Source organism: Hylobates moloch, unplaced genomic scaffold, assembly GCF_009828535.3.
Source record: "Hylobates moloch isolate HMO894 unplaced genomic scaffold, HMol_V3 SCAFFOLD_6, whole genome shotgun sequence".
In the NCBI taxonomy this organism is placed as follows: domain Eukaryota; kingdom Metazoa; phylum Chordata; class Mammalia; order Primates; family Hylobatidae; genus Hylobates; species Hylobates moloch.
The window spans coordinates 11,028,251-11,100,339 of record NW_026652281.1 but is presented as its reverse complement, the minus strand read 5'-3'; positions in this window follow the sequence as shown (position 1 = coordinate 11,100,339).

The following is a 72,089-nucleotide window of genomic DNA, read 5'->3' as shown; positions in this document are numbered from 1 at the left end:
TACTAATGTCAAGAACAAAGCTGTGTAAAGTCACTAAGCTTTTGGAGGTATCGGCTGTTGCAGTAGAACCTAGCCTATCTCATCAGACATAAACGTTTTCTTTCTCACAAAACCTCACACCAGTGTTGTTTTATTCATCTGCTTACGCACGCATATGGCTGCAACATCCTTCCAAAATGCTTTACAGGCTCTAATGCACGATAAGACAATTAGGTTCGAAGGAAAACAAAGACAATTGCACGGCACAGAGGGAATATACTGCTACAGTAAACCGATCACTAACACCCGGCCCTGAATTTGCTCAAAAGTTTTCACTAAGGCACAAAGGGAGCCGTGTGGAGCTCCGGAGTTCCCATCTGAGGTCTTGTCTAACTCCTTGGCAACTTTTATGTATTTGTATAGGAGAGTCTTTTGCCAGATGGTTGAAATGTTCATCCTCCTATTTTGTTTTAATGCAAACTGACATTTCTTCATCTTCCTGCAGTGGGTTTCTTTTATGAGGTCGTGCTTTGCATTTTCATAGAAAGAATTTCTGACTCCCGTTCGGAGCCCACCCTTGTAGTTTCTGTGGGGGCTGTTTTGGTTAACCACTCGAATCAGTTTTAAGGCTCCACAGGCAGAACCAGACCATCGTGAACTTCTTGATTTACATGGTGGTGGAGAGTGGCTGACAAACCAGGGAGAAACAGGAAGGAGCTGATTGAGGAGACCAAAGGAGGGTGGGGCCACAGCTCTCAGGTGCTCTCGGTGTTCAGAAGGCCAGCTTGAAGAAAGATGTGCATATTTGCAAATGCGTTTCTTGTTCCTAGTGAAGAGGTGAGGAAGGACACTGACCCTGTGCTAGAGCTGTACAAAGAGAAGCAGAACTCTAAATAGAGAAAATATGTAAAGATGAATAAATCACACCAAAAATAAGTCATAAGAACAACAAATAATACCAAGAATAAATAATGTAAAATATAAATAATTCCTAAAATGGTGATACTATCTTATGACAAGTAATTTCTTTTTTTTTTTGAGACGTAGTCTCGCTCTGTTGCCCCGGGTAGAGTGCAGTGGTACAGTCTCAGCTCACTGCAAACTCTGCCACCCGGGTTCCATTTATTCTCCTGCCTCCTGAGTAGCTGGGACTACAGGCGCGTGCCACCACGCCCAGCTAATTTTTGTATTTTCAGTAGAGACGGGGTTTCACCATGTTGGTCAGACTGGTCTTGAACTCCTGACCTCGTGATGCACCTGCATCGGCCTCCCAAAGTGGACGGATTACAGGCATGAGCCACCGCACCTGGAGGACAAGTAATTTCTAAGTATTATTTCTTTTAATCCTCTCAATGACTCCTTGTTAGGGTTTGCTGCATTTTATACAAAGAAGAAAGAAATCTGTGGAAGTGATATAAAGTGGGCCGTGTATTCATTTACTGATTCAGCCTTTCATTTGTACATATATGTATGCTTTAGAGACAGGGTCACCCTGTCTAGGTATTAACCGTTATTACAAAGATGATACAATTTTGAAATCAAAATACACATTCGTCTGTCTCCCAGGCTGGAGTGCAGTGGCACAATTATAGCTCACCACAGCCTCGAACTACTGGTCTTAAGCAATCCTCCTGCCTCAGCCTCCCAAAATGCTGGGATTACAGGCATGAGTTGCCACACTCAATTATACTCTTAAATACACATATGTATATACAATATACATATGTAAATATATCTGGATATACATGTTTAAGAACAAAAACATGGAAGTACCGTTTCTGTCTTTCTCTGTCTCTCTGTTTCTCTCACTCGACTCTGTTGGGAGCTATGTTAGTTGTTTTCTCTTTCCAAACCACCTTCTGGAGGTCTCTTAGATTTTCCCAGTGACGAAGGAGCTACTGTCTAGGTTATTACAGTAGTAACAGTGGCCAATAAAATGATAGGAAGTTGAAGCTGACAGATGATGCTTTTCACTGTTCTGGGAGGTTCCCACTGGGTGGTCTGCTTTGCTGAGCTTTGAAAAAGAGCTTTTCTGCTTCCTAGTTCACTGGGCTGATGTGGGCACAGCCTCAGGTTTTGGTTTTTTTCTCCTTTGCTCCTTCACCGCATAGAAAACTAATTTCCTAAAAAGAAAATTCCACTGGAAATGCAACTTTCTCAGTAAGTTGAGTCTAGTCAAAGACTGACAGGTAGAAGTGGTCCAAATAGAAAAGGCAGTTTCTCTATTTTGTTTTCAAAATTATATCGTCTTTGTACTTAGAAAAATGCATTAATTTTGTTACTTACCAAAAACAGTTACCCAATAGTCAAAAGGCATTCAGAAGTATTAGCAGAAATGTAGTCAGTAGCCAGGCATAGTGGCTCACACCTGTAATCCCAGCACTTCAGGAAGCTGAGACTGGAGGATCACTTGAGGCCAGGAGTTCAAGGCCAGCCTGGGCAACATAGTGAGACCTCATCACTACAAAAAATAAAAACAAAAAAATTAGCTAGGCGTGGTGGTACATGCCTGTAGTCCCAGCTACTCGCCTGTAGTCCCAGCTACGTGGAAGGCTGAGGCAGGAGGATCTCTTGAATCCAGGAGGTTGAGGCTGCAGTGAGCCATGACTGTGCCACTGCACTCTAACCTGGGCAACAGTGTGAGACCCCATCTCCAAAAAAAAAAAGCAATATAGTCAGTAAGAAAGAAAACAAACTAACAGTCAATATTGGCGCTGCTCTCAATGTTCTTTAAACTGATCACATTGCCACTTTATTTCTCTTTGTAAAAATGAAAATTAGCAGCACATATTAGATGCTCAACAAATGTTAATTGAGCATCTTCTGTCTGAGAAGTTCAGGCAACTTTTCATCCTTCCAATTGTCAGTTCTAGTTTCTTATTACAAATTATTATTGTTATTATTTTAATTTGATTGATACGCAAAAGTCAAATTTGTGCAAAGAAAGTGCAAGCTTTGAGATGAGAAAGCATGTCTTCTGCTGGTATGTTTCTTGATATATTTTGAGGGTATTGAGCTCTAATTTACTTAAGATGACTTTCTGAGAAAAGATTAACTTATCAAAACTTGTGGTGGAAGCAAGACTTTGTCAGTACAGTACAATCCAAATTCTAAAGTAATGAATGCTTCTCTCCCTCTGGAGTCAGAGGCCTAACTTTGGAGTGTGGATAAAGAATTTGTATCCTGGCCAGGTGCAGTGGCTCATGCCTGTAATTCCAACACTTTGGGAGGCCAAGGTGGGAAAATCACTAGAGCCCAGGAGTTTGAGACCTGCTTAGGCAACATAGGGAGACTCTGTCTCTACAAAAAATAAAAAGAAATTAGCCAGGCCTGGTACTGCATGCCTGTAGTCCTAGCTATGTAGGAGGCTAAGGCAGGAGGACTGCTTCATGCTGGGAGGTCTAGGATGCAGTGAGCTGTGATTGTGCCACTGCACTCCAGCCTGGGTGACAGAGTGAGACCCTGTCCCAAAACAAAATAAAATGAACAAAGAGTTTATGTGTTCAGTAAGAGCTACAGTCACATCTCTAGTACAGACTCTGCAGAGCAATAGGAGGCCCTGTGTCTGAACGGGATATGGTGAGAGAGGCAGCCTAGGGAATGGAGATACCTGGGGAGGTCCCCATCTGTTCCTGATGGACAGCTCGGATGACCCCAAGACCCTCTACCAGGCACTGATGGAGTAAGGATGGAGGTGGGAATCGCACTTTAGAGGTAAGAAGCCAAGTGGCAGGATGAGGAGAGAATTCATGAAATTTGTGGAACGGTCTGGGAGAAATGCCATGATTTCAAGCCCTTCACCTCAATCTTCAAAAGTGGCATGGATCAGTGCCTCTCTTCCCCAACCAGGAGGGTGTGAAGAATGGGGACCTCTGGAATGTTCTCAGCAAATGCTTGGTTCTTCCTGTGTTGAGCAGGGAAGAAGCTAGCATGGACAGGGGAGAAGAAAGCCAGTTATGTGTCAACGAATGCTTATCTCAGTAGACACCACTGTGTTTGAGAGTCGCATTGGGTGGTTTGTAGGCAGCTCTTCATTTTCAGAGCCAGTCAGGCAAGGCTTGGAATAACTGTCTAAGAATCCTCATCTTATCCCTGTGCTAGAAGAACAAGCTTAGAAGGAGCCAGCCAACAGGAGAAAGCCAGAGCAAGACTCTGTGCTGGACAAGAAGTCCTGAGCACTGGGGAATTGACTTCATATTGGATGCAGAAAAGAATTACCTGCCGATGGCTGTTGGCCCATGGCAACACCCTAGGTCCTTGCATTTGTAGTCCTGCTGAAAGAGGAGGCTTAAGTTACAGAGTTGTTGGTACTTGCAACACTTTCTCTGGAATTTGGCCGTGTCTCTGCTCTTTTAGTTTAGTATGTTCTCTTGGTTGCAAGGAAATCACTGAAGCCAGCTCACATAATGTGAGCATGTATGTTCAAGGGGACCAGGAAATGCTGAAAGTTCAGGCCTCGGAAAGGACAGGATGTGGAAGGATGTTCTGGACTCAAGGAGGCCTAGGGACCCTTGGCAGGAGGCGTTCATGGGTCTCTAGTCCAAGGCTCCACTACCATCTCCTTGGCTTCTCTCTTCCATTCTAGCTTCTTCTGCTTATTCATCACTTTTGCTTCCTATGAAATTGGTGCATCCTGATCTTGGCCTCTTTGAGCCCTCTGTTTAGTGTGAGCTCATCTGGTACTCTTGACTCTCTCAGGCTGCTGAACGAGAACCATCAGCTAGAAGTATCTCATCTCCCCAGGCCATGCCACTGGGCCTCAGCCATGCTGTGAACTAGCTGGGCTCAGTCCACGCGGTGGCCTCCAAGCAGCCTAGACTTGGGTCCCTAAGCATAGCATGTGGATGGGACGTTTTAAGGTAAAGGGAGGACGCAGGGCATTGCAGCCTGTTTGTTGTTTTCTCCAGCACAGCTATGCAAAATCCATATAGTGGCAGGAATTCTGCAGCTGGAGTTGCTCCCCTGAGATTCTGATCAGATAAAGACAGGGTTTGCTGAGCACTGTAGGTCTGACCCTGAGCCGTGGGCAGCCTGATGAGCATAGGTGAAAGGTGCAAGGGATAACCTCACAGTCATCAGCAAGTCTTATCTGGGCCGCTGCAAATATGACGGAGTCAGAAAAATGACAACTTAAAGAAATGCGATGTTTTCTATGGGGGTTTCTTTTTGAAACTAAAAGGGGTTTTCTAGACTCACTCCATGGAGACCACTTTACTTTCCATTTTTCTCAGATGATAACATCTGTAGAGGGGCTCCTTCTGTGGGTACATCATTTCTCAAATATGTGGTCCATATTGAGAACCGCATAATACTTATTAATTACCACAGTTGCTACTTACTGTGGGCGCTAAGACTACTTTAGACATACTCCAGATATTCAAAGAGAATTCATCATCCACCCAACGGCAAAGTCCATAGAAGCCCAAGGTGCATTCTGACCCTCATCCTTTAAAGCTTACTGAACATATTGATCACGTCTTTTCCAAAGGATACTTCCTATTGGAGTGTACTTTTAAAATCTATTTTTTTGTCCTAATGTTTAGTGTAATGAGGGAATATAGGATGAAGTCAATGTACCTTGAACATAGCTGTTATCAGGAATGAAGCCAATTTCATCTTGCCTGAATTAGGGCCCTTTGGTGTCTTTTCTTTATGCAGTTGATACAATTCGTGTGCTGCCCCATACCAAGGGTGCGAATGTGCCTTTTCATCAGGAAGGCCACATATGGTGGGCACAGGGCCTAGCTCTGCCGTTTTATGGCCGCGTAACTGGTTTCTTGACCTTTTTTGAGTCTCTACTCATGTTTTATATGGAGACATTAGATTTTTGTAACAATTAGAGTATTTCTAAAGTTCTTGGCAAAGGGTTGATTATAAATTAGCGTCATCATGAACGTTCAAGGTGGGAACCTTTTTTTTTTTTTTTTTGAGACAGAGTCTAGCTCTGTCACCCAGGCTGGAATGTAGTGGCATGATCTCGGCTCACTGCAGCCTCCTCCTCCTGGGTTCAAGTGATTCTTCTGCCTCAGCCTCCCGAGTAGCTGGGACTACAGGCACACGCCACGATGCCTGGCTAATTTTTGTATTTTTAATAGAGACAGCGTTTCACCATATTGGTGAGGGTGGTCTCGAACTCCTGACCTCATGATCCGCCCGCCTCGAAGTCCCAACGTGCTGGGATTACAGGCATGAGCCACCACGCCCTGCCAAGGTGGCGATCTTTATACATAAAAAAACAGGAATGACTTCTTCGAATTGGTGCACTAGAGAAATGTTTTCCAGCCCCCTAAGCGTTTAGGCATGGTAAGCAGATTACTATATTAGTTGCCCAGACCTTGCAAAACTTCATAGTATTTGTTTGTTTCCCTTGGGAGGCTGTTCTGAGAAGGAACCTTTTCATTCCTCGGAGTTCTGATATGTTCATTGGCCCCTGTTGTCATGCTGGATATGGGGGCGGTTCAAGGGGGGCTTGGGTGCCTGAGAAAAAGCATGAAAAACCCAACTGTGAAAACCCAAGAGAAACCGAAAGAGTGAACACTGGAAAAAAAATAAAGGGGGGGCCGGCGAGCTTCAGGACCTAAGCGGTTAAGGAACTGGCTTCGACAGGAAGTGGGCAGGAGGCTGTTTTCAGTGTGCTCATGGGAACCCAGCTGGAAAGTGCTGTGGTGAGTGTGTGTGGAAAAAAGGGGCTTTAATCAAGCTATAAATATCTGTTTCTTTGAAGTTTTATGACCAACAATTAATGTTACTGGAAGGCCTATAAAAAGGGCTGTTTCTTGACTTGGTGGGTCTGAGTGGGCCAGGGTCGGGTTAAGATCCTACCCCTGTGGGGTGCTGTCCTGACAGATTCCACTGTGTCTGTGTGTGTGTGTGTGTGTGTGTGTGTGTGTGTGTGTGTGTGATCTAATGTGTTGCATCGGTGTCTAAAGCCATGCTCAGTATGTAGTTATATAATTCATTCATTCATCCATTCATTCAGTTATCTCATGTTTCTGGAGGGCCCTCTACGTGCAATACCTAGTGATACAGGAGTGAACAAAGAAAATCCCTGCCCTCAGGGAGCTTTCATTCTAGTTGGGGAAAGAGATGTGAAAGAAATCAAGACATGCAAGCAAGGTTATGTGCTGTAAAGATAATTCATTGCTATTTAGAGGGCTGAGGACAGGAAGACGATGCTGTATGGCTCTAGACAGCGTTCTGTGATGAGTGGCATGTGGACAGATTCCTGCCCAAAGAGGTGCAGGGTGCAAGGGAGCAGGGAACGACAAGTATCAAGGTCCCGAGCGAGGCACATGCTCGGCAGGGCCCAGGCATGCCACCAAGGCCAGGAGGAGAGACCGAGGAGGCTTGGCCATGCCCTGCCTTGTTGGTTTTTAGAAAGACTCTGTTTTGGTTATTTTGCTTTTCTTTTTTTGAGACGTCTGGAGTGCAGCGGCATCATCTCAGCTCACTGCAACCTTTGCCTCCTGGGTTCAAACAATTCTTCTGCCTCAGCCTCCCAAGAAGCTGGGACTACAGGCATTCATGCCACCACACCCAGCTCAAATTTTTGTATTTTTTGTAGAGACCATGGTGGCCAGTCTGGTCTCAACCTCCTGACCTCAGGTGATCCACTCACCTCGGCCTCCAAAAGTGCTGGGATTATAGGCACAAGCCACCGCTCCAGGCCTAGAAAGACTGGATTTACCCTGATCGAGTGAGGGAGGCTCTCGAGGTTTTATTTGGTTCTGCCAGTGACCAGCCACCATAACCACATCCTTCCCCCAAACTTTCCTTTTCCTATAAAACAAAACAAACAATGTGAACAACAAAAGCAAAAACAAAAACTAAGTAGAAGTTGGGGCATTTTTATTTTAATGCTACTTTTTTTTCTCAACTTTTGCTATATGCTGATCCTAGTGCATGAAGTTTTTTTGTAATCTCATTCCTGTGTTGAAGGTCTTTCACTGCTTTCGTGAGCATAAATGAATTTGAAGGCTGTCAGGCAGTAGTCACATACACCAGCTTCCCCATCGGGTGCTCATTCTATCCGATTTGTGTTTTTGTGGACTTCAGGAATCTGGGATTTATGATCTTTGGATTTGGGTCTTGGCTTGAGGCTTAGCCTGTGCAGTCATCTTGGAGAGAGGGTTTACTAAGCAAAGAACACCCCAGAACAATCTGGGGGAGCTGTGCCCTTTGCAAGAGAGCAGTTTTAAAGTACCCTCGGGCAATTTAGAAGCTCCTACTTACTCAAGGATATTCTTACCTCTTCGTTAAAGCAGCTCACCTAAGGACTTTGCTAGATAAAAGCTGGTTTTCTCAAGAGGGTTTCTGCACACACCTGCCCGCATCTTTTTCTGTTTCTTTTTTTTTTTTGAGATGGAGTCTAGCTCTGTCACCAGGCTGGAGTGCAGTGGTATTATCTCGGCTCACTGCAACCTCCTCTTCCTGGGTTCAAGTGATTCTCCTGCCTCAGCCTTCTGAGTAGCTGGGACCACAGGCGCATGCCACCACACCCAGCTAATGTTCGTATTTTTAGTAGAGACGGGGTTTCACCATGTTGGCCAGGATGGTCTCAATCTCTTGACCTCGTGATCTTCTCGCCTTGGCCTCCGAAAGTGCTGGGATTACAGGTGTGAGCCACCACGCCCGGCCGCATCTTTTTCTTTTAAAGAAATGTGTAATTCAGATCAGCCTTGCTTTCAGGTAGTCTGAATTAGGGGAGTTTGCCTGTGTGCAAGAGAAGGCTTCCTCCTTCATTTTCTTGGGTGCAGGGAGCCATTTATGACTAATAGGATTGATTACATGTGTGTTTAGCCCACCGATTATTAAGCCTTTAACAATATTAAAACCTAAAGAGATAACAGAGAGGAAGCCTTTGGGAGCTAGGAATCAATCGTGCTGGGTGGCTTGAAAACAGAGCAGTAAAATGGTAGCCACCTAGCCTGTGGTCTTTAACGTTAATAAAGCCAGAGGCGATATGACTTAGTTGTTCCAGCATGATTGCTTCCTCATGGATGTGCACCCCTGCTCATCACCATCTCACCACCAGGCTGACCCTATACATCTTCCAGGAGCCCAGCTCTTTCTCCTGGAAACGGGCCTCTGAGTTTCAGCTGCAGTTCAGGGAAGAGGCCAGCAGCCACGTTCCTTGTTTTATGTAATTGGTCTTTAGCCTGATCTGATTCATCTGGTAATACCCCTTTTTCCAATAAAAGTGGTTGGTGGGGAATGAATTGTGATGGAACCAGAGACAGATATATGTAAGTTTCAAGGACATAATTTCCCCAGGACTGAACACAAAAATGAGGGTTTTTGGAGATCTCTCTTTAATTAATGTAAACGTTATTGCAAACATATTATTCTATGGCTCCTTCATAAACCCTGGGCCATCCTGAGGCTGTCTCACAGAGGCCCCTCAGCCCTCCTAACCCCCCAGCCCCACAGGAGTGGAGTTTGGATTTCAACTAGATAAGCCCCATTTTCATGGATGGACATGTGAGTTTTAATCTACAATATAGAATGCTATTTTCCATTTAGGTTAGAGCAAAAGTAATCGCAGTTTTCACCATTACATTCAATAGCAAAAACTGCAATTACTTTTGCACCAATACTTTTTACCTAGCAGTTCAACAGCTGTAAAGAAAGATGCTGAGCTATTGGTTACGTAACTGTGGTATAGCCATTTGATAGACAAGTCTACATCAGTGAAAAGGACCACACTTCTAAAGGAAAAAAAATGGGCAAAAGTTATGTGTTTACATCCATCCGAAAAACAAAACAAATGTCACGGTGTGGTTGGGAGGAGGCGGGGAGAGAGACAGATTTTGGAGGCGAAAGAGGCACAGAAACACTAAATACCTGTCTATTAATACTGACAGTAGTTGCGTTTAGGGGATGAGACTCCGAATTTGTTTTTTTAAATTTTCTCATTTTAAAAAATGAGTCCTTTCAATTATCAGATCAAAAAGAAATGTTCAGTGGCTTATTCTGACCCAACATTTTTCTGTTTAATTTAGATAGAGCTTTTATTTGCGTAAAAACTGTGCTTGCAATACATATGATGATTTTTTTTCTTTTTTTTTAAATGAAAAAGAGTCATTTTACAATCGCAGTGGCTCAGCCACTACCCGCAGCAGGCGGTGGGCCCGCTTCACCTTCCCAGCAGGCCTCCAACGCCCAGTGCAGGGTGTCCCATTGGCACCCACAGCAAACATCACGACATTACTTTACCGCACATTTCCTGTAGAGGCACAGGCAGCGCTTCAGCCTTTTTGGTAACTTGAATGAACTTCAAAAGGATAATCAGGTATTAGTTAAACTTGTTCCTCTTCTCCAACCATTGATACTTTTCTCTCTTGCTTCCCCTCCCCCTGCCCTTCAACAGAGAGTGACAGGCCTGAAGTAAAAAGGGAAAAGGGGAACCGGGTGACTCAGCCCAGACCGGGCCTCACCGCAGCTTCCTGGCCACCTTCTCGCTCTCTCCTTCCAAGAGAGAAAGGGGAGGAAGCCCAGAGCCTTCTAGCACTTAGTACCGTGTCATAGACCACTTCCACAAATGCTAGGGAATGAACGAATACATGTATGAATGAATGAATGTCCATGGGGTCACTCAGAAGTAGTGGCATAATTGAGCCAGATAAAGTGCCCAGCTAGCACTCATCCCACCTCCTCATCCTGTATCCTGTGAATACAGAAATACATTTCCTCATTTACAAACAACTGTGTATGTAGGGTTGCTTGCAAAAGTTCATTGTGTGCTGATACTTCATTACCACTTTTGCCAGCACTCTCGTGTGCATTTCCTGAGTTTTTTTTTATTTTTTGAGACGGGGTCTCCCTCTGCCTCCCAGGCTGGAGTGCAATGGCGCGATCTCGGCTCACTGCAAACTCCAACTGGTTCAAGCAATTCCCCTGCCTCAGCCTCCCAAGTAGCTGGGATTACAGGGGCCCACCACCATGTCCAGCTAATTTTTTTGTTTTTTTAGTAGAGACTGGATTTCAACCATGTTGGCCAGACTGGTCCGGAACTCCTGACTTCCGGCAGTCCGCCCACCTCAGCCTCCCAAAGTGCTGGGATTACAGGTGTGAGTGAGCCACCGCACCAGGCCATTTCCTCAGTTTTAAAAAGCAAATAACAAACAACAACAAACTGCATCAGAGGAACCGTTTCAAAAACCCATCTCATGTCTTTTCTTTTTTAAGCTAACATTTTCTAGAAGTTTTGATATAAAATATGTACAAGGATACATATATAAACTTAGTGACCATCTGAAGATGTACCTGGAATGAGGAATAACAGCCTCTCATTTAAAGGAGTTTTAAAGAGACAAGAGGGAGGAAATGAGAAGAGAATGACAGTGTTTCTTTCATGAAAAGGAGCCCAATATTTATTGACCCAACAGGTTTACACTGTGTCTACCCCAGAGTGTCATCAAGCGTCATCAACCCAAACCAGATTGGCGTCGTGGGCAATTTTTTTACTTTACTGCTGAGGGGATTTGCCAGATCGCCTTGTCAGCTTCTGAATTCTTTGGGCACACAGGAGGGGCGACATGGTTCTAGCTTATTTCTAAGTCCCTTTGAGGTGATTTCTGGTCCACAAATTGAGGCAAAATAATCCTCACAATTTCTTGGATATTCTCTGCCCTAGCCCTTTTCTATTGCAAAGGAGGCTTCTCTTAGAGGCTTCCCAATGCCTTAGAATCTACTTAAGGGTATTTTTGCTGGAGAAAGAGCTGCTGTCTTTGTCCGCCTGTCGTTTTCCTTTCTACCCCACAAGGCTTTCTCCCTCTGGCAGTTTTATGTAGCGGGAGAGGACAGAAGAGATGGAAAAATGGACCCTGCATTTGTAGCTGCTTCTTCAAGGAGTTCAAACTGCTTTCAGGCATTTCCTTATTACCTCATTAATCCTCATAATGGTCCCTTGGCAGAATTATTCTTATTTTCAGAATGGAGAAATTGAGGCACAGACAAAATAAATGGCAGGTGGAAGGTCAGAGAGCCAGGCAGCAGAAGAGGTGGGGGCAGCAGGAGGGCTTCTGCTTTCTGTCCTGGTCCATCAGTCAGAATGTCCTCTTCAAATAAGGAGATGCAGGGTGAGGCGGGGGGGAGCTGACATTGCATAAATAATAAAACAAATGGAGCGAGATTTAGTTATCACTCATCTAGCCGAAATCGATCTTCTTGGAACATGGCTCTCACCTGGCAGGTTTTTCAACATGGAACCATTATTTGTCACACGTGTTCTGTGTGCCAGGGACCGAGATTCTTAACGGAGTTTACATGTGAGAGGAGCAAGGGACAAACCTCACAAACAGGAATACAGACCTCAGAAAGCCGACTTCACTCTTGCTCACTGCTCCACGTTGCCCTCCCCTCCCGCGTGGATCACTGCTCAATTCTCTCTCTCTCTCTCTTTTTTTTTTTTTTTAAGACAGAGTGTTGCTCTGTTGGTTAGGCATGATCTAGCTCACTGCAACCTCTGCCTCCCAGGTTCAAGCGATTTTCCCACCTCAGCCTCCGTAGTAGCTGGGACTACAGGCATGCGCTGCCACGCCAGATAATTTTTTTTTTTTTTTTTTTTTTTTTTTTTTGGTATTTTTGGTAGAGGTGGGGTTTCTCCATGTTGCCAAGGCTGGTCTCAAACTCCTGCCCTCAAGTGATCCGCCCACCTCGGTCTCCCAAAGTGCTGGGATTACAGGCATGAGCCACAGAGCCTGACCACAGTCCTTTTTTTTAAGGGCCTCCTGGCACCCAGCCATGTTGGGACCCTTTCAGTTCTTTCTCCACAGAGAACCAGAATCTCCTTTGAAAATATGTTAGATCACCTCTTTTTCCTGCTCAGAAGTTTCTGAAGGCGTCCCCTGTTACTTGGCAAGTGGAAGCCACGCTCTCGAGCTGGCCATGGCATCCTGCGTGCTCTCCCTTCCCCCACGGGCTCTGTTCTTCCTGCCTGTGCTCTTCCTCCTGCTCACTGGGTTCCAGCTGTGCTGGCCTCCCTGCTGTTCAGTGGAATGAGACCCATGCCCCTCCTGGTTATCCCACTCAGAGTGCCCTTCAACAGCCACAGGACTGGCCCATCCTTTCTCTGTTACCTTCGGAGGCAGCCTTCTCTAGATACCAGCTTTAAAACAGCAATCTTCCTTCTCCATCCCCAGCAGCACCTCTGACCCCTCTCACCTGCTTTATTTTTCTCCGTATTATCATTGCCATCAATCCAAGCACAATTTCCAGTTACTTACCCATTTTGCTTTCTCCCTGCTCTTTGAGAATGTTGGCTCCGACAGGGCAGGTATTTCACCTGTTTTGTTTATGCGTGCGTCGCCATCACTAGGAACCTCATAGGTGCTTAGCAAATTTTTGATCTTAAGACATAAATTGACTCTCACAGAATAAGGAGAAGGAGCCTGAAGCCGAGGTTTATGCCCAGAAGATCTCACTAGTTTCTCTGTACTCTGGGGAGGAGAAAGGATCAGGGAGGGGTGGGGACATCTGTAGCCATATTGGGGAGGGGGCCAGGAAGAAGCCAGGAAGGGGGCCTGCTGTCATTTGTGGGTTTTGCAACTTTCTGTGGCATAGAAGGCATAGAAGGATCTCTTCATTTCAAAGGTCGGGTTGGATTTTTTTTTTTTAACTTCAACACCAGTTAACTTACTTGCTTCCATCATACCCTGTAGGTTCTCGTTATAGACAGGAATACATGTAGGGCGAAGGCTGCTCTGGGTCAGTGGATTCACAGAGAAGTCAGAATTCTCTTTCATAAAGAGCCTGCTTTTCTCAATAATTGCATAATGACGTCTTTGATTCCCAGGCCCTCATGCCTAGCTGTTTCCTTAGGCATTTATTCAAGATCCAAGATGCCATTCACAATGCAGCAGGATGCATATTTGTATCTGGCTCCAAAACTTTTTTTTTTTTTTTTGGCCCACATCACTGCAGCCCATGGCAGAAGATTCTAGCAATTAGCAGGAACTGAAGGTGATAATTTATTGCAACCAACGCTGTGATCTAACAGTCACACATTGCAAAAGCAAAATCCATATTTTGTTGGCAGTGGCGCCGCAGCGCTATCATATGCCCCACACGCTTTCTAATGTCTTTTGTTTGTATTAGGAAAAAACATAATCCTCTCCTACTGAGAACCAGAGAGAGCCCCTCAGGTTCTGAGAATGACGACATTCAACAACGTACTCCAAAGGGGGTTAGGTTTGTGTGCTAGGGGTGAACGCTGTGCAATTTAATTCTGTTTCCAAATGATCTTTGGAGGATAAAGGATACTGTCTGTCTTTTATTTAGGGAAGGTGATCATGTTGGCACAGGGAATAAGAGAGAAGCGGGGCCGAGAGCGAGAATTGAAGAGATTCAAGCCTTTTGCCCGTCGATCGCAGTTCAGATCTATTGATTTTGACCATTGCATCTTGCCTCGCATCTGAACTTCAAGTGAAGTTTCAAACCACCAGGCAACATGCGTTACAGGCAAAATGATAACTCAGGTCCTGCTGGGTGACTAAGGCAGTGTGGCAATGCTTCAAGCCTTTAAAATCGTATCCCAGTGGCCCCGAAGCATTAATACGAACATTGCCTGTCCAATATCTAGAGAGGCGCCTGCAGAATTTGATTCCTAGGTACATCAAGTTTTTGAGCTGGAAGAAACTTGAGACGCTCTTTAGTCCAGCAAATTTCAAACCTGTCTGCTCATCAGAATCACCTGGGAGCTTGAAAGCCCACAGATGCCTGGGCCTCACCATCCAGAGAGACACTCATTTGTTTGCACATTGAATCCAGAAGCTCTGAGCAGAGGCACAGTCACATTTGGGGACTCCTCTTATTGAGTAGAGGAGGAAACTGAGTCTCAGTGTCTGAGACAGACAGTGGGGATTGAACACAGACACCCGACGCCCAGTGTGTGGTATTTTCTCCTAGACTGCATTTCTGCTTCTTAACCAGCAGAAGAAAGCCCATTAAGTAACCCATCAGGGATCACCATGCGCAAAGGAGTGCGTATTAAGAATTGTCTGGAAAGGAAAGAAGGTCATTGGAATCTTCTTCACCCCTTCCCTGGTACTGATGGTTGCATTTCAATGGATTTCTCCAAGAGCAATTATCACAGTGTCCCTGTGTGTTGAGCAAACTTCCCTTGTAATCACCTTGGGGTTTTCTTTTGTTAAAGAGTAAGAAGAATGGTTTCACCGAATTTTTCCTAAAATGTGCAGGGTGTAAGAAGGAATTGTAAACAATACGTGTCTACTAGGCAGGTCAACATAAATGAGTAGAGGCAGGTAATAACCCAGATACACTTTGTTGGAAAATGGAATGTATAGAAATGGTCTTCATTTCTGCAAAGAAAAATGTACATTCTCCTTGTTTTCCTTGCAATATGTTGCCTTCTCCGTATATCTTTTCAAATTTCTACTTTTGTTAGAGTAAAGGGTATAGTTTTGTCCGTTTTGTGTTGCTATAACAAAATACCTGAGACTGGGTAATTCATAAAGAAAAGAAGTTTATTTGATTCGCAATTCACATGCCTGGAAAGTTCAAGATTAAGCATCTGGGGAGGGCCTCAGGCTGCTTTCACTCATGGCAGAAGGCAAAGCGAAGCCGGTGTGTGCAGAGATCACATGGGCAGAGAGGAAGCAAGAGAGAAGGGAAGTGCCAGGCTCTTTTAAACAACCAGCTCCCTTAGGAAATCATAGAGGGAGAACTCACTCACTACATGAGGATGGCATGAAGCCCTTCATGAGGGATCCGTCCCCATGACCCAAACACCTCCCGATAGGCTCCATCTCCTGACATCTTAACGCAAGAGATCGAATGTCAACATGAGATTTGGTGGGGACAGACAAACTAGATCCAAACCATAGTGAGTATGATATATCTTTCACATTTCTCTTTACAAAAAGAAAAACAATATAAGGTCCCGTGACAATTAGCCTTACTGCTGGGGAGACCATAAGGGGTGGAGACTGTGGCAAACTGCAGAGCACACACTCTGTTGAGAGAGGAGGTCACTTTCCATTCTAGCTGACTTTTGTCGTATGAGGATACACAACTATGCTCGCCAGCTTCTTTAATTGTTTTTCTCTTCTAACAGAAACTAGAAATGTAGATTGTGTGCCTGTGTGTGTGTGTGTGTGTGTATGTGTGTGTGTGTGTGTGTGTGTGTGAGAGAGAGAGAGAGAGAGAAATCTTTAGGAGTTTTAAATATTGGCAACTAATTCAATTTATTTTCTATTTTTAACATATTGCACCAAATACATGGGTATGGGTCGAAAAGAACATGAACTTTTTGCAGTGTAAAAATCTCTAATTTGAGACTTCTGATGAAAAGATATTTGGTTACAGTACGAGAGACAAGGGACTAAAATAAGGTTATGGATCAGTCAGGGTTAAATCAGAGCAACAGCATGAGTGGGAGATATATAGTAACAGATTTATTGCGAGGAATTGGCTTATGCAATAGTAGGGTTGCCTAGGCAAGTCTGAAATCCATACAGTGGGCAGTCGAGAGAGGCAGACTGGAACTCTTGGCATATGCTAGAGCTGCTATCCACAGGCAGAATTTCTTCTTCAGGAAAAGAAACGGTTCTTCTCTTAAAATCTTCCAAATGAATGACTCCGTCACACTCAGACCATCTAAGAGAACCTCCCTTCCTAAAAGTCAACTGAATAAGGGCTTCAATCACATCTACAAAATACTGTCCCAGCAACACCTTGATTCATGTTTGACTGGATAACTGGGAACTATATCCTAGCCAGGATGGCAAATAAAATGGACCATCCCAGGGTAGATGTTTAAAAAAAGATATCCACCAAAGGTAAATAAGGTCAAGATTAGTATGTCCTCTTTCGATTGGATGTCTAATTTTTCTGAATTTTTGTTCCTAAAACAGAAGATTATTTTTAAAAGCCTGAGAAACGAGACATTACTGATCCGATTTAGAAAAGAAGTCCTGGGTTTAAGCCAATACAAGATGGGTTTGTGTCTTTAAGTGGGCTTTATTACCACAGTAATAAACAGCAAACGGGCCCAAATCTTACAGGCTTGTGTTGGCTTTGACCAATGAAGTAGAACAAGACCTCTGAATACCCCATTAGTTCCAGGCTGTGCTTTGATGGCTCTGCACAGACAGCTCTTTTCCTATACAAGTCACCAGCCTCACCCGTGTCTCTTAACAAATATTGTTGACAGGCCACGTTGCAATTTTTCTGCATGTTCCAACAGTTTAATTCAGTACCTCCTAGCTAAGCACTCAGCCTAAGGGGGTGCTTCAGCACCTTGGCATCACCACGCTGCAATTAAAATAATTCAGGGACTGGGGCTGGGCTTGCAGAAATAGGCCTTCTTCCCTTTGGAACATACAGTGCATTTTCCAGTCTCCCCGTGGAGCACACGAGATCCTTTTAGAGCAGAGGGCAGTGGAATGTATTAACAAGATGTCCACTGGCAAGAACTAGCTCCATTTGTATGTTGCACCCAACGGGGTTTTCTCCATAGGGGTTAGGCATAATGTCTTTGGTAAACTTGGCGCCTGTAGAAAGGTCTTGTGGTGGGCAGGAGGGGTGTGAATGGAGGAATGAGAACTAGGGAACCCAGGACCCAGGACCCAGAACGAGAGTTCAGCAAAGACCATTTACAGAAGCTATCCTTCCAAAACGACCACTCAGAAATGGTGTCTTTTATTTTGCATTCTGTACAGGAAAGACAAATGGTGAAAAGTCTCCAGAAATTGGCCTTGTTTGAAAGGACCCCATGCAAAGAGAGATCTTTGGAGACATTTCAGAAAGGTTTTTATTCAAACATATTCGCAGCTTGTATGACAGTGGAATGTTTTGAAATGAGCCTGATTCTGTTTACCCATGTTTCTTAACCCAACAACTCTGCTGGTCTCTCTGCTGACACAAGATCGTTCGCAGGTTATAGAAAGATTTAACATGTCAGGTAAGGTGGAATTTGGTAAATTGTAAATTCCCCAAATTTACAAATAGATGAAAATTGGGTAAATTCCCCAAAATTACTTTATGACAAAGATCGTTTGGGAGAGATTCTTTCAAAAATGCCTACTCCCTACTCCCATATCCTAGCCTAAGGGAATGAGTTTAAGTGGGTCTACAGTAGGTCCTGGGAATTTGCTTCCTATCTTGCATCGCTGGTGAATCTTTTCATTCAAGCCAATGCAGGAAGTAGTGCTCTGAAATGCATGTCCACAGAACACGCTGTGCTTTCTGGAAAATGAAACAGACAGAAACTTTCCAAAGGGAATTACCTGGGATCATTTCTCATCATCTCTCTCTTTCTCTGTATTACTTACCCTTAAAAAAAAAAAGGACTAATAATTCCTGCTTTCACATCTACTTTCCAGATAGTTTTTTCTAGAGGTAGGGGGTACGTAAGAGAAACATGTTTTACGGCTGTGGTTTTCAAGAAGTACAGCATTTCGGGGAGAATAGAAGGCTTTCATGCATGAAACACTCAGGGAGGTATGAGATCCATGAGATCCAAGCTAAACAATTCTGGAACAGTTACCTGCAGTTGACACTCAATTCAAGCTGCACCATCTTCCTCCTTCCAGCAGATAAAGAGCAAAGGTGGAGGGTGGTGGGGGTGGGGGGCAGAGAGTAGGGGGTAGGAGGGGGAGGAGGTATGGGGGGGGGGGGGGGGGGGGGGGGGAGGGGGGGGCGGGGGTGGGCAGGGGCAGGGGCCGAGGCGGGAAGCAAAACAATGTACTCGAGTGCTTATATTTTTTGAGGAATCAGTGAGAAATGTCATCTGAATGTCTCTTCTCAATTCCTTCTGAAAGATAACTTGCCTATAAACATAAAATTAAAAGCCTGCTGTCTGCTTAGTTCAGGTATTTGGTCAGCATCTTGTAACTATGGACAAGAGGTGTTGACTCTAGGATTCAGCTACCTCATCTGTTAAACAGGCACACTAGGAGGGTGTTTATCTGCATGCAACATCTCCTTCCATTTGAAAACTTTTATGAATGTATGGAATATTATTGAGCTGGTGTGTGCTAGATACACTGCTAGGAGCCATTGGGGATTTGAAATGTGAGAGAGAATGCCTGCTCTCTGTCGCATTTACCAAACTTCATGCTTTTCAAGATTGTTAAAAGTTGCTGAAACCCTTCTTTGAAGGAAATCATACTTTGAAGCTCAATACATAGCAAACGGTTAGAAGAGTTGCTAAGAGTTTGAAAATGATCTCATTAAATAAGAAACGTATATACAGTGCCTACCTAGGAAAGAGCCAGGCATATAATAGCCACTCCAGAAAGATGCCAAGTCTTTTGGACACAATCGTAATATCTCGGAGGTTCTGAAGCTAAAGGGTACACGTTTAAATTTTATTTGTTTCATCAAACACCTAAAGACCCTTTCTAGCTCCCTCCTGCCAAAGGCAGAACTTGAGAGTGGCATTCTTTTCTGGTCTTTGAAGAGGACAGGTGAAGGGCAGAATGTCCTGTGTACTTGGGCACGCACATGCAACCCTGGCTGGCGGCTCCTCCTCTCTGTCCTCTTCCTCCCTCTCTTCCTTCTCTTCCTCATCCTCCTTTTCTTCTTCCTTCTTCTCCTTTTCTCCTTTCTCCTCATCCTCTTCCTCGCTCTTCTTTGCCTCCTTGTTTCCATTTGCTTCTTGCTTTGGGCAAATTCTCACCATAACCCTCTGGCAAAGGCGAATATTCACCTAAGTGGTTAAGTCTCTGGGCATATTTGTTGATCTCTGCTGAGTCTCTCCGCCCATTTTCATCCCTCTTCTGCCTCTCCCTAGCCATTAGCCAAGGGCTTGACCTATTGACTGCAGTGTTGCCGAAGCAGCTGGACTCCCTGTTTGAAAGGTTTTCTGAAGAGGCATCTATTAATTTATGTATTTAATTTCTGTATGAAGTGACTCTTCTCCTCCCAGCACAGGTATTAAAGTACCTTTAGGGGAATCCAGCAGCTGAAATCCTCAGTAAGGAAAAATGCTTAGAGTGTCACAAAGCAAACGCATTAGTGGGAAATGTCTAGGGGCTCCAGGACAACCACAAGGATTCACTCCTTCCTTGGATTTTGTGCCTCTTCCCCTGTTCCTGAGGCCCCCACTGGGAATCCTTAGCTGGAGAATACCCGTTTCATTATGGAACACAGAGAAAAGGGTGATCGTCGGCTCCAATTTATTCCATACTATCTGATTCAATCTGTAGTTTGACTTTGCTAATGGAGTTAATTTTTAAGATCTTAACAAATCCAGTAACATTTAAAATGACCTGTCCGGTCCATGCATATTGGCTATTCGTAAAGGGTTTTAAACATTATTGTTAACCCTAGATATGTTACTTAAACGATTAAGTCCGTTCAAGGATGGTAAGGAGAGCTGCACACAGGCTCCCTGCCCAAGCAAAGGCGTCTTATGCCATCATGCACGTTTCTACACATCTGCCTGTAGGTACACTCTGTAGGACAAACCAGGTGGCTCTGTCCTTCAGGCAAAGAGCTCCTTAATTGAAAATGATGTATGAAATTTCAGGAGAGAAGTCCAGGAATGAGGAGATTTATGTACTATAGTCAGTAACCAATCCTGAGCAAAGGTAGGCACAGCTATGCGGTGGTGCCCTTTTTTTTTTTGGGGGGGGGGGGTAGTGGGGCTACTTACTAAGGACCTTGCCTAAGATAATCAACAATTTTTCTGTTTCAGCCCTGGAAGGCTTTAAAGCTAGAATCAAAAAGATTCACAAGCCCACAAATAGGGGAACTACTCTAAAGCAATGGTTTTCAAACCTTGAAATATCCTAACATTGAAAAAAAGTGTGGTAACATAGGGTTGCCTATGTCTTATTTTGGTCTGTAAGGACATTAATATTGTTGGGTAAAACATCAGTTATCATCTGCTATTACTATTATTTCATAAGACACATCATTTTCCTTCACAATTAAAATGAAAACTCATACGTGAAAGTTGAAAGAATTTTACAGCGAACCACCGTTAACATTTTGCTATAATGGCTTTGTCATATATTTATCCATTTGTCCATCTATCATATTTGTAAAACAAATAATATTTTAATGCCAAACATATAGAAAGGATAGATCAGTAGCTTCCAAGAAATGTTAGTTGACAACTTGACATCACATTATGTACAGTTAAATATCGATACACAAATACACACGAATATTAAGTGTTGAGGCAGATAGATGCACATATGTATGTCGCCATGTACATCTGTGTCTCCTTGCATTTAAAAATGCAGGTCATGATTTGTAATCCCCATTCCTCTGTTGATCAGTGAACACAAATGCTGGGCCCCAGCATGAGTCCTTTTCAGAGAGTCATTTGGAGACCTACAGAAAAAATGCCAAGAATGCATGCTGGGAATTCATTAAGAGATTTCAGGACGTTAAAATACTGTGTGTACTTGCAATCCCCACTTGAGCAAAGAGGTCCAAACCTCGACAGACAGCGGCCAGAGAAGGCCCCATCATAGACCCTGCGGCTGGCTAATTACTCAGGAGCAAAGCAGGTCGTTAGGGGTCGGGGCGGGGGGGTGCACCTGTCCACCACCCCAATTTCCTCATGATACTGGAAGGCAGTCTCCAGTGAGCACGGGGCTGGATCTAGAGTTTTCAGTTCACAAAAGTGGAAAATGTGGTATGACAGACTGGAACCAGCACAGGGACGCAACCCCTCACCTGCTGGGGGTCTTTGGGTGGGTCCTCTAGCCCCGGAGCCTCTCGATGGCCTATGAACAGGAACAGAACCAGCACCCCCTGAGTGGTGACAGTGGCAAAAGGGTCCTCAGTAACAGCAGTCTGCTATTGTTTTGAATCATTCAAAGGAACTTTTTTATTTTCTGATAGTGAAAACAATTTCTGTTCGGTGTAGAAAGGGTAGAAAATATAGATAAGCGAAAATAACAAAAGCAGAATAGTCATCATCTCAAAACTCAGAGAAAAGGGCACCAACTCCATATTCATACCCATGCCCGTATTCATACCCATATATATACACCTTCCCTTATCTGTGTCCATATCTATACCCACATCCATACCTAAACCAATATCCACATTTATATCTATACCTATACCCATATCAATATCTATATTTAAATCTGTATATTTAGATATTTCTAGAAATGCATATATAGCTATTTTTGCTTTTATTAAAAAAGTCACAGAAACAATTATATTGTACACAGTCCTATATAATCTGCTTTCTTTTGTTTATCGAATACTGTAAATGTCTTTTTTTTTTCTTTTTTCTTTTTTTTTTTTTTTTGAGACAGGGTCTCACTCTGTCACTCAGGCTGGAGTGCAGTAGTGCAGTCTTGGCTCACTGCAACCTCCACATCCTGGACGCCAGCCATCCTCCCACCTCATCCTACCAAGTACCTAAGACTACAGGCAGGCACTGCCACATCCAGCTAAATTGTTTTTGCGTTTGTATTTTTATTAGAAACGGGGTTTCACCATGTTACCCAAGCTGGTCTTGAACTCCTGGACTCAAGCGATCTGCCCTTCTTGGCCTCCTGAAGTGCTGGGATTATAGGCATGAGCCACTGTACCAGGCCAGGAATATCTTTCTATGCCAGTAAATATTATTTCACATCATTTTCAGTGATTCCGTAGTATCCCATTGTATGATTTTCAGTAATAAGTTCAAAGCCAAGTTCCTGGATCAGCAGCATCAGAATCACCTGGGAATTTGTTAGACATAGAGATTCTTAGGCCACTCCCCAGACATACTGCATTTGGGGGCAGGGCCCAGCCGTCTATATTTCAGCAAGCCTTCCAAGCGACTTCAGTGCCTGCTAAAGTTTGATGCCCACTGCCTTAAATAAACTTCTTCATCCCTTGTCAAACTTCCTAGGGGAGCACATTTTGAATTTTTGACCTGAGACCTCAAAACTTTTACCTGTGCCCACTCAGTCGAGGTGAAAGAATCCTTGGCCTTCAGAAGCTTGTGTTCACACACCAGCTTTTCATGGCATAATTCCTCTCACCTCTAAATTCTACTGACTTAATCAAGGTAGAGGGATTCTGGGATGAATCTGGGGAAACTTTATGGTTCCTGAAATAAAATATGCAAAATTTGGAGTGCATATTTGGGGAAAGTATACCTATCAGATATTCAAGAACTTCATGACCCTAAAATGACTGTTTCTTAAATTACATATTTTATTTTATTTATTATTATTATTTTTTTGGAGGCATGGTCTGGTTCTGTCACCCAGGTTGGAATGCAGTGTCATGATCATAGCTCCACTGTGACCTCAAACTCTTGGACTTAAGCAACTCTCCTGCCTCAAGCGACTCTCCAGCCTCAGCCTCCAAGTAACTGAGACTACAGGTTGTGTGCCACCACACCCAGATAATTTTTTTTTAACTTTTTTTCTTTTTTATTTTTTTTGAGATGGAGTCTTCTTCTTCTGCCCAGGCTGGAGTGAAGTGGCACCATTTCTGCTCACTGCAACATCTGCTCCCTGGGTTCAAGTGATTCTCCTGCCTCAGCCTCTCGAGTAGCTGAGATTCTAGGCGCCCCCCAACCATGCCCCACTAATTTTTGTATTTTTGGTAGAGTTGGGGTTTCACCATGTTGGCCAGGCTGGTCTCGAACTCCTGACATCAGGTGATCCACCCACCTTGGCCTCCCAAAGTGCTGGGATTACAGGCTTGGGCCACCGCGCCCGGCCTTTAACTCTTTGTAGAGGCAGAATCTTACTATGTTGCCCAGGTTGGTTTTCAACTCCTGAGCTCAAGTGATCCGCCCTTCTCGGCCTCCCAAAGTGCTGGGATGACAGGCACGAGTCACCGTGCCCAGCCCAAAATGACTTTTTATTTGTTATTTTTGTTGTCATGCTTGCTGTTCTGTTTTCCCCAGTTATTTCAATAACAAAGAAAAGAAAGGAAATCTACTCAGGGTCTACTGGGCGTACCGCCCAAGCACAGTGTGAAATGACTGCCTTTTCACTTTTTATCTTTTGGATAGCCCAAAGACCAGCCTGACTTAGCAGCCTGATTTTTCTTTGCTGGAGGCAGATCACACTCTGCAGATCTCCACTGAAGCCCCACCCTCACCCTTTGTGATAGGCAACATGCACATTTTCATGTCACATTCAAAAATGAAATTTTTCTTGAAAATGTTCACATCCTTCCCCCAGAAATTCCAGATTTATAAATTTCTCCAAAGGAAATCATTAGGTGCTACACGAAAGTGTATGTGTCAGGTGATGATCGCAAAATTATAATCAAAAATTAAAATAGCCATAAGATCTAATAATTCGACATTAGTGACAGAGATGATACTAGAGTTATAGGATGAAATGTCATAACTGGGGATTTTGGAAAATGGTTAGCGACATGGTAAAGTCATCATGGAATAAAATTAAGTGAAAAGAGTCAGGTTGAGTGTAGAATATATTTATTCCTTCCTTTTCAGCATGTGTGTTACAAAATACCTGGGAGAAATGAGACCTGCATGCTGACATTTACATTTGCTCCTTGATTGTCTTATCTGTTATCAGGATTTGCTACAATGAACATTTGTTGGTTTACAGTGGGGCAGGGGGGACCTAAATTCATAAACTAGGCACTATGTTGGTGGCAAGGAAGCCCACCAGTCCGCTAAGTGTTAAATGGATTTTGGCTCCATAATTCTGGCTTTGACTAGACCCTCGTACAAGCAGGACTCTAACCTCTGCAAAAGCTTCAGCGGGGTCCTGCAGTGCCTTCTTGACACACACATCAGAGTATACCCAGAGCTCTTGTTTCTAAGCAGCTGAGCTGCGTATTAAGGATGGCTAACCACACATCCATGTGTTTTTCTGGTGTCTACCTGAGCACCCCTCCAGGGGAGAGATAAACTCAAAGGGGAGAAAAAGGTATGGGAGCGAATGATGGCAAGGTGCAGGTATATTTGCAGATGGAGGGATTTTCCAGGCTGAGCTGTGCAGTCCTGGATGAACCACCATCTGGGCACTTCATATGCCATTCATACTTAAGGGTGATTGGCTATTTTCATCATCAGGAGAAACAATGCTTTAAAAATTTGCCATAGTTATTCGGGCATGGTGGCTCAAGCCTGTAATCCTAGCATTCTGAGAGGCCGAGGCAGGAGGATTGCTTGAGCCCAGGAGTTTGAGACCAGCCCGGGCAACATAGTGAGATCCCACCTCTATAAAAAATAAAAAATTCGTCAGGTATAATGGCATGTGCCTGTAATCCTAGCTACCTGGGAGGCTGAGGCCTGAGGACGGCCTGAGTCCTGGAGGTCGAGGCTGCTGTGAGCCATGAGCATGCCCCTGCACTCCAGCATACGTGACAGAGCAAGACCTTGTCTGAAAAAATTTAAAAAAAAAAAAAAGTTTGTTTTTTTAATCACCATAGTCTTGTGTGAAATACTTGGTCATCTGAGCAACATTATCCTTCACCTCCCCATCAGCCTGGCATGAGCTTGGCAGATGCAAGCTCAGATCATAACCTGTGTGAGTGTGTTGTCTTTGTGTCTGTGAGCACGTGTGTGTGCCCGGGGTAGCTCTCCCAGGTACTCCAGAGCTCTTGACAATAAATGAGAACAATATAGAGGCAGGGGGCACTTTTCATCTCAGGCCAGTTCCAGGACTCTCTGTAAACTGTACTAAGCCGAAACATATTCCTTCGTCCCTTTTGCCACTGTCCTCCTAATCCACATCTCGGCAATGTGCACTGTGGCTGGGAGTTGACACAGATCCTTGTCTCCCAGACCCCCGGTTACTATCGAGCTACTGTAACTTTAAAAAGATTCAACAAAGACTACCTCCACTAGCTAAGCTGAAATAAGAATGTCTCCGGAGTTTAATGGATCAAGTAGCGGTGATAGGTTTTATGGCTCTTTTTTACTTTAGGGCATAGGGAAGAGAGAGCCGGGCAGGTTGGTTTTAAATTCAAGGATTTATGTTGTTAATCCTTCAGGCTAATTATAATTTATGGGATCTTGGCAAATTAATATGCAGTTGCTATTCAAAAATGGAGAGCAATGTAAGGCAGGCATAAACAAGCCTTGTTCATTTTTAATTTATTTCCACCAATGGAGAATATTAAATAAAATGAACACTGGGGTATTTCGCTCCAAGTTTGGTGTTCATTATTTATCTCTAAATTATGAAATTCATAGAACAACTCCTTGCTTTTTCACCAAGAATCTAGAATTTGGGAGCTTTCGCATCAGGTAACTAGGAAGCAATCAGAGTCATTTTCTCTCTACTGCATTTAAGGCAGGCTCAATGATACCTGCACGGAAGCAGAGGTTTCCCAAGCATGCATGTTACTGCAGTACAAGATTTGGCATTGTGCATGTTAGGGTTGTTTAGAAACAGAAAGTTTGGAGTAGTATGTGAGCTTAAAATGTCAGTTGCATGGAAATGAAAGTGCCAGCCCTCCAAAGCAAGAGTCCAGCCCGTTACGTCGCAAGGGCTTTGGGATATCTCAATTTATTGCTAGCCTGGTAGATACTGAGCAGGGTGTGATCCCATTATTGGGCTTTCAGACTTTAGCATAGCAACTTCATTGCACCCAGGACCCCCATTTAATCAGCAACTGCTATGGCTGTTTGGGGGCTCTCTTTCAAATAATTCTTCTCACCCATGAACATCTGTCAGAAAACTTTCACTGATTGGCAACCACGAGGCAGGTAGGTTTGACTAATGTGATAATTGGTTGCACCGCTAGAAATGAGAATGCCCCTCCTACTTCCCCGCCACCTCTTCTCCTCTTACTTTTTTCTCCCAGCCATGCCCCCGCCAACCTCCCCACATCACTCCAGCTGGGAGAGGCCATCAAATGTAGCTTGGAGAGCTGTAGAAACCTTGAGCTCTGAGCCCAAGGAGCAAGTTGGAGTCCTGCCTCCAGCTGTGTAGCTCAGATAACAGCTGGAGCAGAGAACATGCCGTTCTCTCTGCTAGAATATCTGACCCAATTCTGACTAGTAAAGAGAGTTAATAGTTTTTACCTCAAGTCGTTCTTGTCCCTGTGTGAAGGAAGAGAAACAGTCATTTCCCTCCACCCCCAACACACACTCCGTCTCCACTCTGTCTCTCTTGGCTGTTTTTCTTTTCATTGTCTTTAGACTCATGTTCAGTTCTCTTGTAGGCAGGGAAATGAAGAGCCACTTTCAACAATTCTGAAGAAGACATATGGGATGTTTTGCTTCGGGATGGAGGCTGGAGCAGGAGTTTCTGGAGTCTGCCAGTCTGCAGTTTGAATCCCAGCTCTGCCTTTTCTCAGCTGGGTGTTGGGCAAGTTAGCTGACTTCTGTGAGTTTTCTCATCACTAAAATGAGAACACTGTTACTGGTCTTTGGGGATTGTTTTGAGAAATAAGATATCGAGACATGCCCGGCACAAGGCCTGAATTCTTCTTCGTGGTCAAGAAATGGCAGATTTTCCCCCTTCCATTCCCACCCTTGCACGTAATAGGTTCTCAGCAAGTATTTGTAGATGAAATTGACCAGCAGAGATCATTTGTACCCTTAACACCCACAGAGAGTCACAGATGCTTTCACTGAAGGAGGGTATCCCAAGGCTCAATGGCAGGGAATAAAAATGCCAAGTCATGTAAGTATTCCACAAAGTTAGAGGGGAGGAGTAAGTATCTCTTGTTCGTGCATCTTTATGGTATGAACAAGGGCTCATGATTTATAAGCAGCTCAGGCACTGAGACCTGGGACACAGGTGACACTGTATCTCTGTATCTGCAGATTCCTTTTTCTCATTGTTTCTCTGTCATGTTTAATTTTTGGTTTTGAAAACAGTAGAAAATCCAACCAGTGTGTTCACAGGACTTCTGGCTTTGCAGCAATTCCTTTTTCTGGAGTCTTTTGCCTAATCATTTACTGGCTTGGAGACACTGTTTTCTGTATTGTTTAGGAATGAAAATGTAGACCTAATTGAAATCAAGCACTCAAGTATCCTAATTATTTTAAATTTATAATGAATAGTCATCATGGTTTCACTTTTTTTATGTACTCTTTTGAAAGAGTATGATGGGGGAATAAAAGCCAGAAAGTTAAAAAATAAAAATAAAAAAGAGCTGCAATTGTCAAGAGACCAAAAATCTTATAAAAAGGGCAGTAGGTAATTCTGGAGGCAAATCAGCATGGGTAATGTCTAGGCAAAGAGGATAGAAAAAGATCAGGAGGTCACAGTGACACAAGCATTTAGGCTCATCATGTTAGAATTTCATCCAAAGAACAATTGATTATGATTTATAGACCACACCATCCCGTGAGCCCAGATGTGTGTCCACTGGGCCTGGCAGGGGACACATTTATGTCACAGCCTCCATCCTGAATTCCAGTCCTCAAGCTTTGCAACTGGGTCAAGATCAGGCCTGTCTCCTTCTTGATGATGAGTTGTCTCATAGGACCCTGCTAGGCCCTGTCCCCAAACTCCATTCTTTTTGGTGAATATCCCAACAAACTCCCCAGCCACACCCCAATGTCCAGACTTGCCTGATCTCCAGGACTGGACACAGAACAGGCTCAGTCCGAGAATCTTCTCTCTCTGTCTCCTTCCCAGTTTGCTCTTCCTACCAACATGAGAAGCTAGGGGGTCTCATCTTTAAATAATTCATTCTTCTTTCTTCTTAAGTGTTATACATGCCAAACAGACTCTTGGTTTGTGTCTACTGACCCAACAAAAGGGCTGTCCACTTGATGGACAGGCAATAGATCATCTCGATAAGTACATGAAGCACTCAGATGCGAAGTCACCAAACCTTTATTCTGAATATTTTTGAGGCTCATGACAGACCGAAAGAGCCAGAGAGATGGGGAACATAATTTCCTTTGCTCATACCCTGAACCAAGAACTGTTGCCAGGAATATCCATCCATCTGGGGGCTTCCAGCTTCCCCAGATGCCTGCGTGTCTTTTGACCCTTCTCCTTCCCCCACCCTGGGAGTTCTTCAACAAATACTCTTCTAAACCAACATCCCTGGCAAACGGGAGCAAGACACTAGCTTTTCACTGATGCAGATATTTCTGATCTTTTCATCTTGGTTTTATTTCTCACTCTCCCACTGCATAAAAGACTAAGAAAGCACTCTCATGAATGTTTGCACATCATTTAAATATTCATTTTCATTAATTTATTCAGAGTCATAAAGTTTATTGCCTAGAATATAGAGTCGTAGAATTTTAGAGCCGGAAGACAGGAGAGAAATCATCTAGTTTCGCCGCCTCGTTTTACAGATGAGGAAACTGAGGTGAAGACAGCTCAGGAGACCACCCAAGGTCAGAATCTGAAGTGAGCCAAGTGAGACCCAAACTCAAGTCTTGGACAGCCTAGCCTCTGTCCAGCGCAGCTCAGCACAGCTGAAAACCACTTTTGCTCTCTGCTGGCATAGATGGCTGTGCTTTTGTTCATTTTCTTGCTCGTCTTCATGATCTAGCAAGTTCTTGTTGAGTGCCAGCCCAGTGCTAGGTGCTGAAGAACAATGGTGAATGGCACACTCATGGTACTAGAACTCGGTCTGCTGGAACAGAAAGATTAAACAATCAGAAAAACATATGCGTGTGTAATTACACGTTGTGATAAGGGTTTTGAGGGAAATGTACAAGCTCAATGTGGAGAATAGTGGTGCGAGGGCAGAGGCATTTTCCCAGGAAGTGGAGAAAGGGAAGGGGAAGCAAAAGCCATCCCAGGGTGCGTTAGGGAACAGGTACTGCCGTGGACGAGGGGTGAAGAATTTACCTGGGAAACTTGGGGAGACCACATGGAACATGCCACCTCTGAGTTATGCCCCATCAGGGGGCAAAGAAACTGGAGTACTCACCCACCAGCTCCTCATCTGTCGTTGGTTGAGGACTGCTCTCAGGACATTCACATCCAGGCACTTCTGGCCCACACTTTGGTACAATATTTGCAATATTAGGGACATGCTAATACAATTATTCATTGTATATGTTAATTCAAACTAAATGGAGTGTCCTATATTTTATAGGGCAAACTTAGGCTTACCCTTGGGTGGAGTGAGCAATCCCTGTCACCATAGAAGGTCCCCAGCATAGCAGTTGCCTGGAGAAGGAAGGGCTGACCATAAGTTACACTAAACTGCTCTCAGCAAGGTGACCTGGAAGATCTTGGAGTATAGATGTCAATTAAGGCAAGTCCTGAAGGCTTGGATGGAGCCAACTTTTCACTTGAGGAGGGGAAGAGGGTTAAGGAGGGCAAAGGAGAGATTTCCAGGCAAAGTGCACATTAAACACCAGATGTGAAGAGCTAGACCCCCTTAATAACAATTTGCCGTCTGTAATCTTGAACCAGGGTCTCTCAGTGTGTGGAAGCAATGTTTGAATCAGAGTAGCAGGGCTGAGTGGCAGTCCTAAGGCCCAGCCACAACGTGTTCTTGACAAGCCATGTCTATGTCTGGCGATGTGCTCGCATGGCACATGATCCTGTTTGACTTCCTGACAGCCCCAGGTGCTGGCCTAAGGCCTTCCAAATGAGGAAGGAAGGCTGGAAGAAGTTAAGTCATTTGCTAGTAAGGGTTAGAGCCAGGATTTGAACCCAGATGACTACAGAGTTCATGCTTTTAACTGCTGCTTGTTAAGTGCATCTATTATGGGTTGAATTGCATCCCCCCAAAAGATAGGTTGAAGTCCCATCCCCTGTTACCTGTGAATGTAACCTCATTTGGAAGTAGGGTCTTTGCAGATGTCATCAAATTAACGTGAGATCTGGCTGGATTAAGATGGATCCTAAATCCAGTGACTGGTGTCTTTATAAGAGAAAGGAGAGGGAGATTTGGAGAGAGACACACATGTGTGCACACACATGTCTACGTATCTATATGTATGCACATACCTACATGCATGCACATACCTACATGCACACACATGTGCGCACACACAAACAGAAGGCCATGTGAAGATGGAGGCAGATACTGGAGCGATGCTGCCATAAGCCAGGGAACAGCAAGCATTGCCATCCACCACCAGGAGCCGGGAGTGGCAAGGATATATTCTCCCATAGATCCTTCGGAGGGAACGCAGCGCTGGAGACACCTTGAATTCAGACTCTTTAAGTTCCTGAATAAAGAGAGAATAAACTTTTATTGTTTCAAGCCAACTAGTTTGTGGAACTTTGTTATGGCAGCCCTAGGAAAGGAACACAGCATCCCCTGTCAACAAACCAAGGGGAACTAAAGATATGCCCTTTAGCCAAGTAAACCAGCTGCCCCGAGCAGGAGCACAGCTGCCAGATCACTCATCAATGGGCTGTGGGTGACAAGACTGGCCTGCTGCTGCCTTTAATGGGCGTAGATGTTGTTGTTCATGTTTCCCGGCCCATTGGTGATGACATAGAGGGAGGAGCCGGGGCTGCAGACTAAATTATATACATCTCAAGGGCAGTTAGACAATTAGCTTGCCCACAGGAACATGGCAATAAGCACAGTATCTGCTTTCCCAGCAAAGCCAAGTGCAAGTTCCTGCCTGCTCTGATGACCTCTTGTGCCTCCGGTGCGGGAAGGGACCAGGTCCCTCAATGCTGCAGGCTCCCACCCTGTGCTGCCGCATGGATTTAACTCCTTCATGTTCCCCATGTTCTTAGTAGTCACTATGGTTGTTGTGCCATGGATTCAAATGGGGTTGCTTGATTTGATTTGCCCTTTACTTGGCCGGAATTGTAACAATCAGTGGAAGCACAGCTCATAGGGGTGCAGGTAGCCTGTCTCACATGTGAAAAAGAAATTTTCAATGTATACTTCATCTCATTCCAACAAGAATTGGAAACAGCACATCAGGATTTATTTGGTGCAGGGTGATCAGTAAGTAGGAAAGGAACTCGGGGCATGGAAGTGAAGAGGAAGCTCAGAGTGAAGCGAGGACCCAAAACGCACATGTGCTCTTGTTATAAGCCAGCCACAGATTTGTCTCTGAGCCTTTTAGCAGCTGCCACAAACTGGGAGAAACCACCAGTTATGCAATTTACAATATCTCTAAACTCAAAACAAGCCAGTAATTCAGAAAAAGCCCAGTTCTTCTCACAAAGAAAGATCTAAGAGTGATATGAGAGTATATGCATGGAGAATATTTTCTGGGCTGCTGATGAGCTAGCTGCATGGGCCCTCTCCTATCTCCCGCACTGGTTGCACTTTTAAATAAGAGAGAAAAACAATGATCGGACTGACCTGCACATAGAAATTTCAAGTTACAAGAAAAACACTTCACGGCATCCAAATCCTTAAAGTCCTGAAGGAAACAGAGAGCATATACACCAGCTTTCGCCACCCAATTCAAATGTGTTAGAATGAAGAGTCTCTTATTTTTTAATGAATTTTTCTCTATTTAAAAGTACAGGGATACCTCAGAGATATTGCAGATTCTGTTCCAGGCCACCACAATAAAGCAAATATCTCAATAAGGCAAGTCACATGAATTTTGGAGTTTCCCAGTGCATATAAAAGTTGCTTACATGATATAATAGACTCTTAAGTGTGCAATAGCATTCTAAGAAAACAGTGGACAAACCTTAATTTTAAAATGTTTCATCGCTAAAAAATGCTAATGATCATCTGAGCCTTCAGCAAGTTGTCACCTTTTTGCTGGTGGAGGTTCTTGCCTTCATGTTGGTGGCTGCTGATGGATCAAGTTGGTGGTTGCTGAAGGTTGGAGTGGCTGTGGCAATTTCTTAAAATAAGACAAGGATAAAGCTTGCTGCGTGGATTGACTCTTCCTTTTACAAAAGGATTCTCTGTAGCATTCACTGCTGTTTGACGTCATTTGACTCACGGCAGAATTTATCTCAAAAGTGGAATGGAATCAGTTCTCTCAAACTCGCCACTGCTTTATCAATTAAGTTTATGGAATATTCTAAATCCTCTGTTGTCATTTCAACAACATTCATGACATTGTTCATGACAATGTTCAGTGTTCGCCTTCATGAAGAGCAAGTTCCATTGCAAGAAGTCACTTTCTTTGCTCATCCTTAGAAGCAACTCCTCATCCTTTCAAGTTTTTTCATGAGATTGCAGCAATTCAGTCATGTCATCAGGCTCCACTTCTAACTTGAGTTCTCTTGCTATTTCCACCACACATGAGTGTTGAAGGGGCTCAAGACTTACTTCCTCCACTAACTCCTGAACCCCTCAAAGTCATCCAAGAAGGTGGAATAAACTTCTTCCAAACTCTTGTTATTATTAATTTTTGATCCTTTCCCATGAATCATGAATGTTCTTAATGGCATCTAGAATGCTGAATGCTTTCTAGAAGATTTTCAACTTACTTTGCCCAGATCCATCAGAAAAATACACTATCTATGGCACCTGTAGGCTTATAAAATGTATTTCTTAAATAATAATACTTGATAGTTGAAATTACTCTTCGATACATAGGCTGCAGACTGGGCGTTGTATTAGCAGGCATGGAAACAACATTAATCTTGTACATCTCCATCAGAGTTCTTAGGTGACGAGGTACATTGTCAACAAGTGGAATATTTTTATTTTTTTATTGTTTTTTTTTGAGACAGAGTCTTGCTCTGTCACCCGGGCTGGAATGCAGTGGCATGATTGCTGCTCAAATTATCCTCCTACTCCAGCCTTCCCAGTAGCTGGGACTACAGGCACATGCCACTAGGCTGGGCTATTTTTGTATTTTTAGTAGAGACACGATTTCACCGTGTTGCTCAGGCTGGTCTTGAACTCCTGGTGAATCGGTCTGTCCACATCAGCCTCCCAAAGTGCCACAATTACAGTTGTGAGCCACCACACTGGGCCAAGCAGAATATTTTTAAAGGAATACAAGTTTTTTCCCAACAGTAGATCTCGACAGTGGGCGTACGTTATTCAGTAAATCATGCCATCAATAGATGTGGTCTCATCCAGGCTTTGTTATTCCATTTATAGAGCACAGGCAGAGTAGGTTTAGCGTAATTCTTAAGGACCCTAGGATTTTGGGAATGGTAAATGAGCTTGGCTTCAACTTGAAGTTACCAGCAGAGAAGAGAGTCAGCCTGTGCTTTGAAGCTTTGAAGCCAGGCATAGCCTTCTCCTCCCTAGCTCTCGAAGTCCTGTACGGCACCTTATTCCAACAGAAAGCTGTTTTGTCTACACTGAAAATGTTTTGTTAGTGTAGCCACCTTAGTGATCTTAACTAGATCTTCTGGAAAACTTGCTGCAGCTTCTGCATCAGCACTTGCTGCTTCATCTTGCACTTTCATGTTATGGAGACGGCTTTCTTCCTTAAACCTCATGAACCAACCTCTACTAGCTTCCAAGTTTTCTTCTGCAGCTTCCTCACCCCTCTCAGCCTTCATACTATTATAGAGAGTGAGGGCCTTGCTCTGGATTAGATTTTGGCTTCAGGGAAAGTTGTGGCTGGTTTGATCCTGTATCCAAACCACTCAAACATTCTTCATATGGGCGATAATGCTGTTTTGGTTTCTATCATTTGTGTGTTCACTGGAATAGCACTTTTAATTTCCTTCAAGAACTTTTTCTTTGCATTCACAACTTGGCTGTTTGGCACGAGATCTGGCTTTCAGCCTATCTCAGTTTTCAACACGGCTTTCTTGCTAAGCTTAATCACTTCTAGCTTTTGATTTAAAGTGAGAGACATGCAACTCTGACTTTCACTTGGGCACTGAAAAGCCATTGAAGGGTTGTAAGTTTGCCTAATTTCAATATTGTTGTGTCTCAGGTAATAGGGAGGCCCAAGGAGAGGGAGAGAGGAGAACAGCAGGTTGCTGGAGCCAGTGTTGTATTCATAAATACAACATTTATCAATCAAGTTTGCCATGTGATATGGGTGCAGTTTGTGGTGCCCCAAAAAATGACAATGGGAACATCAAAGATCACTGATCACAGATCACCAGAACTGATATAATAATATTTTAAAAGCTTGCAATATTGTAAGAATTATCCAAATGTGATACAGAGACATGAAGTGAGCAGGTACCATTGGAAAAATGGTGCCGATAGTCTTGCTTAATGCAAAGTTGCCAGAAACCTTCAATTTGTAAAAAACACAGTATTTACAAAGTGCAATAAAAGGAAATGCAATAAAATGTGATGTGCCGATAATACAGCTCAGTGAAGAATATCTTAAAAATATTTAAAAAGAAGGAAGAAAATCACTCAAAATTCTGCTGCCCATGGCAACCACAATTAACCCATGCCTGACTTCCAGTCTTTTTATCATGTGTTGTGTAGTGTTTGTGCCACATCGAGATCATTGCCATACGCCCGTTTGGCATGCTGCTTATTTTTCCCTGTCTTTATACATTTCATCATGTTGTTCTAAATGCTTCTTAACTGCAGTTCTTAGTGGTTGTGATAGTCCACAGAGGGGAAGCATTGCTGTTTATTTATCCATTTCTGTGTTGTTGGGCATTTGTATGGTTTTAAATACTTTTGCTGTCAGAAGGAGTGTTCTGATAAAATCTCTGTGCATAAAGCAGTTTCTATAGTTCCCATTATGTCTTTAGGATAGATTCCCAGAAATGGAATTACTAGGTCAAAGGTTGAGCACATTTTTTAAAGGTTTGTGAGACATATTGCCAAATTGCTCTCCAAAAGGTTTGTAGCAATTTAAATGATCAGAAGCAGCACTGAAGTCCAGTTTCTTCTAACTAGTATTGAGTGCTCATTTAAAAAAAAAAAAAAATCATTACTAATATGATAAACAAACAAATGGTGTGTTATTGTTGAGTCGAAAGAAGCAAATTTGGAGAATCCAAAAAAACACAGCGGAAATTCAATTTATGGGCTGCATTAACCCAGCATTTTGGATTGGAGGGTTTCTAAAGAGGTTTCATTATATTAATGGATGATAAGTGGATATTTAAGAAAAAGTGTATTTTGGAGAAAGCGCAATAATACCTTCTAGAGATTGTGTCCTCCCTCAAAATCGCAATGCCATCTGCGCTCCATGAGTCTGACACTTTGTAGGTGCTTTATAAATATGGATTGAAGCAAATGAGTGACATTCGTATGATATTTTGCAGTTTTTTCAAAGTGGGTTTTACATTGAGAATCTCGTTTTTCCAACAAGGCAACTAAGGCATGGATTCAATAATTTGCCAGAGGCACACACATAGCAAATGGTCCAGCCAGGAAGAGAACGGGACTGTTCAGCCAGGAGTACAGTATGCTTTTCAACTCCCTCTGTACCCTTCTCTGAGAACCGTTTGGTTTGAATTATGATGGCAGTGGCTGGCTTCTCCACGATGCCCTATTAACCTCATAGGGAAGACACTAGGATCAAGAGGCCGGAGAAGAGACCCAGAACCAGCAAACAAGACATAGGGTTTTATTAGGGGTTTACCTACAAAGGAGAGAGTTTAGTGGCGGTGGCCTGGGCAGGAGAACTGCCTTATGTACAGAAATGGTTCAGGGGCTGTAGAATGGACAGGACTCCACTTTCCTACAGTCCAGTGTCAGTGGCTGGACAACATAACCACACAGCCCAGTGGTCGCGGGCTGGGCAGGGAAACCACAACTGCCTGCAGAAAGAGTGCAGGTTATTTAGATAACATTTTCACTGAACACCCTGCCCTTAATGACCTCCACCTGGCAACCTTTATTTAATCCAAAACTCAGGGCCTGGATTTTCCATACAGCCTGTGAGGCCGGGGACTCAGTTGTTCCTCATAGACAGGGAATGAATCTCCTGATTGGCCACTCCCAGATTCCCTAGCTAGGAACAGACATTCAGGTGCAAATACCCTTCAGAGAGTCACTCACAGGGTATGCTCAAGCTATTGCTGTGAGGCGCATTTACCCTACAGAGCTGAAGTACCATTTCCTCAAAAGTAGGTACAGATGGGGTAACAGTGGGCAATGTGGCCCTTTCTGCACTTCCACAGTACCCGAAGTTTAGGTGCCCCTCCTGCCAAGAGCCCCCATTAGCAGCAAAATATATCTCACTTGGTGCCCACAGCAAAAGACCCTGTGCTAGTTTTTTGTGGCTGCGGGAAACCGCAAACTGAGTGACTTAAAACAGCAGAGATACATTTGCTCACAGTGTTGGAGCCCAGACGTCTGAAATTGACACTGCTTCTGAGGACGCTAGAGGAGAATTTTTTCTTCGCCCCTCCCGGCTTCAGGTAGCGGTAAGCATTCCTTAACTGGTAGCCACATTACTTTATCTGTGCCTCCGTGGTCACTTGGACTTCCCCTCTGTCTGTCTCAAATTTCCCTCTGCGTTTCTTTTTTGTTGTTGTTTGTTTTTGAGACAGAGTCCCACCCTGTTGCCCCGACTGGGGTGCAGTGGCATCATCTTGGCTCACGCCTTCCTCCATCTCCCAGGCTTAAGCAATTCTCCTGCCGCAGCCTCCTGAGTAGGTGGGATTGCAGGCATGCGCCACTACGCCCGGCCAATTTTTGTATTTTTAGTAGAGACACGGTTTCACCATGTTGGCCAGGCTGGTCTCGAACTCCTGACCTCAGGTGATCCACCCGCCTTGGCCTCCCAAAGTGCTGGGATTACGGGCGTGAGCCACCATGCCTGGCTATCTGTGTTTCTTCTGTAAGGATACTTGTCTTTAAATTCAGGACCCGCTTGGAATATCCAGAACTATCCTATCTCAAAAAATGTTTACTCACACCTGTATATACCCTGTTTCCAAATAGGGTCACGGTTACAGGTTCCGGGGAGTTGACGTGGTTATCCTCTGGGGCAGGGGGCATTTTTCGGCCTACCAGAGATACTGAGGTTCATTGCTAATTACATGAGTCCAGCATTTGTGAAAACTCGCTCATGATATCTTCTCTATAGTCACACTCAATATCTGCTGCTGTGGAAAAAATTTTATGCATTGTGTTTACAACAGAATATATAACATGGCTTGGAGACAAAGGGTTTTACTTACGGCCAGTAGACGGAATTCTAAGGTCTGATGTCGGTTTCCCATGACTTGGGCAGTGGTTTCTGTTTGGCTCTGTTTGCGGGGCAATGGGATGGGTATATAGACACTCGGCTACTTGAATTTCGAAGAACTTGGGAGGCCTGCAGTGGAATAACAAGAGACGGTGCTGGTGAGAGGTAGAGTTTGCGGTAGGACTTCAAAGACTCCGTGGAGTCCAAAAGGTGGGAGGTGTGTTCTGGGGCATGTGCGAAGGGAAGCTTGGCTTTGGGAAGAGAAAAGAATCCGAACTGGTGGCGTCCCGCAATTGCTGGGAGTCTGAGGTAGATTCAATTGGGAAAACTAGGTTAGTGCCAGATAAGGTCCATTACTCTTTAAAAGTGGCCACTCATCCCTAATAATAAATAAACCAAACATTGGGATATTAAAACAATTCGTTCTCAGCATCAGAAAAGAGGTCGTGTGTGTGTTTGTTTGTGTGTGTTTTTAATATCCCACCCAGCCCCCAGCCCCAGTAACCCTAAGATTGAACAAAACCCTACTTACGTGCTACGGATTTAATATAGCGTCAGGCTCCTCTAGGTACAATAAAATACCAAGTTAAGAGTATTAATTCCTTACAACCCTGATGGGTCCCAGCTGTGCACACGCATGTAGGGTGTGAGGGTGTGTGCTCAGCGGGCACAGGTGCTGACGGGGCTGTTCCACCTCGGAGCGCGTGGGCCGGGAACACAGCTGTTTCTCAAATCATCCGCCACTTGCTTCTAAACCTCTATGAAGTTGTACTGCCTCTGGGCACAATTAAAAGCTGTATACTACATTTCATCAGGTAGTGTTAGAAATTTAGGCTGAGCCAAAAAAGAAAAGGGAGGAGGTGGGAGGGAGGAAGCAAGGAGTCCCTTGTTCAGGCGGCATTAACCTCCTTACCCTGGCTACTGGAACAATAGCGCTTCTAAAAGCAACACAAAATCCTCCGATATTAAGAAAGGAGAAAAGGAGTGTGGAAAAGGTGTGGGCAAGCACAGCATCTCTTCCTTCTTTTTCTATTTCTTTCCTTCTCTTGCTATTTCCTTTCTTTCTTTCTCCCTTCCTTCTCTCTATTCTTCCCTTTTGTCCCATCCTTCCTCTCGTTCTTTCTTCCTCCTCTCTCTTTCTCCGTCTTTCTTTCCTCCCTTCCATACTCCCTACTTTTCTTCTTCCCTCTTCCCTTCCGTTTTCACACTAATTCCTTTGTTGTTGGGTCTGCTCGCAGGAAAAGCCATAAGCTAGGATAACTAAGGTAAAATGCGTACAGCTAAGCTGAATGATGAAAGGCCCAGATTTAGTTCTCCTTGCAGGAAAAAGGGCCAGAATACCTTGCCCATTTTTGCCTTGGGAAGTGAGCTCAATGAAATACATCTTCATGTGCCCATTTTACAGAAGCAGGAACTGAGGGGCTGTTGTACTGAGGCTTGCAATGGACACCTCAACTTTTAGGTCTTAGAGACAGCAGTGGGATCCTTGCCGTGGCCTCGCCATCCACATGGTCATTGCCTCAAACTTTGCGATTCAAGTTGCCCTTTTCCTTCTCTCTTGAACAGTGTGAACACAGTGAAAGGATGGGCCTTCTCTGCCTTCTAAAGTTGCTGCATTCCAAGGGGAAAACGTCTGATCTTGTAATTTCTGTTCTGTGCATGCTGTATAAGAAAGAAGGTTTGGGTAGGGAAGCAACAGAGTACCCACTAGTGAGAGGGAGGACATCGCTGGTCTGTGCTCAACAGCCAGGCCAGCACCACATGAATAAAGCATGATGAGAATTCCCTGACTCTGTCCTCAGTGGGAACAGGAGAGCTGAGAATAAGGATCTAAGTTCAGATGCCCTCCTAGGATTATCAAGGTAGGCGTCACCAGGCCCATGAAATACTGTACATCTTAGCATCTTACCTATAAAAATAATGCAGATACATTTGTAAGTCCCTACATTTTCGGGAGTGGAAATGAGGGCAGCTGGGGAGTCAATCTGTCGTTTGTTGAGTTTTTTTTCCTGCTTGCCAGCCACTGATCTAGGCTTATTCATACACCAGTTCATTCATCCTCCTAACAGTTCTGTGCCTGAGTAGATTCTTGTCCTTATGTAAGGATTAAGGACGTTGAGACCCAGAGGGGTCTCATCTAACAGGCAGTAGTAGAGCCAGCAGTCAAAATAGTTTGACCCCAAGGCTCCAGGCTTTTTCCCTATTTCTTTCGCACCCACAGCCAATTGCAATCTGGATCCTTTACCTGTCAGCTGTAGGAACATGAAATAATGTGAGTGGGGTGAAATAATGCCGTTTAAAAGCAGGCACATTATAAAGAATTATGTCAACCTGATTTCTTGAATCCCAGGAAAATTCATATCCCCATGCCATCCGATTAGTGAATCAAGAGAAACTGATTGATATACAGCAACAATAGTTAAGAAACAGGCAGCATCGACGGAGGTTTGATTAAACCGATACCCTGGGTCTCCTGCTGTATCAAATCATGGGCGAATTCGTACCATTAGGATAAATTACTACAAGAGGCGCCGCAAAGCCAAGCTAAATAAACTCTGCCTTCTCGAGCCCCTGATTGTCTTATTAAATAATTTCTTTGCCTCTTAAGTGTGGACTCGGAGCACTCGTGCTCTGAAAGCCCTCCTGATTAACTATAGCCTTGGCCTCAAGTTGATTTTATAAACTTCGGATGGTGCCCCAGAGGGTGAAGCTTCCTGTTGTCAATTCTGCCCGTTGCTATAGATACCAAACTCCACAATCAGTAATTAGAGCGTGCCCCCTGCCCCAGAACTGGTCAAACGGTGCAGAGCGCTCAGCAAATGGTCTTAAAAGCATCCGCGCTAGCATGGAAATGCATTTCCAATGGTGACGGGGTTTGTTTTATTCATGGACTTTTTGAAAAAAAAAAAAAAAAAAATCACTGGTTTATTGGAAACCGTAGAGAAATATAAGTAATTATTATGCTTTTTAAAACACAACCGAGGTTCCTTATCATGATATGTTAAGGGCAAGGAAGACAGGGCAGAAGGGTGATGTGGCACAAAGGCGGCTCTGTCTGACCTGCCACGTTAGGACTGAGTTCAGTCTTGTTCAGATTCAGCATCTTTTGTTACACCCGAAGTGCATTCCATGGCCCTGTCCCAGCCGTAGAAAGAAATGCCTTTATTTGTAAGCGAGACTTCTTGTGGAATGATGAATATGTTCAGGGAGGCTGTTGGTGGCAAGAAAAGAAGGGTGATGGGTTGGGCTTATATTGTTTAGTGGAGCAAAACAGATGTGAAACATTTGTGTCTTAAAGTGTTTTGGTCAAGAGAAACTAAATTGGTTAGAAAGTGTGCAATTTTGCAGGCGTTATAAAAATGTAAAACAATGAGTCCGGACTCTGTTCCCTAAAGGGGATGAGGAACGAAAATGAAGGTTTGCAAAGACATCTTGCCAGACCCTTACATATTTTAATTTAAGGTGGTATTACTGTCTTCATTTTCAAGCTGAAGAACCAAGCTCTGAGAGAGTTAATGATTTTCTCCAGATCACTCATTTTTGTTACACAGCTGGGATTATAATCCATGCCTGTGTGACTCTAAAACCTATTTTCCCATCTTTTTTTTGGGTGGGGGGATAAATTTCTCCCAAACTATATGGAGATCCTGCTAGAGACTGCCCATCCCTCTATCCATTTCTCAGTTTGAAAAGGAATCCTGGAATTCAGAATGATGAATATTCATTGTAACATCATCTTAAAATGTCCTTATAGATGTATATTTATATTACAGCTGTAGTCTGCCAGGCCAAGAATTCTATTGGCATTTCCAGAGTACTGTTGATTGTATTTTTGAATTTTCCAAACCTCCCTTATTGTCTTGTTGATTTCAAACACCCCGAGAACATTTCCTAAATGCTCATAGCATCCAATAGCATGGGAAAGTAAATGGTTTATGAGGAGAATTTGGGATGTGCAAAATAAGCCTTTGAAGAGAGTGCATTATCTAAAGCCTGACATTGTAACAGCTTCTTAATTACACCTTCTTTCATGTGGCATTTTTATGGGATCCAGTACACCCAGGCTCAAATGATACACATTTCAACTCCTACATCCAAGTGTAGGGAGTCCCAACTTTTTGAATCTATCCATGTGGCAAATGTAGCTGGACCCTTGGGACAAAGACCCTTCCTGCGTCCTCCCAAGGAGACAAGTTCTGGGCCGTAACTCTAGAGCAACCCCAACCCCCAGGCCATGGACCAAGTGTCAACAATGTTGACATTGTGAATCCCTGATCTGGGGGAACATAGCTTTGGGGCAGTGCCAGGATTTAAATATGGGTCTGTTGGACTTCAGAGCCCCTTGTGCTAAGTTGAAACATTATGGTGTTGCTTTGAGCAAACAATTAGCATTTTTGCCATAGCTTTTTACTTCTCCATGTTGAAATTATCAGAGATTATCATCGAAGGCTTGATTTCTTTACTACCTGTCTTCTCCAGGAGACTGTCCTCTCTGTGAGTGCAGGAATCCAGCTGATGGTGTTTTGACTCTAGCACCTCTTTCAGTATATACTTACAGTGGGTGCTTAGTAGATGTTTACTGAATGAATGGATACACATGTACAAAATTATGATCCCTTGTGTTAAATATTGTGAGGAAGCAACATAATGTGCCCTGGAATTTCACAGAAGAAGGGGCTTTCTTCCAGCTTGGGGATGGAGGTGAGCTGTCATTCTGGATGATGTGATGGGGAAAGAGGATGTGAGCTGAGGCTTGGAACCAAGCAGAGCTTGGGCTTTGGGATGCTTGGAGGACAGAATGCTGGAAACAGAGGTAAGAAGGGCAAGCACCTAGTCACCATGAGTGATGTAGCTTTGGGAGCTGATCGAGTGATGCGATTTTGCTCTGTGTCCCCACTCAAATCTCATCTCGAATTGTAATCCCCATGTGTCAAAGGATGGACCAGGTGGAGGTAATTTGATTATAGGGGGTGGTTTTCCCCATGCTGTTCTCATGTTAGTGAGTGAGTTCTCATGAGATCTGATGGTTTTGTAAGTGTTTGGTAGTTCCTTCTGTGTTCATTCTCCCTCCTGCCGCCTTGTGAAGAAGATTCTTGCTTTCCCTTCGTCTTCTGTCATGGTTGTAAGTTTCCTGAGGCCTCCCCAGTCATTTGAAACTGTGAGTCAATTAAACCTCTTTCCTTTATAAACTACCCAGTCTCAGGAATTTCTGTGTAGCAGTGTAAGAACAGACTAATACAGCAAGGGACCAGTGATGGCGGACAGGCTAGAAAACTGAGTTGAGGGGTCAGTAGTGGACCCTGTAGGTCAGACTAAGAAATTTAGACTCCAGCCTACATAAATTTAGACTCCATCTGGAATGACTGGATGTCCTATAGGACATGCAAAGCCACAGGGAATTTTGGAACAGGAAATTGTGCTCAAAGCTGAGTTTTGAGGAGGTGAATACAGCGTCTGTGTGTAAGACAGAGAAAAGGAGAGAGTGGTAAGTAATTTATGTATCACAGTTGCCTAGAGAAGACAGAAAATAGGTGCCTGGCTTATGTGGCCACTGCTTTTTTTTTTTAATTTATGTATTTATTTTTTTTTAAAAAAACCATTAAGATTAAAAATGTACGTATACACATAAAATATTTACTTTTGAATAGGTAATACTTTTATAGGGTTCAAAAATCAAAAGTAGAAGGTAACAAGGTGTATATGTATATATATTTATATACCTATGTGCGTATATAAAATCCTTGTATACATATACACACACACCCCTACGTTTTTCTTTATGTGTGTTAAAATCTCCCTCTACCCCTTTCCTTTACACCTAATTCCTCTTCTGAACCAATGTTATTTCCTGGTGTATCCTTCTAGACATTGTTAGGCATTTACAAGGCAATATGTTTGTGTATTCTTCTACCCTCCCCTTCACTATGCTGTACACCCTTTGCTCTTTTTGCTTGACAATATATCTTAGAGATGGTTCTAAATCAGCATATAAATGATTTCTTCATTTTTTAACAACTGCTGAGTGTTACACTGTGTGGATGTTTCATAATTCATTGAACCAATTCCGTATTGATAGACATTTGGGTTGTTCCCAGCCTTTTGCTATATTGCAAATTGTGCTGCAACATGTAACCTTGCACCGACATCGCTTCCCACGTGCGTGCGTGTATTTGCAGGATTGAGTCCTAGAAATAGCAGCATCGGCTGAGAGAGTATGCGCTCTGGTCATTTTCATAGATATTGCCAGATTGCCCTCTGTGGAGGTTGTTCTGATTTACATTCCCACTAACCAACATACGACAGTTAGGGTGGCGTTTCCTGACTCCATGCTTTTAGCTGGGTGGAGGGGTGGACGGAGAGTACATGAGGATGGGAAGGTGCAAGTGAATGCTCTCAAAATGTGCTTTGAGCAGAAATATTTTGTTGGGACACAGAAGTTAGACTGCAAGAAGGAGAAGGTTGGAGTCAGGGCAGGAAGTCAGTACAACTTGCAGTAGTCCAGGTGACAGTTACGCAAAGGCCTGGGCTGAGAGAGGAACAAGAGACAGAGAAAGTGCATGGCAAAGACCCATCATTGATGAGTGACTGAATGTGAGGAATGGAGCAGGGGACATGCTGATGATTTGATTACCCCCTTCTCCGTCCCCCACCACCCACCGATGCTATTATCCAATAGGGACCAGGAGAGAAGAAGAGATTTAGGAAGAAGACAATGGCTGTGGTTTGATGAGGATACAACGCCCTGCCAGAATCATTTGAGCAAAAGCTTAATGTTGTTTGTGGCAATGCCACTTACTCCTGATCCCAGTGGAGAAATCTTTCCTATGACTTCCAGTCCACGTGTGTTTAGACAAAACACTAATTTTGTTAGTACAACGTCTCTTAATAGCTAAGAGTTAAAAAAAAAACATAGGTTTTAGAAGTGTAAAACACACACACACACACCAAACCAAATGTGTCCTTTTAACACTTTCAGCAACCCTCTAAAGTCATTATCATCCCCCTGTTACAGGTAAGAAAACTAAGGCTCAGAGAGGTTAAATAGCTTGGCCAAGGTCACACAGCTATTAAGGAATGGTACCAAGTCTTGGACCCAGGTTAACTTTAAATCCTGAGCTTTATAATTGGTTGATTTCAGTAACAAATGCAGTGGCACAGAAGGGTCTGGGCATTTATTTCCATAGACTGATATCACTCAACTGAGGAATTCTAATCTTTTAACAGCATCTTATTTATTTGTAAAGTGTTGGGGTGAATTTGCCAAATTTTGAAAATTGCATTTGTAAGGTAGTAGGATTCAATCTGAAGTCAGGGATAACAGAGCCGGGGCGGAGGCTAAGTCTCCTTACATATTTTGTTCACAATGGGACTAGAACACTCTGCAGAGTATGAAGGTTGTGATTCACTTGCCAAAGCAGTAAGGCCTGACTGGTGTCACGATCCGACAACCACCCGCACAAAGGCACCATTGTTGCCCAGTGTGAAGGGAGCTGAGGCATAACCAAAGGGGGCCGAGTGTCCCTTCTCTGGGTTAGAAATGTTGTTTTCCATTTGCTGGTAAACAGCAGTCCAAGTTCATTGTCCTGACACAGAACTGTGTTTCTTCTTTTATGCTGAGAGTTTGCAAGTACGGATCTTGATAGGAATGCTTGCGAACAATGGTAGTTATAAAATGTTGGCTCCTGTATCTCAACAGGCACTGTTCAAGCATTGAAACTTCACAAGTATCCAGACAAGTCTAAGAGAAGGTGGGGAGACACCAGCAGGACCTAGGCTTGCAAAACCTCCAATGCGAAATAGAGATAGTTTTAGCGTGCTCCCCAATATTAAAAAATCGTATAAATGAGGGGGGCATACTTCCTGATATGTTGGTTATGTACGTTGTCACACACCTCTCAGTGCCTTAAAATTTTGTTATTATGCAGTCTATCTCGTATGGAATGATCTTGATGTATCTGTCAAACACAGAGGAGAAAAAACACTTAAAATGTGTAAAAGGTTTCTTAATAAAGGAGTACATGATTTTGTTTTAAAAGCTATGTACTTTAGGTTTAAGCTGCAGAAAATGGCGGTTTATTCCAAAAGACTGCTATATTTATGCTTAAATAATTAGGATTACCTCTACCCGGTATATTTGCAGGGACAAGCAAAGCATACACGGAAAATAAATTCTCAAATGAAATTCATTTCACATTAGTTGCATCCCAACATTCCTTTATGGACTGCGTTCCATGCCTGACACTGTGCTTATGATGTATTAAAATCTAAAGCCATTAATAAATAAATTATTCAATCCATGCATTGAATTATCTAGCTCTTTCAAAGACAGTCACAGTCCATCCCTCAAAGAGCTGGTGGACCAGTCGAAGGAGGGTGATAGCCTGGGTCAAATGGGTGATGAGCACAGAGGCAGGGGTCACGCTCCCTGGAGTGAAGTGTAAGCATCAATGTTCACTGGCTGAATCATCTTTGCTAGGTCCCTTTGCCACTTTGCCACTTTAAGTCTCCGCTTCCTCATCTGCAAAATAGAGGTAATAAAAAAAGCTAATATTTGCAGAGAGCTTACACCTTGTTAGCAGTTTTCATTAATTAATGGATATATTTATTGGAATAACCGTATAAGGTTGCCATTTTTATTTCCATCTGTGTGTTACAGATGAGATGTGTAATAGAAAGGGAATTTGCCCAAGCTCCCAGTCACAGGCTGGTGGGCTTGAGATTTCAAACTGAGAGTGTCTGATTCCTGAACCTGTGCTCTTGTCTCTTCCTTCAATACCACATACAACAGAGGGGACAAAATAATTTCTATATAAAGTGCTTAGCATAGTCCCTGCCAATTAGACCTCAAAATATATTATTTTCATTGGATAATTAAATATTAAATAACATATGGCATTATGATTAATACAACTAATAAATAGTGCATTAGTATTATAGGCACAAAAGCCAGTATTAAGTACAGCACAGATCTTGAGGAGGGTAGGGTCAGTTCTACATAACAAACAGGGTTAGTAAAGGCCTCAGAGAGAAGATGTCCTTTGAGCTGAGTCTTGACACTCCAGAGATCAGGACTCAAGGACTGTGGAACATGTACGTTCACGTCCTGGTAATCTTACGTTGCTCAGAACACTCTGAGGACATTGAGGTTTCCCCCATGGACTTGAAACTCCTATGCTGATCACTTAGGAAGCCAAGAACAAATTAACCCAGGGCAACAAGAAACAATGGTAATTAGACCCTAATGAAGAGCTACAGTACTGGTGTCCTTCCAGATTTGACTTGTAATCACCACGATGTATTACAGATGCAGAGTCTTCATCTCGTTGGGCTGTGATCAAGTACATATGCTCCCCAGCAGTTCTTTGAGATTTCCATGTTGTCCACACAGTGCGGAGCTACTGTGGGTGTGTGAGCCAAGGGGGCCCTGTGACCCTTGAAACAGAAAAGGAGGAAAGGGCTGCATGCCAACCGAAGAGACCACTGCATTGTTGGCCATAAATGAAACTACTGAGATGTGTAGGATATCATAAAAAGAACACTGACATAATCCTTTTTTGGATGAAGTTATATCACAACCAGCACACACAATGACCAGCAGGCTTCTCTTTTTTTGTTTGATTTCACTCCTGAAAAGTGGGCTTTCTGTGAGAGTTGGACAAACTCCATGCCACCCCTGCTTCCCCGGGCCTTCCTTCCCAAGCAGGGGTGAGCTCTCTTCTGCATGTAACAAGCAAGGTGATTCAGCAAGAAGAGTGCTGGTCTCTCCCTTCCTCCAGGTCCATTTGTGAGAGTGAGACACAAAATATCAGAAGCAAAAAAAGAAGCTGTACTCCTAAGAGGCATGGATCCTTGACTGAGTTATGTGCTTGGAAAAAATTAGTTTGCACATGAGGACACAAAGACAGCCTGAAAAGGAGGATTTGAGGTGTTTTTTCCCTCCTGATTTGAAGGGAAAAAATGTTCTTTGTGTTCATTTACGGAAATTAGATCTATCGAATACTCTTATGCAATTTATGAAATGTTAAGCAATACCCCTGAATGTCGTAATCCCAGGAAAGTCGAGAGTTGAGTACAAGACGGGGACACCCAGGAGCCAGTAAATCAACTCTTGAATGATGGTGTATTAAGTGATAACCTTGTCATAGTTAAAGTCACACCGGAAGGATATATATTGAAGCTTTATCTCTGCCATGGTGTCAGCATCAGTGAATTAACATAAGGTGTCTTAACTTTTCAAAAACAGGGCATGGGTGATCAAGCAGCAGTATATCTCTTTACTCCTTGTATTAGTCCATTTTCACAGTGCTTGATAAAAACATACCCTAGCTTGGGAAGAAAAATAGGTTTAATGGACTTACAGTTCCATTTTGCTGGGGACCTTACAATCATGGTGGAAGGCAAGGAGGAGCAAGTCACATCTCACATAGATGGCAGCAGGCAGAGACAGCGAGCTTGTTCAGGGAAACGCCTGTTTTTAAAACCTTCAGATCTCGCGAGACTTATTCACTATCATGAGAATAGCACAGGAAAGACCCACCCCCATGATTCGGTTGTCTCCCACCAGGTGCCTTCCACAACACATGGGAATTATGGGAGATACAAGATGAGATGTATGTGGGGACACAGTCAAACTGTATCACTGCCCCACCCAACACTTGCAGAAACAAACACACACACAGACACACACCCCTCCCTACATCCTACATCCCTGTACTTGGAAAGCAATCATATTTAAATCATTATTGCTGGAACTTCAGTTGACTTTATAAGTTACGTAAAAAGGCAGCAGTGGTGAAGTTGGAAGAGGTCACCTAGGGTTTGATTTCAGGCAAGATTTTGTTAGGTCCCAGTATTGAGACTTCTGGTTGGTGGATTTTGCTCAAGAATAATTTTCTCTTTGCAGAACTGTTCATGACAGTCAACCTAAATAAAGCCACAGCCAGTGTTACATAAATAATGTTTCATTATTAAAATAATGGTGCTTATTTGGGAGAATTACTTGCCACATTTCAGGTGATTTGGAGGTTGGGTCTTTTCAGGATTATTCTGAGTTTGTTTCTTCATCTCGATAGCAGCAGCCTTTCCATTTGCTCTCTGTCTAGTTTCTCTCTGTCTCTTTTCCCCTCAAACATCTCTTTTCTCTTTTAAAAAAGAGAGTAGGCTGGGCGCGGTGGCTCACGCTTGTAATCCCAGCACTTTGGGAGGCCGAGGTGGGTGGATCACGAGGTCAGGAGATCGAGACCATGGTGAAACCCCGTCTCTACTAAAAATACAAAAAAAAATTAGCCGGGCGTGGTGGCGGGCGCCTGTAGTCCCAGCTACTCGGAGAGGCCGAGGCAGGAGAATGGCGTGAACCCGGGAGGTGGAGCTTGCAGTGAGCCGAGATTGCGCCACTGCCCTCTAGCCTGGGCGACACAGCGAGACTCCGTCTCAAAAAAAAAAAAAAAAAAAAAACGAGAATAAATCCTTTAGGACCTTGCTAAGTTATTACTTATATTGTTGTTTAAAAAAAACTTTGGAAAGAGGCTCTGGCATGCTTTAAAAAAGTTAAGCACACTCAAGCCTCTTTAATTCTAAATTCAGTTTTGAATATGCTTCTTGTACTGATGTCAATGACTTTTCAAAAGAGAGTGTCCCAATTATTTAGGTGGCCAAGAGAAACAGCTTTAATTCTTTATCACATAAATATGCTTCAAACCACGATTTAAACCAGATGGATGGAGCCCTGGATTAGTGCTGGGGCTTCTTGGCTGTTCTGAGTTTCGCCTCCTCGATTTTGCCTGGGTCTGTTCTGTCACTTGGATCTTACCAGTCCTGGCAGGCACACAGCTCTGTGAGATTTTCCTTCTGGCTTTGCACGAAGCTTTTGAAAAGAAAACACATACATGCAAGTGACCTTTCTAGGGCTGTTTCTAGTTCCTTCGTCTTACATAAAGCCCCTGCTAATTTAGCATGGTATGCCCCCAAGTTTATTTTCTTTTTAACAACTTTATTTATGTAATTAAGCGAGTGAAGTCATACATTTTATTGATCTAATGAAGCGCATTTCATGGTTCCTCCTGCCCTTCATCTTCTGACCTTCCCCTTCAGATCACAGCCCTTTACTTTTGTCAATGAGAGGCTGCTTAACAATTTTCCATCTTGCCAAATTTGAGGTCCCCCTCAACATTAATAGGGAACCCCATATCAGTTTCTTAAATGGGAGCAAAGATTGATGTCAATATAAACTATGACACACATTCACATTGCAGAAGGGGTAAGAAATCCTTACACAAAAGGGGTACGGTCTCTAACAGGAAGGTACAGAACAGGTGGTTCTCTTTTTAGTATATTTAAACTTCAGGTCCTTAAATGTTCCTTTCTTTTTCCTTCATTCTATTTTTTTATTATTTTAATGGAGTGCAAGGTGCAGTCTTTTTGATGATGTAGAATGTGGGCTTATAAAAGCTAAGTGCTACTATATATTTCTACTGTCCTTGCCCGTGGCCTGTACTGGGGAGTTGTATATTGTATCAGTGATTTTAAAAGCCAGCAAGTGTTCTACCAGCTCATGAAGTTTTCCTAACGGTGGCTGGTCAAACATATTATTTAACTAGGTGTATAGAATTGGGGTGAAATGCAGGATGTAATGAAATGACATTGGTCAATCCTCAGTAAATGTTTTTTTCAAAGGCTTGGCACAAAAACTGTGCAAAATCTTGGAGGTAGATTTTTTTTTTTTTTTTTTGGCATTTGTCAGGGAACAGATTAGTATAATACTCAATGAATTCAGGCAAGTCCTCAAGAACTAAAATTTAAGGAGCAAATATGTGAGCCAGGATCTCATGCTGGACTATCTAAGCAAGCCTGAAGGAAGAGTTTTTTTCTTCCTGCTATGGCCATAGAGGTTTGGTTGTCACTATGAAGAAAGGGCCTGTGTTTTTTTAAAAAAATATGCTGATCTGGATGAGGTCACATTTTGCTATTCTCAGTCGAGGGAATAATCGGGATTATCTTATGATTTTTTTTCTCTTTAATTTTCTTACAAAGGAAAAAGAAAGAATGCAATTTGTTATAAATAACTACTGAAGGCAGTGCATGTTGCAGGTAGTCACTATCTGGGACTGGTGGCACAGGCAGTAAGGAATTCACCAAGACAGTTGTGGGTAAAGAAAGGTGGATCTATTAGAGAAGATAAGAAAGTACACTGTAAGGTTGCAATGGGCAGCCCAGCATGGAAGGGGCTGTCTGCAAAGAGGCAGGGGCTAGAGGGATTGAAGTTATATAGGGTCCTGTTGGAGGGAGCTATGTGCAGAATGAGGTGGAGGTCATTGTGCCTGCGGATTGTTTGTTGTTCTTCCCTACCTGGGGCCCACTCCCACCTGGAGACTCTTCATCATTGCTGCTTACTTATTAGAACTCCACAGTAGACTTTATATAAATGCAGACACATACACATACAGAGACACAGAGAAACATATACACATTTAGGTCATGATTTCTTCACAAGGACATTCTTATAGACATGTCAAGAAGGGACTTGGGACTCAGAGAAATGAAGTAACTCAGCTAAGTAGGCACAGTACTTAGCCGGGGGATTTAGAATTCCACCCAGGGATCCTCCAGTTGCCTGTTTCTTTTCATTTGACACGGGATGGCCTAATGGGTCTCCACCAGGGGTGGCTTGGAAAGCAGAAAGCAACTGTATTCCCACTGGAAGGTGTTCTGCAGCAAAGTGGAGTGAATGCCACCAATAATGAGTTCCAAACAGGGTGTGTGTTTGCAGACAGAAGCTACGTACATTTGAAAATCAGGATGATTTGAAATTGAAATGAGGGCTTATGTTGTTCATTGGATTAATTTTTCTCTCTTATAAATAAAAAATATATACAAATATTACATAAACGTTGTTACAAAATTCAAGCCATAGTGAAAAACAATTTTTTTCTTCTTCTCAGGAAATGTTTCTTATACCTCCAAAATAATAACCATTGACAGTGTATTATTAACCTTGTCGGAAAAAAGTATTTATTTTTGATCCATACACATAAATATGCGTACTCATAAATACGCATTCATATTTATGTGTGTGGGTACACTTGTTAATTTACATGTATGTCTTGATTTATATACATTGTTCTATAACTTTCCTTTTCCCATAATTTTATGGATTACATTTATTTTCATTTCTGTATATCTAGTTAATTCTTTTAAAAGGTTGCATGTTATCCCATTGTCTGTCTTCACCATCATTTAGTTATCTAATAAATCTGTTAAAGAATTTTAATATTTATCTATCCATCTATTAAAAGAGATTTAAGTTATTTCTAATCTTTGGGTATTATAAGTTTCATTTCAGTGTGTACCGTGACCTATATGTCTTTGACATATACATCTATAGGTAGAGTATATTCCTAGAAATTCAATTACAGACCAATGAGATGTACTTCAAATTTTTAATAGATATTTCAGTATTGACCTCCCAAAATGTTTTCACACACTGACCAAATCTAAGTGTCTGTATAACCCAAACATGTTGATTTGGAGTATTACCATTTAAAAAAATAACATAGCTATCAGTTGTGTAAAAAATATCCTCACCATTATTTCTTAATTTTACTTTGTAATTGTGAGTGATGTTGGGTAGAGTTTTTTACTTTTACTGGCTATTCGCATTTCTTCTTTTCTGAACTGCCTTTCCATATTCTTGGTCCAACTTTCTATAATATTGTTCTCATTTACTGGTGATAGCTGTGTTTAAATTAAGGAAACCATCACCACCTTCCAATGGCTAAGTATTGTAAATATTTTAATGTTTGTCGTTCATTTGCAACCTTGTAATATTTCTCCTGTGCAGCAATTTTAACTTTCTATATTCAAATACACTCTGAATGCATAGTGAGTTTGGGAGAATTCCATTTAAGTCTTGTATTTTCCAAGGCTAGTCAATATCCAACTGCCAGTGTTGCCTGAACGGAAGTATTTATACTTGAAAGTGTGCAGGTGAGAGTCAGGAGAGCCATGAAGGTGTAACTGGCATAATGATGTCACGTCTTTTTCTTTTTCTTTTTTTTTTTTGGAGGGAGGATGGAGTCTCACTCTGTTGCCAGGCTGGAGAGGAGTGGTGCAATCTCGGCTCACTGCAACATTTGACTCCCTGGTTCAAGCGATTCTCCTGCCTCAGCCTCCCAAGTAGCTGGGATTACAGGCACGTGCCATCACACCCAGCTTATTTTTGTATTTTTAGTAGAGACAGGGTTTTACCATGTTGGTCACGATGGTCTTGATCTCCTGACCTCGTGATCCACCCACCTCGGCCTCCCAAAGTGCTAGGATTACAGGCATGAGCCACCGTGCCTGGCCCTGATGTCACTTCTTATGCAAATTTCTGTGAAATTGTGACTGGGAGGAAAAAGTGAACAGGAACTTAAAGCCAGCAGAGGAAAGCTACCTGCCCTTGACTGGTGGTCATTGCATGGACTTCAGAGACAGGGTGGACACCAGTTCCTCGCTGGGTCCTTTCTAGTTGCATGACCTGGGGCAGGTGGCTTGATGTGGCGAAGCCTCAGCTTCCTGACATATGGCAGGAGTAGTAATATCCCTTGAAGCCAACAAAATTCAACAGGCACATGTCATGTACATGCCTGTGTTATGCCAGGAACTTCTTAGTATTTCCAGAATATGTGTAATCATATTTGTCACATGCAATATGAAATTATATGTGTAAACTGTCCAGCCTGCAGGAGGTAGTAAATCAATCAGTTAAATTTGATTAATCCTCCCCCTATCTTTTAGAGAATAGGAGAGAAAATAGAGCTTCGAGGTGAAGGAAAAGACAAGTGAGAGGAGGCCAGTGTGATATTTTATTACCATAAACTGCCAAGGGTTAGTCGCAGCCCTCCATCTACCAACTAATTCCAGTTCCATTAATGTGAATATTCTCAAGCTTCCAGAAGGAAATTCTTGGAATGTTATGGATCTCTGTAGCAGGCACATGCAACGCCCAATGCTTCCCTGCTGGTATTGTGGCAGTTTTATTATGCATACCGTACCCATGATCTCTATTTCCTCGATAGGCCTTATAGAAATCACCATGCTTCCTTTTAGAAGAAAATGATGGTATCACATTGAGAATGAGCTGAGGAGCTTGACAATCTTGGCAAGGCTTATCAAAAGAAAATTCATGTGTTAGCCTTAAGTTAGTACTACTTTTATTAAATTTAGTTTTTATCACAGCAGATAACTTGGAGATGTAAGCATTTAGAGACAGAATTCACTTAAGAATGTTCTAAAATGTCAGAAGGTTTAGGATTCTCTTCAGGTAGTTTCCTTTCTCTCACTGAGAGTGACATGTTGGATCCCTGGCATCGTCCCAAGGCAGCATTGTGGAATTTTTAGAGAGTGTTTGTCTGTTAGCTGTTTGTTTTGAACATGTTCACCTTTGGCTCTGACCTGCCATCATGGAAAAAAAAGTGTCAATGTGTTGGGAAAGAAATGGGCTGCTTCTCTTTTCTCCTTCCTCCTCCGTCTCCTTCCCCCCACCCTCCTCCATCCCCTTCCCGCCCCCACTCCTCCTGCTCTCCAGCCTGGCCTCTGTCCCCTGTATGTTCCTCCCCTTCTTCCTTGTATCCTTAATGACTTCCAGGTGTGCCTGCTGGGTTAGGCTTCTGGCCCTGTCCTGGGGAGGCTGGGTCTGTGCCTCCACAAACACAAGACCAAAGTTAGAAGGTGGGGGACGCCAGAAATACAACGTCAGAGGAAGAAAAAAAAAAAAACTTTGAAGTTTTGAGGATGAAATTGGTAGAAATAATTCTAGGTGAAGATAGGCCCGTTTACATTCCAAGGAAGGGAAATGTTTTACCCAAACTGTTTCCATGGACCCTGTGGGTTCTTGTTAATACCGTTCAACCTTGTGATTGAAAGCTCAAGCCCTGTGATCCACAGCAGGGGCCACAGCCAGAAATAATTCCCCGAGAATACTGCGTGTGCCTTCAAATGGTCCTTGATCGTTTTTCTTGGATGCCCCACTTCCCAAAGGCCAGAAATTGTTTCAGGGAGTCATTCCAGTTGGGGAAGGTTTTATGTTCTAAGAGCAAGGTGCTGTGCTCATAGGAAAATGTGTAATTAGTCATGATCCTTTTGTGTGGAGAGGATGGCGGTGGTCCACTTCTCAACTTGGGGGTCGCTTAGTGACTCATGATGTACCCTTCAGTACGCTGCCCAGCGCCTTCCCTTTTTGACTTAGATTTTCTGCCACAGTTTAAGTATCACCTCCTCTATGAAGTCTTGCCAGACACATTCCTCGTCTCCTTCCTGTTGGAAGAACTGCCTCACTCCTGCAGCCCCACTGTGCCATAGACAGGTTAGAGAACATGGGCCCTGGAGTCAGACCTGGCAGGCAGTCTTGATTATGCCCCTTATTAGGTTACCCTGGGCAAGTAAGTTTACCTGTGACAGGGATGCACTTTTTTAACCCAACACTTACAGGGGTCCTCCATGTACAGCCATGATCACAACTTTCTAACGTGGTCACTTGGTTGCACATATTTGTTTAGATGTCTCTGCCCTGCTGTTAATTAGACTGTGAGCCTCCAGAGGGTGAGACTGACGTCTCATTTCTCTTTGCAGTCATAGCAGAGACGCAGGCACACAGTAGAGACTCACCAGATGTGGCAGGGTGAGGGAATTGTCCATAGATGCCTTAAAGATATGCTATCCACAGGAGCAGAGAGCACAACAGGCTGGATGCCAAGGAGAATTCGACCAGGGTAAGGCTTACAGGCAATCCATTCACTGCAGAGTCTTCCCCCATCCACACATATAACTCCCTTTAGTATTGATGACCTTTCTCTCCTGAAATATTACAGAAACTGCCCTGAACGAAGATAGATGGTCCCCCCTCAGAGTTCACACATGGTTCCGTCTCATCCACCAGCTTCCCCGGCCCCATTCCCTCTGTCTCAGGAAAGTAATAATAGTAACTCATAATAATAGTTCAAAATAATAATAATCATACCTGGGATTTATATATCAGCGTGCCTCCTAAGAGGGCAAATAAACCATTTTACACAATGCAGAGAGAAGGACAGATTTTCTTTGTGCTGCTGCTGATCAAGTTAAGCCAGGAGAGATTTACAGTCAAATTCCAGCTACAGAAGCAAAGTGTTGGTGCCCCGTTGGCATATGGGGATCCACTTTAATGCTGTTCTCTTGGTTTTGCTTAAACTGCCAAGTGAATTACTGTAACACATTTTGCCTGCAATTAATTTGACATCTAGTGCCAGAGAGCTGCTTTATATTTTTCAAGGCAAGCCACGGTGAAATTTTTGCAAAAAGATTTGTCCATCAGTTTTACTGATGTCCAAACACAGTCTCTTTAGCTTCTTTGGAATCAAGCTGTGGAAATCACGTGTGCTTTTTCTTTTTTCTTTTATCTTTTTTTTTTTTTTTTTTTTTTTTAAAGGATCACAGAAGAAAAGCAGGCTGATCTTGTTGAAATGTTTTTAAAATCTCCAAATAATAAAATGGGTTTAGGGTGTTTGCTTATGAAAGCTGACTTTCACCAGAATGATTTATATGCATCATGGGCAGAGGCGCAGTCCAATAAAAGAGGCAGAAAGGCCTCTTGAAAAATGTCCCTGGGCACTTGCCTGAATGACTTTAGAGACAGTATCTACTAAAACTGATATTAATTCTGTTACGTGTTATGGCGCATACCCAAGACCCTCCCCATAAACTGTTTGAAAGAAGCAAAGTTGTAATTCTCCAAATAGGGATTTCTACATTTCTGATCGTTTTAGCACCAACATCGATTCAAACTCTGGCAGCCGACCACAGCTCCAGCTGAGCTTTGCTGCGCTGTCAGCACCATGGGGCCTGATAAAGCATTTTTGGATTTTTCCTACTCAAAATGCCCCGTGATCTCAATCTGTTGGAAACATTAAGCTCCTTACCTGTCTTTTGTTGTTATTGTTGTTTTTCTTTCTGGTAAAGGACTTTATCTGCACTCCTAACAAATTGACTTACATTTACATTCTAACTCGTGGCTAAACCAAAAATAAACTTGCAGACCATGCCCTGAGATGCACACTCAGAGCAGTCTATTGGATGCAGTGGTGTGGCCGATTTCTTGGACCTGATATATTCTTAGGCAAGTGACATCTCCCTTCATTTGTACAGAGGGAGATAGAATTGAATCGAACTTCCACCGCAGCATCCCCCAGCTCTTATAATCACTTGCCCTTTGCTGATGGTGAGTTTTTAGCTGCTTTCTCTCCTACCCTACAGCACTGACACACTTGAGAAATCCATTCCTTTTGGAGTTCAGCAGATTCCTTGTCTCCGGAAAATCAGCAGAAAACAATGCAGCCTCCTCTTGATCTCCCGTGAACTTTGCAAACCTCTCTCCGCATTGACTGCATGAAGGGTGGGTGCTCTGACACAGGCAAGCCACCAGGTGGTAATTAAGAAGCAAGAAGCACTGCTCCCAGTTCTCTAGATCTGGATTTAGAGGGCAGTCGGCTTCAGAAAACATCTCATTCACACAAAATGGGGCATGGTCTTTTGTCTATTAAAGATAAGCTTTCAAGGTGAGTTGTGCAGAAGCAAGTCTGCTTGTTTCATCAAGCTGACGTTTATACTTCTGAGTAAGGGGATCCGGAGAGTCTTCTTGTCACTCAAACAGTTTCCGAACGTCAGTTTCACACCTCTGTTCTGCGTGTTTCTGTTGGGAAGGATGCTGATGTCTGGCATTTGAAATAGAGATGGTTGGACCTCTGACTTTCAACAGGAGGCAATCAAAATTAAAGGAAGAATATAAGCATACACTTAGAAAGGACCTGTGAAAGGAAAATAAATCTTGGGGCCCCCAAATCACTAAGCTAAAGGGAAAAGTCAAGCTGGGAACTGCTTAGGGCCAAGGTGCCTCCCATTCTACTCAAAGTCACCCCTGTGTTCACTGAGATAAACGCCTATCGGATTGCCTCCTTAGGAGAGGCTAATCAGAAACTCAAAAGAATGCAAACATTTGTCTCTTATCTACCTATGACCTGGAAGCCCCTTCCTCGTTTCAAGTCTTCCTACCTTTTCTTTGAGTTGTCCCACCTTTCCAGACCGAACCAGTGTTCATCTTGCATATGCTGATTGATGTCTCATGTCTCCCTAGAATGTGTACAACCAAACTGTGCTCTGACCACTTTGGGCACGTGTCATCAGGCCCGCCTGAGGCTGTGTCACAGGTGCACATCCTCAACCTTGGCAAAATAAACTTTCTAAATTAGCTGAGACCTGGCTCCAGGGTCCACAGAGCTGTCAACATGAAGTGTTAATGGTGATAGCAACCGTTTACAAGTTCTCATTTTAATCAGAAGGAAGTTTTACCAGATCTTTTGCGCTGCAGAAGGTCGAGTTCTCCAAATTTAAGAGATTCGAAAATGTCCTCCAAAGAAGTTTGGGGTGAAAACACGTGACAGTTTCTTGTTCATATCTGGCCAGAAGGAAGCTGTGTCCGTTAGGGTGGCTCTCCAGTGCTTCTTGGCTGTTGTGATTAGCCTGTCTAGCAGGGAGGGCCAGAAGGAAGCAGTGTCCTTTAGGATGGCTCTCCATTGCTTCTTGGTTGTTGTGATAAGCCCCTCTAGCAGGGAGGGCCAGACGGAAGCAGGCTCGGTTAGGATGATTCTCCAGTGCTTCTTGGCTGTTGTGATAAGCCTGTCTAACAGGGCGGGCCATAAGGAAGCAGTGTCCGTTAGCATGGCTCTCCAGTGCTTCTTGGCTGTTGTGATAACCCGGTTAGCACGGAGGAGATGCCCACATGGTGTTCTCCAAACTGCTCAGAAAAGAGCATTAAGGACAGGATGGGGCCCAGTTAAGAGGTATATATCTTATCTTCTCCTTTTCTCCTTCTTATCCATCTCTTGTCCTTACTTCCTCCACCCTGTCGTTTATTATTCTTTTCACAGGTATTTAGTGAGTCCTTGCTCTGTGTCAGGCCACAGTGTAGATATTCCAGGGATGGAGGTGACAAAGCAGACGTGGCCATAGTGACAGGCTAAGGAAACACAAATCACGAATATAGAAGATAATTCCTGGTAGTGACGGGTGCCTCCAAGCATATAAAACAGGCTAGTGAGATGGAAGTTAGAGTAGAAAATGGATCAATTTTGTGCTGGAACTGGCTGCACCAGCAGGAGCCAATGATTACCCATGTCCCATGTTCAGTGACATCATGTTGATAGCTTGATTTCAGCCATAGTGAAAATATTTACACCACAGAAATTGGCACGTGCTACACATCAGGGCTCCCTCCTCCCCACCAAAGCTGATCATTAAACATTTTCTAGAACATAACTGGAAGGCATCTAGGAAGAGGTAACATTGATCTTAATTGTTATTAGAATTTTCATTTTCAGTTTTAGCATGAAGAATCCCAGAATCCGTTTATTTCTCCTCTTTGAGTCAGTATATCTGAAAAGTGCCTGCATCCGTTTTTGTTTTTGTTTTTGTTTTGTTTCCTTTTGAGATAGGGTCTCATTCTCTTCCCCAGGCGGGAGTGCAGTGGCACCATTATGACTTACTGCAGACTTGACCTCCCAGGGTCAACTGATCTTCCTGCCTCAATCTCCCAAGTAGCTGGGACTACAGGCATACACCGTCATGCTCAGCTAATTTTTATATATTTATTTTTTTGTAGAGACAAGTTCTCACCTTATTGCCCAGGCTGATCTTGAACTCCTTGGGCTCAAGCCATCAGCCTGCCTCAGCCTCCCAAAGAGCAGAGATTATAGGCGTGAGCTACCACACCCAGCCATTTATCTGTTTTTTAAATAGCATTTTGGAGATGACAGAAAAAAAAAAATAAAGGAAAGAGAACACTCACAGAAGTTTAAGGTTCAGAAGTATTTCGCTTTGAAAAAAAAGTTTAAGGGACTGTTTGTCATAGGGTGTGGTCTTCCAAATTTAATGCGTCATTCCAGGTAGCTGCAGATTTTATAGTTTCTCTCAGAGAATGTCAATCCTATTGTCTTTCCCTGCTTCCCCCTCCTGGATGAAGCCTTTCTCTACACTTTTTTTTGGGAACTTCCCAAATTTGTCGGTATATATTACAAAAACTGTTACCGCCTAACACATTCAATGTATTTAAATTATTTGTTCTATTAAAATGTCAGTATATTTCTTGAATTTTAATTGTGCCTGAAGATCAATCATTGTAACAGCTGCAGGGAAGGCTTTATGACTTACCTGAACGGTGGTGTATTCTGTGGCTTGGCTAAGTGGATTCTTCAACTTTAATAGATTTTACTAGCTAGGACAAACCATTTGAGTGGCTTCTGTTGGAGTTTTATTCTTGGTGCATACCAATGATTTACTCAGATCCATTAGAAAAAATAGTTTTAGCAATGATAAAAATTATGATAATAATATTGACAATAAATAGAGTATTCGCCAATATGTATAGAGTGCTCATTATGTTTCACGCCCTATGTCTTGTGTGTGGTGACTCATTTGAACCTTATAGCAGCCCTGAGGGATAGGTGCTGGTTTGTCTGTATGTGCTTATGGGAAGCTGGGGCACAGAGGTGTTAAGTAAGTGACCCAAGAACACACAGCTGGTAGGAGTTTTAGCCAATATTCGAGTCTCTATCTGCTGATATGAAGCCGATGTAGCTAGCCACCATGTTATACCCACCCATAGTCATTAAAATAAGATGAGCTTACTTTTTTTCTTTTGAGACTGGGTCTTGCTATGTCACCCCGGGTGGAGTGCGGTGGCACAGTCATAGCTCATTGCAGTTTTGAACTCCTGGGCTTGAGTGATTTTCAGCTTACTGAGTAGCTATGACTACAGGCTCAGGCCACCACACCCAGCTAAGTTTATTAATCTTTGGTAGAGATGGAGTTTTGCTGTGTTGCTCAGGCTTGTCTTGAACTGCTGGCCTCAAAGCAGTCCTCCTGTCTCAGCCTCCCAAAGTGTGGAGATTACAGGCATGAGCCACCGTACTCAGCCAAGGTCAGCTTTTTCACTGCAGCACACCAGGATTTTCATCCCAGCTCTCCAATCCCCCAACTGTGTGGGCCTGGTCAACCTGTTTACCCTGTCAAGACTTCAGCCCCTTCAACTGATAGATGGGAGAAATTAATAGCACCTGCATGAGAAGGCCAGCTTTTTGGGGGACCCCGGAGTTACAAACGCCCAGCACTTCTCAGGTGATAGCTGCTGCTCATCTCCTTGTACAGAGAGAACTGGAACTTTCTGAAGATGAAATGGGATAATAATGTCCATGAAAAGACCTGGCTTCACGCTTGCCTCCCGCTAGTTCCTTTTCTACTCTATTTCAGCTTCCTGTTTGTAACATGATTTAAGCACTAAGCTACTGAATTTTCAAGTGCATTAAAAAAATATCGAGTGGAAAAAGGAATATTTCTTAGGGAGGAAAAACCCTACTTTTGACTTTATAATATTAAGTTCGTTCATATCTCTCCTAGTTTCTTATATAAATTTTATTGACTTATAATATTCTGTACAGTTGTCCTACTTATTTACAGTTTTGGTTTCCAAGGTTTCAGTTATACATTGTCAACTGTGGTACAAATATATTACTTACAATACGATATTTTGAGAGAGAGAGAGAGAGAGACCACATTCATGTAACTTTTTTTACAATATATTGTTATAATTGTTCTATTATTGTTGCTCATCTCTTACCATGCCTAATTTAAAAGTATACTTTATTGTAGGTATGTATGTATAGGAAGAAATGAAATAAATGCACGCTTTGGAACCATCTGAGGCTTCAGGCATCCCCTGGGGGTCTTGGAGTATATGCCCTGTGCAGAAGGGGAGGCTACTGTATATACATTTATCTGTAAGTGAGCACTTTCTTGGATTTCGTTGAATGGTGCCACTGATTATGGGTCAGGGCTTGTTGAAAGGGTATTAATGCATTATTTACTAAAACTAATTAAATTTTCATGTCATTTCTTATTGTTTTTATTCTCTATCAGTGTAATTTATTGTAGCAATAAATTAAAGAACAACTTCATGGTTCTATCAATGATGCCAAAAAAGCATTTGCTCAAATTCAGAAGTCATGATAAAGCCAACCGACCAACAAAACAGGAATACTTGTAACTAAAATTGGGAGAAAGGAAAACTCTTTCAGGATTTTTTCGTTAATTATTTTTACTTTTAGAGATGGTCTCACTATGTTGCCTAGGCTGGTCTCGATCTCCTAGGCTCAAGCCGTCCTCCCACCTCAACCTCCCAAAGTGTTGAAATTACAGTTGTGAGCCACCACATCCAGCCCACAAATACTATTCTAAACTGTAAAATCATGAAGTGTTTTCCATTAGATTCAGAAACTAGACAAGAATATTCACGATAGCTGTCAATAGTCACATTATTTTAGAAGTTTTAACAAATAAAGTAAGACAAAAAAAGTCTTAAGTAATAGGATGAAACCAAAATGTTCTTTATTTTAAACTTCTATAATTATAATCCTAGAGAAGCTAAAACATTCAGTAAAAATTGCTAGCGATGAAATAATTTGAAGAGTTGGCTAGATGTAAGGTAAATATACACAAATCAGCTGGTATATACTAGTTATAATTTAAGATGGAGATAGAAAAAAACCCCATTCAAAATATTAACACAGCTCTGAGATATTTAAGAATAAATGTATAAGAGCGATCAAATACCTCTATTAAAATTATATAATTTATTGAAAGGAATTTTTAAAAAGTCACCCACAAAACGATATAATTTTACCTTAAAAGATCAGCTAAAGAATTGGCAGTCAGCAAAAGCTAAGCTGTGAAGTAAGATTATTTTCTAACCTTAGTTCTTTGATAACATAAATACTGGTAGAACTTGGAATATTTCAAGTAAAGTAACATGCTATGTTTTATGTGTATTCCTGGTAACTTGTATTTTTCAAGGAAGGAAGTGTATGATATGAAGTAGGCTTATAATTTAGTCAGATGAGCTCTTGAATTATGTTATCTTGAATATAATACAGAGGAGAAAACAAAAAGAGTTTTTTGCATTTTTATTTCTTATCAATAGGTCCCTTTTTCTTGGGATGTCAGGCTGACCCTGAAGGTATTCTCCTACCGGCAGAGCCTTCTTTGATGCCCCATCTTCAACCTGCCATGTTTTCCCATCTCTGAGGCTTCTGTTGTCGAGAGTTTTCCTCCAGAACTGGCTTATATCATCCTGTGTTGCTGCATCCGATCACAGGTCCATGGCTGACCTGGGCAGCATAGTAGAAGGGCCTTGAGATTTGGAGTCATAACAAGTTGTCAAAACTCATAGCTATATTATAGTTTGAGCAAGTAATTTAACCTGTCTGAACCTTCATTTCCTCTCCCACACAGGATAAAATAAGGATAATAACAGCCATTTTAGAGTTTGTATTAATATTTAAATGGGAGAATGCAGCCAGTACCCTGCAAGTTAAGGTTCATTCAGTCAACAAGTGCTTACTAAGCATCTGGTTTATATTATGGGAAGTTTTGAGAATTAGATGGTCAGAAAGGTGTGGTCCTCGCCTTCAAGGAGCTTACATTCTAGGAAGCGAAGATACTGAACAAGAGAGTTTCGTGCTAGGATTGGAGACCCCAGCAGAAGCAGCAAATACTGTGTGACGTTTAAGGAGGTTGGAGGCACCTTCACTTATACATCTCCATGTCTCCCTTCGTGTCTAGTTCGCTGACTGATTTTTTAATTGAAATTTTAATTGAAGACTCACATGTAGTTGTATGAAATAATATACAATGATTCCTCATATTCTTAGCTCAATTTCCCCCAGTGATAGCTTTTGCAAAATGATTCTGCAATATCACAGTGTTGATACTTACAGAATCTATGGATCTTATTCAGATTTCTCATTTTACCTGTACTCAAGTGTGTATGTGTGTGTCTGTGTCTACGTATGTAGTTTTATACAGTGTCATCAAATGTGTAGCTTCCTTTATCCACAACCACATCAAGATAGTGAACAGTGCATCACCACAAAATTCCCTTGCGTTTCCTTGCAAACCACACCCACCTTCCTTCTGCCCCGCCTCATCCCTGACCCCTGGCAACAACTAAACTGCTCTCCACTTTTAAAATGTTGTTTTTTCAAAATTATTATATAAGCAGAATAGCATAGTATGTAATCTTTTGGGGATTGACTTTTTTCACTCGGTACAATTCCATGGAGATTGTTCTCAGTTGTTGGACATGTCAGTAGCTTGTTCAGTTTCATTGCTCAGTAGTATTCCATGGTATTGTATTTATAAGTGATCGTATGTTTAATCACTCTCCCGCTGAAGGAAATCCAGTCTTGGCTATTGAAAGTAATGCTGTTATAAACATTTGTACACAAGTGTTTGTCTAAATAGAAGTTTTCATTTCTCTGGGATAAATGCCCATGAATGCAATTGGTGGGTTGTAGGGTAATGACATGATTAGTTTTTATAAGAGCCTGTCAAGCTGTTTCCATGCTATTTTACATTTCCACCAGCATTTGGTGATCTAGTTTCATTGTATCTTCACCAGCATTTGGTGGCGTTGCTGTTTTTTATTTTAGCCATTCTGGTAAGCGTGTAGTGATATTTCACTGTGGTTTTAATTTACATTGCCCTGATAGCTAATAATTTTAAACATATTTTCATTTGTTTGTCATCTATATGTCCTCTTCAGTGAAATGTCTATTAATGTTTTTTCTCATTTTCTAATTGAATTGTTGTATTATTGTTGCATTTTGAAAATTCTTTATATATTCTAGGTATTGGTTCTTTGCTGCATATGTGGTTTGCAAATATCTTCTCTCAATCTACAGCTTGTGTTTTCATCTTTACGTGGACATTTGCAAAATAAAAGTATTTAGTTTTGATGAGGTCCAATTTATCAATTTTTCCTTTCATCTATTGAGCTTTTGTTGCCAAATCTAATAATTCTTTGGGTAACCATATATCCCAAAGAATTTCTAATATTTTTTTCCTAAAAGTCATATATTTTTGCATTTTACATGTATGCCCATGATAAATTTTGAGTTAATTTTTGTATAAGATGTGAGGTTAAGGTCAAGTCTAATATATTTTGCCTAGGAACATCTCATTATTTTAGCATCATTTGTTGAAAATGATCTTCCTCCAGAGAATTTTTTTCACCTTTATCAAAAATGAATTGAGCATGTTTGTGTGGATCTCTTCCTGGCTTCTTTATTCCACTGATCTATGTGTCTGTCTCTCTGACAGTTATATGCTGTCTTCATTACTATAGCTGTATAGTAAGCCTCATGTCAAGTAGAGTGATTCTTCTCACTGTATTCTTTTTTATTAAGATTATTTTAGCTTCCTAAGACCTGTGCTTTTTCATATAAATTGTACGATATGGTTGTCTATGTCTACCAGAAGCCTTGCTGCAGTTTTAATGGGGTTTAAATCTATAGGTCTAACATTAAACCTATAGATCAATTTTGGGATAATTGACATCTTTACTGTGTTGAGTCTTCGAGTTTGTGGACATGGTATCTAATTCTATTCATTGAGTATAAACCTATTGGAGTGCGTACCTAAGCATTTCATTTTCTTTGGAGAGATTGTAAATGGTATTGTGTTTTTAATTCCAACTTCCACATATATCTAGAAATATGATTGAGTTTTGTGTGTTGATCTTGATCCTATGACCTTGCTGATTGCATTTATTATAAAGTTCTAGGAGTTTTTTATTTTTGTTTGTGTTTGTTAGTTTTTTTGAGATTTCTTGGGATTTTTTATCTAGCCTGTCATGTCATATGCAAACAGAGAATTTATTTCTTCCTTTATAATATGTCTGCCCTTTTTTAATTGCCTTACTGTAGTGGCTAGAACTTCCTGTGCAATGTTGAATAAGAGTAGTGAGAACATCCTTGCCTTGCTCCTGATCTTAGGGAGGGGGAAGTTATTTACCATTTCACCAGTAAATTTGATATTAGCTGTAAATTTTTTGTAGATGTTCTTTGTCAAGTTAAAGTGATTCTTCTCTATTCCTAAATTACTAAGAAACTTTTGAAAATGATAATGGGTGTGTACTTTTTATCAACTGCTTTTTGTATGACAGTCTATATGATCATATAATTTTTCTTCTTTAGCTTTTTGATATGGTGGACTATATTGATTTTAAATATTGAACTAGCCTTGAAGACCTGGAATAAATCCCACTTGGTCATGGCATATATGTTTTTTTATACATTGTCAGATACAGTTTGCTAACATTTTATGGATAGCTCATCGACTTTTATTCAGAAAATAAAACATCTCAGTTTAGTGCCCAACAAGGAAAGGATACTATTTGTTGGGTGGGTTCCATTTTTGTGGTTAGGAGAATGTAGGAGAAGAATATAGCTCCCTTCCTAGGGATGGTCTCAAATGAGTCCCCATCAGCCATCATGGAGCTCAGCTTGAGCTGCGTAAGAACCAGTGAGCATTTAGTTTCACGTCTCATAAATAATCTGCCTGCTTATATTTTCATTTGTACTTCTCTCAGCTGGCATTCTGCCACAGACTACATTTAGGACCGCAGCCACTGGGTTAGAGCAGGAGGCCAGACTCCAAGTCCTGGCCTCACACTGCTTGGTATACATCACTCCATTCTGTTGGCATGGATCCTCCTCCTACACCCCATCAGCCGTCTTGCAGAATGGGTGTGGTGGATCACATAGGGATTCAGATAAGAGGGTTCAGATCCTTCTGTCCATCAATCCACCCATCCACATCACTGAAAAAGGGACTGTCACATACCAATGACCAGTAAGACCACATCTGTGGGCACAAAAGAGCCCATTTATGTTTTTTGTGGGAATCTAAGAAGGAAATGCTTTTCTGGTCAAGGACTTTCTTCTCTGATTAGGCCTCTCATTTTCAGGCAGTGGAGAAGACTCACAGATGTGATTCACTGGCAATGGCCCTGGTTCACCAAGGTTAGCTCTGCTGAGTCTACCTTTAGTGGAAGATTAAAAATGAAAACTCATCTTGTTAGAGGTAGAAGAGATCCTTTCCCAAACCACAGAGCAGCACTGAACTTTGTACTCAGTGCCTTAATTTTTCCAGTTGAGGATAATTCACACTAAACATGGGATGTCACTTCTCTGACTCATGCATCAGGAACTTGGAGATAAAGCCCTGTTAATAATTCATAATTATATAGCATAGCATAGGGCAGTTTCAGATGCTTCACCTACCAGGTAGGTAGAATCAGGGAATGAAGTCGCTGTGTCTAGGATAATAAATGGCGCTAGATCTGTGTCCCCAATATAGGGAAGACAGGAGAAAGTGCCAAAAATAGTGTCCATGCCTCATCTCTAAGGGGCAGCCATTATTGACTTCCAGCTGAATGTTGCCATGTGGGAATTAGCTACAAACTTGCCAGAACCTGCAATTTTTCTGGAGAGATTAGATTAGATATTCATATATTTTTAAATATTAAATCATCCCTTTTTTTTTGAGACGGTGTCATGCCATTGCCCAGGCCACACTTTATGTTGTCCAGGCCACCCTGGAACTCCTGGACTCAAGTGGTTTTCCCCCCTTGGCCTCCTGGGTAGCCGGGACTACAGGCCTGTGTCGCTGCACCCAGCTTAAGTTATCTAATTTGTAAATGGTGGCAATGAAATCATTGCATAGGCCACTTGGAGTGAGCCAAATAAAATACATCCGCAGTCCAGATTCAACCTGCAGGCCATCGTTCTGCTGTCATTGGTGTAGAAGACTTTTTCAGCCTAGTTTATTAGCTCTTTTCATTTCTCCCTGATTTGAGGCTTTGTATGATATTCCACAGGAATTATTTCCCTTTCAAACATTAGTTTTCATTTTACCTGTTCAACTGTGCTACTGGCACATCTGTGAAATATGTAAAGCCATCATTTTAATACTAAAGAGGAAACACAAATTTGACTCATTTCCCCAGAAAGTTCCCCTCCTGCTTTCCATATGTTATATAGTTAACTGTAAAAGTGGCACCACCTCCTAAACAGCCAGCTCTTCTTGTCATTTGAAATCTGGAACATTCCGTCCTACAGTGTTTGACTTTTCACTGCCTTTGGGGTTCTTTCCAAGTAAAGGCACTATCCTTTGTGGTGTGCTCCTGGAGGTCACTAACAAAACAGCTCCAGCAGGTGTTGTGTGGACTCCCCCAAATCCATAGGCTCTTATTTCCTAGACATGAAGAGTGCGTGCACCTTCTTTTTGGTTACCCTGGACCAGACATTCCTCAGCACTGGCTTGCATTGGGAGGAGGTGGGAGAGGGAGAGGACAGCAACCAATATCGCTCCTTCCACATGATCAGTGTTCAGGTTGAAGACAAACCGGGCTCCAATTATGTTGTGATTAGAAGGCGACAGAGCTGAGACCTCACCCTCTGCTTATGGGCTGCATGCGTTTCTCAGTGAAAGAACAAGAATTGCAGAGGCCGTGCCTACAGATCAAGGGTGCTAGAGGATAGGCAAGAAGTTAAGTGGCCACCACGTTTTGTGTTGAGAGCATGCTAGTCTCAGAACGGCCTGCCAAGGGTGCCTGACAGCCAGAGCCACCTAATGGGTCTGTTTGATCCTGGAATTGCTATAATGGCAAGAAAAACCACGGCCTCCAGCCCCATTGTTGAAGTTTTGACTCTAATGTGATTATAATTCTCTTTTCTGTGATTGGGGACTTGCCTTTTTTTATCTTTTTTCATTGTTGTAGGCATGAAATATCACATCTAAATAGCCGAGGATATCTAGGCTCTGAGTGTTTAAAAGGCAACAGAAAGGTCTCTGTTAATGAGCTGGTTTTCATTGTCACTGTATTAAGTGTAAGTTGGGAATCATAGAAGATCTTGATCTTACTGTATCCCTTGTTAAATTTCCTCTAATACTATTGAGAAGTTTGTCCTCTACTTTTTCCTGTAGAGTAAAAGATACCGATTTTATTTCTGTCTGCACTGCCTTGGAACTTGCTTGCATCCCTCCTCCACGCGAGGCGAGGCTCTGAGGAGCGGGATTCGCTGACCCGTGCTGGCAGAATGGGTGATGGATGGGGCAGAGAAGGGTACAGGCTGGCTGGACCGTGCTATTGGGAATGCAGGCGGGGCAGGCTTCCTCCTGAATCAGGAGTGGAAGAGGAGTCTGGGGTGAAGCCAAGGGAAAGATAGTTAGGCTTTAAAAAAACAACTGCCCGGCCAGGCACAGTGGCTGACGCCTGTAATCCCAGCGCTTTGAGACACTGAGGTGGGCGGATCACGAGGTCAAGAGATCCAGATCATCCTGGCCAAGATGGTGAAACCCCGTCTCTACTAAAAAATACAAAAATTAGCTGGGTATGGTGGCGTGTGCCTGTAGTCCCAGCTACTCTGGAGGCTGAGGCAGGAGAATCACTTGAACCTGGGAGGCGGAGGTCGCCGTGAGCCGAGATTGTGCCACTGCACTCCAGCCTGGTGACAGAGCGACTCTCCATCTCAAAAACAAAAAACAAACAAACCAAAAAACCTGCCCAGCCATGCCCAAACAGAGTGGCCAGCAGTCAGCTTAGTGTGGGCAGAGCTCAGGGAATTGTTCTGCGTTTGAGCTAACATCTAGCACCTTCTTTGTGTCAAGTGGGCCAGCACTGGGGTGGAGGCCAAGACAGCCTGTGAGCTCACTCCCTGGGAGATAGAGCAGAGTACCCAACTGCACTGAGGGAAGAGCAGGGAGAGAAATGGGCTCTGGGTCTAGGAGACGGTGGAAAGAGAGGACTGCTCCTAGCCTGAGAGTGTCAGGGACGCTTGCTGGAGGAGGCACAATGAAGGAAGACAGTGCAGGCAGCTCAAAAAAGCTGGTCAAGGAGACCTGCAGAGTGAGCGGAGGCCTGGTTTCCGTGAAGCCCAGGGCAGGAAATCCCAAACTCACTGAGTGTACGCTCAGGGTCATGGAGTTGCTATATTTTTCATTCAACTGCCTAGAAATCTTGAGAGGCAGCTTTATCATCTCCGTTTGAGGAGGAGGAGACTCAGGCCCAGCATAGTGGCTTGCTAAAAGGTGCCAGCACTCAAGTGTGACCCCAGTCCCACCTAACTTCCCTTCTCCAGCTGTGAGACACCCCTGTACCATTTTTCTGGAGGGTCTAGAGTCACATGAGTCACGCCACGCCGCCCCTTCAGTGAGAAGGAAGCCAAGCGGAGCCCTCCTCTGCTTGTGGGTACTTACTTAGGGAACTGTGGAGGTGTCCTCAGGTAGCCACTGGTGTGTGGGGTCATACCAAGTCATTTGGTTTACATTGGAAATGCCTTTTGTCATTATGTCTAGAGCCCCAGCAAACAGTCCACAGCTGTGCACTTCTGGAAATTCAGATTGTGATTTACCCGAGTAACAATCCTAATAATATCTGCACACAATTAGTTACCTGTGCAAAAAGCAATAAAGAACCTGTAGATTTTGTGGTCACCGTATTAATCATAAATTAGGGATCATAGAAGGCCTTAATCTCATCGTACATACTTTTTTATTCCTCCCAGTACCATTTAAAGGTTAGTGAAAGCCACATTTAGTATCATCTGTTTTTTGGGGTTTTTTGTTGTTGTTGTTGTTATTTAGCTTTTTATGGGTAGGAGAAAGCGTGCTCTTTTAGGGACATCTATTCAAATAAGAACAGGTTGTGACCTATACTCAAAAGAGACACTCTTGGCAAGGTGTGGCCCCTAAGGTTTGAAAGGGTTTTCCAGGCCTGCCGACAGGCCAGACTGGACTGTCCACAATTTCTTGTCCTGCCTCTCTTGATGCTAGCCAGGGATGCAGCCCATCATCATTTAGAATTTGGGAGAAAAGGGAGCAAACCATACTGCCCAAATCCAAAGTAACTTTGGCTCGCTTTGGCCTCCATTCTAACAAGCTGAGTGGATGCATCACAGATAGTCTTTTAAAAACAGGTTCTCATCTGTTCAATGTCAGAGCCCTAAATGGTATGAAAAATAGGCAACTCGGGTCATGCCACTACAAATCAACACCTACTAAATCCTTTTAATTTATTCTAGTGCAACAAGTATCTGTGTAAGTGTCCTCTGCCTTGGACACTGGTGAGGTCACCATGGAAATGGCTGGGCGAGAACAAAGCGTATTGTTTCCAGCTGAGTTTCCTTTTCTGAAGGTTGCCTGTCCTAGACACCAGTTCTCTGTTCTCTGTGACTCTGATTCCTGTCTCCTCTTCTTTCACTCTCATCCTTTTTCAATACTGGCCCCTCATTTCATTTCCTCAGCTAAATCTACCTCTCAAAGACAGACATGGACATATAAATAACTTTTTAAAATCCTCTTTTGCAAAAAGGTGAATTTAGTTGAAAGGATATAGTCACTCTTTTCTGAAGTGAAGGGGATGTTCAATGGCAATTTTGTGTTTTCCTCGGAAAAACTAAAAAGTTTGCAACATGTAAAAAAAAAATAAAACCCTTTTGCTGATGGATGTACACTGTAAAACAACCACGTTTGGTGAACTGTTAATCAGTTTCATAGTGTACGTGGCTGGAGCCAGTGAAACCAATTTTCATGTCTTCTGGGTCCTTTTGAGTCTGAAGATAACCATTTTTTAGGTCCTCATGAACCTCTGAGCATGAACTATGAAATTCCTGTTACACCTGTGCTTTTATAAACTTGATCCAAGGTTTAGGCTGTGAGCGCCTGCTTCCTGTTGAATACGTATCATGGTTTTGGAAAAAATAAAGAAGAGGAAGAACAGTCATTCTTCTGACAAGTATTTTCAGTGGAATCAGTGTCATGATGTCATGCTTACTTCAAAAGATAGCTTCATCTGTGCCTTCACCCCGACTTAGGGTTCTAGATTCATCTAGATTCTACAGCAGGCACTGGCAAGGTTTTGCTTAAGAAGGCAAGCCGGGAACGGTGGCTCACGCCTGTAATCCCAGCACTTTGGGAGGCTGAGGCGGGCAGATCATGAAGTCAAGAGATGGAGACCATTCTGGCCAACATGGTGAAACCCCGTCTCTCCTAAAAATACGAAAATTAGCTGGGCATGGTGGTGTGTGCCTGTAGTTCCAGCTACTCAGGAGGCTGAGGCAGGAGAATCACTTGAACCAGGGAGGCAGAGGTTGCAGCGAGCTGAGATCACGCCATTGCATTGCAGCCTGGGGACTGAGTGAGACTCCGTTTCAACAACAACAAAAAAAAGGGTGAGGGGGTGCAGAGAGTAAAATATTTTAGACTTTGAAGTCTAAGAGACAAAATTGAGGTTATTATGTAGGTATTCACATACCATTTAAAATATAATCATTTTAAAATGTAGAAATCACTTTTTTTTTTTTTGAGACGGAGTCTTGCTCTGTCAGCC